The sequence below is a fragment of the Mixophyes fleayi genome, chromosome 1 (assembly GCF_038048845.1).
Source record: "Mixophyes fleayi isolate aMixFle1 chromosome 1, aMixFle1.hap1, whole genome shotgun sequence".
NCBI lineage: Eukaryota > Metazoa > Chordata > Amphibia > Anura > Limnodynastidae > Mixophyes > Mixophyes fleayi.
The window spans coordinates 169,737,716-169,809,804 of NC_134402.1; the positions used below are offsets into that span (position 1 = coordinate 169,737,716).

General features: G+C 40.3%; 1 protein-coding gene across 1 annotated transcript; it reads left to right on the forward strand.

Moving 5' to 3' along the window:
* The first annotated feature begins 17,453 nt into the window (after window positions 1-17,453).
* PRAG1 (PEAK1 related, kinase-activating pseudokinase 1) lies at window positions 17,454-38,769 on the forward strand. The gene is made up of 6 exons (XM_075203704.1): window positions 17,454-17,622; window positions 25,031-25,441; window positions 26,442-27,952; window positions 31,876-32,045; window positions 34,593-35,332; window positions 36,873-38,769. Exons 2-6 carry the CDS (start codon window positions 25,103-25,105, stop codon window positions 37,905-37,907), a joined length of 3,795 nt encoding a protein of 1,264 aa, XP_075059805.1. The 5' UTR covers window positions 17,454-17,622; window positions 25,031-25,102; the 3' UTR covers window positions 37,908-38,769.
* The last annotated feature ends 33,320 nt before the right edge of the window (window positions 38,770-72,089 follow it).

Below are 72,089 nucleotides of genomic sequence, written 5' to 3' on the forward strand. Positions count from 1 at the left end.
CAATTATCAATTGTACAAGCTCATAGTCATCATGATTTGGAAAATACGATTTAGCAAAAAATGTCTCGTGAAAAATTATGAGTTGCTCAGTCTGATCTGAAGTAAATCAATTTCCAATGTTAAACAATAAAGGTCACTGGAGACAGGTGTAAGAAACCCTATAGTAATGTGACAGATGATACATCAGATGGAGACCTTAGGCAATTCTTCTTCAAGTAATTCTTACATTTTGTGGTTGTATACAATCCTAAAGGGATGAATATTCTGGTGGAATGTGTTAGTATCACACAAAGTATTTCATATTGTTTAATTGAAGAGCTGTCCAGCACCCCCCTCCCCTCTCATATGCCAATCAAATGTCAGCAGTGATCAAGTGATCAGCAGTGCAAGTGGTGGTACTGGGTGGGAAACCAAGTATCCTCCTCCTGTTCCTCCTTGACTTGCGCTGACAATCACCGCTCTGCTAATGCAATTAATGCAGGAGGAGGCAGGAGTCTGCTGCCCTTATGTTGGGGCCATTTGAGGCATTGTGGGAAGGAAGGAGAGCTCTGAGGGCATATATGCATCAGCTGGTGGTTGAGGTTGCTCTATTAATATACTGTAAGGACAGGAACATAGAGTTCATGCTACCCCAGACACTGTGGGAGAATGTGTCTTAAAAAAAAGAAACCAAATCAATATGCAGTTAGCTGGAGTTAGGTCTAAATGCAGCTAATACCACTTTCATACTGCCGCCCCGGCAATATCCTGGGTTGTTAACCCAGGATATTGCCGGGGCACAGGGCAGTATAGATAAGAAGAATCCCGGGTCGGGCGGGTTCATACTGCACCTGCCCGACCCGGGTTTTAGAAAAAAAAAAGTGAAAAAAAAGGTTTTTAATTACTAAAAAATACAAAACAAATGTTTACTTAACTTATTTTCAGCCAGCGGTGTCTCCGGTGCGTTGCCGGCTGTCAGGGGGACCTCTGGGTACTAAAATGACATCATTTCTAGTCCATTAGAAATGACGTAATTTTAGTACCCAGAGGTCCCCCTGACAGCCGGCAACGCACCGGAGACACCGCTGGCTGAAAATAAGTTAAGTAAACATTTGTTATGTATTTTTTATTAATTAAAATCTTTTTTTTTACTTTTTTTTTACTTCACAATTTTTTTTTTTACAGTATGAATGGTGAGACCCGGGAATTACAAGGGTTGCAGGCGAGCGGGGTCCAACACGGGAATTACCCCTCGCAAAATCCCGGGTCTAAGTCCCAGGATTTTAGACCCGGGATTTTGTGGTTGGACTATTCATACTGCACCAAGACCCGGGTTTTTCAGCGTGCCTCTGCAAAAACCCGGGTTTTTGGTGCAGTATGAATGGGGTATAAGCTGATATTTGTTATGCCTCTAATAGTCACTTCAAATTTAGCCACAGGTCTAAGGCATTTTAGGGTTAATACTGTGAAGGAGTAAATGACAACAGATTATTTAGGCTATTTTCTTACTGATTTGTTGAGAAACTTTGTTCAATTGTAGGAATTTAGACAGCATGGAAGCAATTCAGACTCATAATTCCTTATTGGTCTGCAGATTTAAATAAATAAATAAATAAATAATAAGTAATCAACCTATGTAGAGTAGTATTTGGTAGAACCACTGTTTGCTGCAATAACAGCTTTAAGTCTATTGGGGTAAGTTTCTACCAGGTTTGCACTAGAGATGAGAAAAGCTATGGCGAATTTTTGCATCAATCGAATTTCATGTCGTAACTTGGCATTTCGCGGAAGTGCAAAGTTCTGACTATAAATTGTTCACTAGTTCCGCCTTTATTTTGCAATTAGAACACTGATGTTGCTTTGAATTTCTAACTTCATTGAGTTTATAGTCAATTGTCATTATGTCGTGTTGTCGCAAGGTTTCCTTCCAGCAGTCAAACAATTGTTTACAACCAAAAAAATGATGTTTTGCATATTTGTCGCGTTCTCGCATTGATGCATTGTTGCTCTGTGCTATAGGTTTCTTTTTCAATGCTAAATAACTATGTATGATTTGGCAGCTTTACCTTGAGAGCTGTGGAAGATATTCACCAACAAACAAACAAACAATCAAACTTCTTCTTTTATATATAGAAGATGGTGGCTTAGTTGTTAGCCTCACAGCACTGGAGTCATGAGTTCGATTTCTGACCATGGCCTCATCTGTGTGGAGTTTGTATGTTCTCCCCGTGTTTGCGTGGGTTTCCTCTGAGTGCTCCGGTTTCCTCCCACAATCCAAAAACATACTGGTAGGTTAATTGGCTGCTAAACAAATTGACCCTAGTCTGCCTGTCTGTGAGTGTGTATGTTAGGGAATTTAGACTGTAAGCTCCAATGGGGCAGGGACTGATGTGAGTGAGTTCTCTGTACAGCGCTGCGGAATTAGTGGCGCTATATAAATAAATGATGATGATGAATATAACTGGGACAAAAACGGTTAAATTATTCTGCTGTGTGGTGTAGTTGGGGTGGGACTGAGCAGAACAAATATGATAGGGTGAATTCTGCATAGATCTCTTAAGGCGAATCTCCACTGCCGAAACTGCACATTTCCATTGTTAAAAGCAGAAAAAGGCAAATATTTTGTGGAACAGTTTTGAATATTTTTCTAAAAACTGTTACAGTTCATAAACACACAGCATAGTAGTCAAGAACAGTATAAAAAATTGTATTAAGTAGGCATGAACATGTTTCATTTATAATGATACTTATCCACATCCTGGTATAAAATCATTTACTCTGTTCCAGTGGCCCTTTGAACTGTCTTACGCAACATTCAAATAGATTTTGCTGTAATTTCATGGCTCATTACGTCTTTTTATTTATTCGTCACGCTTGTTTTATCCACCATAAAAATAACAGCCCTAAAGGGAATGGAAAATAAACCTTGTATTCTATGTATGTTTTGCTGGGAATACTCTTCCTTACTGATTCTCAGCAATTTGTGGTAGTTCAGTATTCTCAAGCGTATTATCAACACTATTCTAACACGCCTATTACTGCCAGACAGACGTTGACTGTCACCAGACGGCCAGCTACGCATCTTCTTCTGTTAACAAACCTGAGAAAATCTCTTGCCTCACTAGCAACAGGCAAAAGAAAGAAACGTCAACCAACTGATAAATGAGCAATAGAAAGCAATATGAAATAATTCTGTGTGACTATACAACACAGTATGCATGTATAATGAGAAACTAAGGAAGTACCCCAGGGAAAATATAAGAAAGCACCAATTTTACATATCAGAATAGAGATAACAAATCAATAATCCCCAATCATTAGCCTGTCATTAATTGATCAATTAAATTGTAAAAGCTTTTCATATAAATTTGTATATTGTGTTCAGGTTAATTTCCGTTTGTATGGGTCAGACTGACGGTAAAGCTATCCAACAAATATTGCCAATGCTGATCTAACAGGCATTGTTAGATCAGCATAATATTTTCAATAATCAATAAATCAATAATCGGCATAATATTTTCATAATATCCTGCGATTGACAATATTAATTTTGTAGTTATCTTTCATGGCCACTTTCCATACCAAATTCATAATCAGGCAAATAATCTATGGATCAGATTTTAATAATTAGCTCATCACTATCGACCCAGGCAAGGTGCTCATTAACTAGAGGTTACTTTATTTGTTTTGGCTACATTTAGTTCTACTCTCTCCCTGGTCTTTAAAGAAACTGATAGCATCAGGAAGTTTTCCAAAGAATTACCAATAAAATAGTGGAATATTAGATCACTGCCTTCAAATCATAAAACATGTCTAATTTATAGATACTTTACATAACCATATAATTATGTTCATATAATAAAGCTGTGTAGTAACATACCAAGCATTGTCAATCACATTAAAAGCAAGTTAGCATTTATGATAGTGTTGGTATCACTTTGCCTTACTGTAAATGCTAAACATATTAAGATGTTATTTTTGGTACCAACACACCTGTACTGTATATCAATACCGGTTTATTCATCAAGTGCTGAAGCTGACAGCTGAGTGTTGAAAATCAACAAAAGAAAAGACAAGAGCCATACAGTTGTATAGTCTCACATGCTTGACTAATAGTGTGTGGCAAAGCGCTAAAAATAATTACTTATATAATTATTTGCCTAATAAACAAACATCATTTAAGCACCAGTCTGTGACTTGTTTACATGTGCATTTGCACTGATTGATGTATATTGTGTTCCAGGCAAGTTGCATCTATGGTGACAGAATGAAAAGATTAAACACATTTTTTTCAGATAATAATTTGGTCATATGGGGCATTAATACTTTACCCTCGTTATAGCCGACCTATGGATTTAGGGTATGAATTGGGGAACTCCAACTTAAATCATGCATTGTACAGATCTTCACACTGACTAGCACAAGTAGTGGCAGATCCAGCGGGGGAAAGCGATTTGGAAATCCTGCACATTGTGCGGCTGCAGGCAGCTGCACAAAGAAAAAGGGGGACACGAAATTGCCCCCCACCCACAAGAAAAAATCTAGGTTCGGCCATGAGCACAAGGCTACTCCCATTTCTGTAGGATGTAATGTTCAAATTTTATATCATGATAAGGCCACAAAAAGGCATTTTCTTCATACTCTACCTACTGGGAGCAGTGTTTAATTATTCAATTACAATTATACCTTAGACAATTATACAGAAAAATAGGTTTTCTGTGCACAGTAGCATAATACCAAAACATTTAACCGATTGCTGCAAAAGATTTGATTCAGTCAGAACATAAGTGGTAAATGTAGGAACCAAAAACATCTCTTGGGTGAATTGAGTTACTGCATCAGACTGAGGGGACATGCTGTGGTATTCTCTGCTGTTAGTAATTGATGCTGGCTTACCTGGGGTGCAGAGTCGAATTGCTGACATGTCTTCCCCAGGGAACCCCACAAAGTGGTGATGGGCTTTACGAAAAGGCTTGCCACACTAGGGAGCCAGGGCCGTCTTTCTCCCTGGGCACACTGGGCAGTTTCCCGGGGGCCTCACGAGCAAAGAAGCTCCATAGGCAGGACCCAATAGAAAAAAAATCTATTCACCCATGTATCAAGGCACAGATGTACAGCATGTCTTTTAGTGTTTAAACACTGATTTTTGTTGCAGGTACCAATAAATATAAACTTAATTTTATTGATAATTTACATTTTTATTCCTGTGAGTGGTTGTGTAGGTAGGGGCTCAAGTGTACTGCTTTGCCCGGGGGCCTATAATGTTGTTAAGATGGCCTTTTAGGGAGCAGCTGATTTAGATTGGACCTGAAAACAGAAGGTGATCTCCTCATAATGCCCCTGCTCAGGCTATCCTGCTTCTTACCATAGGCAGCTCCTCCTGGAATGTAGCGCTTTGCTGCACTCCCATCCTCTGTCGCTGACACGGAGGACCAGCAGCATCACAACACAAGGTAGGAAGTGTGCAGGGAACACTCAAGTTAATTTAAATAACTACACCACCTGTTCCCAATTATGGGTTAATGAGGAAAGGGATGTATATAATTTAAATCCCCACCATGACCGGCACTCAGTGCAAGGGTGCAGCAGGGAATAATGAAAAGACTAAATGAGTGGCATGATGTCACTTATTAAGTGTTTATGCCACCCCTAAAATGTTGGCGCTCTAGTTGACTGCCTTAGCTCGCCTAATGGTAGCATAGGTTGTGGTCTCAGCAAATTATATCCAAATTGTTACAAGTGTGGGTATGTTGGGATAGTGCAGATGTTGATTTGGACTGGCTGAAAATTCAGGTGGCCAAGGACCATGATCTGCAGGTGTATGTGATAGACCACAATTGGGCCACTAGACCAATTTGCTTGTACATGTGTAGCCCAATTGGACATAGAACTTAATGTATGCACAACTTTAATCCTACTGACTACTGTGATGTTTTGGCTTTGTTAAAATAAAGAAGAATACAACTACAAACATTACCAAAATGGACCGGTTTAAAAACCTTAAAAAGTTAAGGCAGTCTAGTTTGGTTTATCAATTATAATATACTGTTTCATTCCAATATGAAGGCCTTTTTTTAAGCATCAGTTTAATTCAAATTGGGTTACTGCAATCCTCAAATAAGACATAATAAGTAATGTGGGGAGAATAGGAGCATTGTCTCACATTTCTAATACTTTATGTGGTAGGTACAAAATGTAGCAACACATGGTAAAAGAATAGAAAAGATTACATGAAATATGTTTGGTTTGCATATTGGAAACAATACACATAATTAATCACATGTGTATCAGGTGACACACCACTGCTGGGAAAATGTCTGCAAACCTATGTTAATTTACTGTGGTGATGTCTTTGATTTATACATTTGTTGGTTTACTAGCCTAACATATTTACACTGCAATGTAAAGATCTCTATAGACAGACATCTGTTTGTTAAACTTAGGTCTATTTTAGAAGGAAAAAGAAAAATCACATCGGTCCATTAGCTTTAAGTATTTAATTGTGAATTGCACTCTGGGGTGTCCTGTAGATAAAGAAAAGACAACTTCATTACACTAAAAAGGGGTTTAGAAACTTATTGCCAGTGCTGACTATTGAGACAATATTATACCTAGCAACTTAACAGTTCTCAAAGTGTTTACAAGCCATTTAGTACATATAAAACCAACAATATGTGCCAGTACTGAATAATGAATACTTGCTGGGATGTTTTTCCTTCTGTCTTCTTTTTTTTTTTTTATCTCTGCATGATTTTAATCACGCTGAGTTGAAAGAGAGGAGAATTTAAACAATTTGAGGAAAATCACAAATGATTGCCTGTATCTGTAAGCAAACACCCCAGGTGTTTGGTAAACACAGCCTTTTTACAATTCAGAATATGGATCCCTGGCTAAATAAACTTTTGTTGGAGGGGAGGGGGGGGCAAGAACACTGGGGAGTTGGTTTTCATGTTGGGACTTGTCCTAAATAAGGAAATAAAGTAAATGTTTTTATATCATGTGACTGACTTTTTATTTATATTGAGCAAAACATAACACACTGTACAAGTCTGGCGTGGAAATGCCACTGAGCTGAAAAATGGAATTAGTTAAAGTTTAAAAGAACAAATATAAAGTACTTGTTAGACAAAGCTGTAGACATGCTTGAATAGATCCATCTTCCACCCACACGTGATGATGCTTCCTGTTGATTAGATATAACAAAAAGAAAGCAGCTGCTTGCTAAGCTAAAAAACAACAAAACTTCTAGTTGTGTAAGAGAGTTTTTCCTTATATTTGGGCTACGTTTTTCATCATACACCTGCTGCGCCGGTCCTATCATGTCCAAGCTTGAGACCACGGTCACGTTTATATGACGCATTTTTAGAATTGACCTCAGGCTGGACATAGAGAGAATAAGAGCATAAATAAGAGATAAAGCAGATCAATTTCCTTGTTTGTGATTTATGGTCTGCAGCATATTTTAAGTGAATACATCTGTTTTTTCAGTATGACAATAACATACAATTATGAAAACTATTACTTTTTTATGGTGGGCTGCTTATTTTTTAATTGTTTTACTGACTGTCAGAAAATGAATTGAAATAAGTTAATCAAACTGTTTAATTTGATCTTCAAAATCATTTTCATTTGCCTTTGTAAATGTTTTCGAAATGCATTTTTTTAAATCAGAGTCAAATGAAGATTAAAAAAAAACTTAATTTCTTTTTTTTTTTAAATCCAATTACCTTGCAAACTGCAAGTTAAGATGATCATACACTCTGCAATTTGGATTCAGATTTAATTGTCTGCAAATCACAGTATATAATGCACTCAAAAATACCAGAGATGTTGATTGCCACATATGTCAGATGTTGATTGGGATGGGTGGTAAATCTGAATGGACAAATCTCCCATCTGATTGCACATGCTGTCATCATCCAACCTCGCCAATGACACAGCCATTCAGATCGAAGGTTGAAAGGTCAGATCTTTTAGACTTGTCTACAGGGCTGCCAAGACGAATTCAGGGCCCTGGCACAACAACTTTATGGGGCCCACCTTATAGTTGAGCATGGGAAAAACCCCCTGTATAGTCTACTGTTTGTACTGTGTACGGCGCTGCGGAAATCTTGTGGCGCCTAACAAATAAAAGATAATAATAATAATAATAACATCTATAATAGACAGTAGAGGAGATGCATTATTGCTTATATTGCCCATGTTTTCCTAAGAAGCACTGAAGTAATGACATCACAACTCACCGATTATGTGATGACATCAGAACGCACTCTTTATACAGATATTCTTTACCGGAGTTTGTACATATATTACTAATACTTGGTGCAGATGTGTGTTTGTATTTGCAAGTCTCTTTTCAATGACTGTCTATGGAATGTTCAGAACTGCAACAGAAGAATACAAATTCCAGCGTCTCTGATCCTGAGTAGAAGTGACATACCTCACATGCCATGCTAAATGTGCAGATATCATAAGTGGGGGGATTTTTTTTTTTTTGCTCTTCTAAGAACACCTGGCAGATACCATATTCCCTTCATTATTGTAAACACCTGCTCACTTTGTTAAACTGGTGTGAAAAAAATGCTCTAAGTTTTTGGTGTCCTGTATGGAATAAGAAGATAATAAAGTCAGGTTTTGAAATTCTGAGACACAAGATGTCCAACAAAAATGATGCCACCTATTTGCCTACATCAAGGAAGAGGAAGGTGATTTAATTATAGGCTGTTTTAATAAAAATTGAAATATACAGACGTTAATGTTAGATTTATATCGGTGCAAGAACTATAGACATAATAGTCTAGTAGAGACAAACGGGATCTTGATTTGTAGCATATTGAATACAGAAAATAGTCACAGTCATGTATACTGTGAAATTCTCTACATTCCACATTCTATGGTATGCAAATTACTTCCATCCCATAAAGTAATATCTCATACAAATTGCAGCTTTGATACAATGCACATTTAGCCCAAGGAGCACAGAAAAGGGACCTTTCTTTAGAAAACAAGGCCCTGGAGTCAGGTAGCGCCGTTGGAATATCCGTTGACAGTTTATCCCAGTAAAACTTGTAAATCAGGCAGCAGGTGCTGACTGGAATGTTCTGGCTGTTGCATCTGCTTTGTCCGTTCTTTTCAATGGAAATGCTTTTGTGCCTGTGTCGCTTACATTTAGGAGACTGGATGAAAAAAATTAATTGGCTGGATAAACACCTGATTAACGATAAAAGATGTGTGCTCACTGTGCTCAAGTCAGGTTCAAACTAATGTACTGAAGTTGAGGCAAATTTAAAATATTGAGACACATATACAGTTTGTAGCAAATCCAGCTAGAGCAATCTTGTTTGTGATACAAGGGGTGCAGATGCAATTGTTATTGCATGGAAGGAAAGTACTGCATTTTCATGTAGCACACAAATACTGGGCAGTATTATCTGTAGACTGCAATTTAGAGTTCAGCTAGGATGTGCCCCACTCCCAATGCTAAATCTGTACTGCTGCATTGCAACATGGCTTTTAAGCATTTCAGTTGAATTGATTTCTGACCATGGCTTATCTGTATGAAGTTTGTATGTTCTCTGATGTGAGTGACAAATATTCTCTGTACAGCGCTGTGGAATTAGTGGAGCTATATAAACAAATGATGATACTGATGATGGTGATGATGAATTTACTCATAATTCTAAATAAAGCCTTTAGTGCATACTTGTCTACCCTTCTGGAATGTTTGGGAGGCTCTTGAATTTCGGGTAGTCCTCCCGAACTCCCAGGGGTGCAGGCACGATTCTGGGGTTGGGGCTTAATGACAAACAATGCTGTGAAGCGTGACCAGGGGCGGGACTATAGTGAGGTAATGGCGTCACTATGCCCCCTCCCACACTTGTCACCTGACCTCCCCAGCAAAGGTTGGCAAATATTCTTTAATGTGGCTGCAGACACCTATCCTTGGTAGAAAAACGTACCACCTTGTAAACTGAAACTTATATAGATGTACATAACAAAAAAATCGGAATACAAAGTCTCAGTTTTAGCAAACTAGAATTACTGGTATGTGGCTCATTAGGTTTCTGTGGCCTTGAGGTAAAAGGAAACGGAAAAAGAGCAAAGAAAAAAAAGGAAGCATTAGTAAATATGCAGATATTGCAATTATTCCCCGGGGAATTGCTGACACCATTTCCCTTCCTGGATAGAAAGTGCATAGTTTATTGTATACAATAGTTCCTGTTTACACCGTAAGACATTACAGTGGTTTAGATCTATCAGAGAGCAAATTCTCTATGGTGAGAAAAAGTAATGGCATTGTATGTTGATTGTATGAACATTTGGGTATATTCAATAACAGTATTTTGGAGAGATTGTTAACCTAACTTCTATTGTGAAAAATAACTCTATATAATGTTGTGCGTATATCCGGGCAGTGGTCAAAGTGGAAATTTAGAAGTGGCGGTATGGAAAATGTAAGTGATTGGTCGGGGGTCTGGCATCTGCTGTGATACTTTAAATTAATTTTAAATACTTTTTAACAATATATAGTAAAATACAAAGACGTTAAAATAAAGCAAGGCTATCGCTTCTGTGGGGTATATTTACTAAACTGTGGGTTTGAAAAAGTGGAAATGTTGCCTATAGCAACCAATCAGATTCTAGCTATCATTAATATAGTACATTTTACAAAATGGCAGCTAGAATCTGATTGGTTGCTATAGGCAACATCTCTACTTTTTCAAACCCACAGTTTAGGAAATTTAGCTCTGAGTCCACGCCGCTCTCATTTCCCTTTCACATTTTCCTATGTACCTTCAACTTTCCTTGATGTCTCCATTCATCTTGTTCATTTCCTTCTTCTCTTCTTAATTATTTTGCCACTTAACCAGTCCAAATTAAAGTGATTACTCTCCCTGCCCACATAGATTTATTCCACAAATTTGTTGTATACTTTCCCAACCACCACTCATTCCTGTCTGTACCTTGTCTCATTCTCCCCTCCTCCAGTTACTGATCATTGTGAACAGAGTGGTTGAGGGTTTAAGCTAGGTTTTAGAAAGAATATTAGTGTCATATTGAGCAACCCAAACCATGAAATCACTTTTATTTTGAAGACAACTCTTGACATTTATGTGTGCAACACAGAGTAATTTTTCCCCAGGTAGCATAGCTGTGGGATAGGTTGAGACTCCAGATTAATCTCAATATCCTAACTAGACAATTTGAAAAGATTGAAAGAACAGCCCACCTATAGTTGGAGACAGCTACAATAGAGTGTGCAATTAATACATTAAAATACTAGCTGAAGTAGTGCACAATTAAAGTTCTAAATTAATTTTAACGAAGATTATTTTAGGAAAAGGTAAGATAAAAGTTCCATGGAACTAGCTGCGCAGTTTGATAATAATTAAATGTGCACAATTAATATAATAGTTTATTTATTAACTTTTGGAAAAGTGAGCAAATATGGCAAAGCAGATCAATAGTGAAGCATAACATCACAGTCTAACAGTGGAAGTGGTAAGAAGAGACAGAGATAGCCATGCAGTAGTGAGAGAATAGAAGGAGAGCAGAATTAGCTTTATAACATAGGAGACAAGATCAGTAATCGTAAAGGGGAAGGGAAGGTAGATGAGTAGTCCAAAAGCGAGGGTTTGAAGGTCTCAGACGCAGTGAGTGAAAGGCAGGAGTGGTAATGTCTTCAGACTGATACTAGAGGATAGTAGAGTGTGTCAGCAGCAGGTGAATTACCTAGAGACAGTTGGCTCCAGGGTCAGGAGACTGCCCGGTGCGTAGCAGAGCGGTAGTCTGAAGATGGCCTGCAGAAGTAACAGGTAGTGCTCAGGACTTATAGTGCATGTTGTGCTGAGGGTGGTGGAGGCTTTGTGCCGGACTGAAGACCGGTTTGTCTAAAGGTCTGGTCTAGCGTATAAGGCAAGAGGCTCAACACGGAAACCACAGGTCTGTTTAGGTGCTGGGACAGAGCAGGTGAATGTAATGGGCCAACACTAGTGAAGGCACTTGAAGGCAGAGATGTACTACCACAAGGAAAGCACAATCAGCTAAACCTCAGCCCACAGTTTGAGATGGTGATTCCTCAACAGGTGCAGTACGGCTCCTGATAGACCAGGGGAGCGATACCAAGAACAGCAGCAGTGTGACAGAGTGAAATAATAAGGCCCTCATACAGAGCCATCTTAATGCATGGACACGCTGGCCAATAGCCCAGGGCTGCCACGAGCATAGGGCCCCCATAGGCTTGCCAGCTTTTCAGTATATTATTCAGGGAGATTTATTCAGAGCCTTCAAACCTTCTTTATTAAAACGTTTAGATAGACCAATAACCTCAGTATCAGCTATTATCTGTACATGTAATCTTGCTGTTGCGAACACATATCTTGACCTTGATGAAAACAATGTAAACGTACTAATTGTACTGTACAATTAGTACGTGTGGGGCCCCAGTGCACTGCTTTGCCCAAGGGTCCCATTTCTGAAAGTGGAGAGAATTGCTGGTATGGCATACCGCCTTATACTGGCCCACTTTGACCACTGTATCAAGGGGAAAAAATTACTTTCCATTGAGGTATTGCTTAATTTAATAGTATTTAACCACCACACAATGAGAGCATTTATTGGCTATTTTTCAATTTCTGTAGTAAAACTTTTACAAAAATCTACAGTAATATTTTAACCATTCTCTAGTCATGTAAGCACCTATACAAACAAACATATAGTAAATAAAAAAGTCCTAAATGGTAGCTATAGGTTGTGCTTCTACAGCTCTGTGGCTCTTTGGCCAACAAAAGCACAGACATGTCAACAATATTCTTGCTACGTCACTTTTACCCAAGCATAAAGTTAACACTTCTCATTCCAACCTAAGGCTTCATGCACACAGGTATTTATTGTACACATTTAGAATTCAACCATTCTTAAAGCCTATTAAACATGAATTGATGCTGTAGAAAAATATTGCAAGCGAACTTGACCTGTACACAAACACTTTCTGACACATGCCCAGTTCACGCCTCAATTTTCTACAGTATTTAGGAGAATTTAAAGCTATGTAAAATACAATAGAGTTCTATGAGAGTGCTGATTGCACATTATGCTGCACGGAAGCTGTGAGAATACTCTACAAATGTGACCAGATTTTTCAAATGAAAACCAGGTATTGTAGTGCTCTGTGCATCGCACTGATTGACATGTACAGTTTTAACGTGAAAGAGAATAGGAGCACATTTAAAAAGTTTCATATACTTTATTTTGTTTTGTAAAGTCCACTCTGGTGGTAGATACAACAATAAAAACAGAACACATTATTATCAGTCCTGTTGTTACTGCTGAAATTCCTCTGGCCTGCTGAGTGCAGGAACAGTAGTAACCGGTGCTATCATTGATAAAATTGCTCTGGTTGCTTTTCCTGTATTGAACTCTGACCTCTGACAATAATTCACAGCTTGAATAGCCAGGGCTGCCATCAGAAACTTTGGGGCCCAGTACAAATTATTCTGGCTTCTCCCCCCACCTCTCGCCCCCTATCCAGAAGATGCAGAAGTGCAGAGTGGAGCCACGAAGCCTGGAGCAGGTTCTTGCAGTGTCAAACGCCCCCAGTATTGAAGTGTGTCAGGGGAGTGGGAGTGGCCAGCATATGGGGGCAATTTGAAGTGAAAAAACAAACCAATAGTTGTTGTCTGACAAACATCAGCTGTAAGAAAATAAATGACAAGTTTTTTAAGTGTTTTCTTTACATTCTAACATAAATTGAGCTACTGGTGGAGTTCTCTGTTATCTCTGCTTACATGAAGATTAATGGTTAGGCTCTGTTATTTCTGACTCAAGCTGATTTTCACTGTCTTGTAAGTCTGTGGAGAGAGGGTGAGATTGGAGAGGATGAGGAGGAGTGGAGGTGGCTGGTAGGAGTTGAGTAAGATGTAAGGTAGAAACACAGCAGGTGGATGGCCAGGACATTGAGGAAAGTGAGAAATAGGGGATAGCAAAGGAGAGAGAGAGAAAAATAGCAAAAAAGGCAGAGAGCAATAGAGGTTAGGAAACAAAATTAGAAGGGCCAGAGGATAAGGCTGTTGGTTGACTGTTCTCTCCTACCTGTTATTACAGATTTTACAACCTGCTGCTGGTTTCTTTCCTGGAATGTTGGAGTCTGTTTGGAAAATGTCTGGTACATGAGATATGGAAAGTAACATAGATCAGGCTGTATATAATAAATACACCCAACCTTCAAAAGGGCCACACATTACCCCCTAATTTTGAGAATAAAAATTTACACCGAAAATACTCATCTGAATGCCACCCAGACCTCCCATATGCTCCAAAATTGTCACACGTGCCCTTTAGACACCTACATGCACTATAAAACTCCCCCAAAATAGTTGAACAGAGTCTTTGGCACTCCAGTTTGTGGTGATCTACATTTCCCATGATATCACCCCAGTGGAGAGCTGCGAGGCGCACACATCGCTCTTCCTCTGCCTCTTTGGCACACATCCCCCTCCCTGTGCTTCTTCACTGCACATCCCCCTCCCTGTGCTTCTTCACTGCACATCCCTCTTCCTGTGCTTCTTCACTACACATCCCCCTTCCTGTGATTCCTTAATTCACAACACCCTTCCTTTCATTCTTCAATTCACATTCCCCTCCCTGTGCTTATTCAATACACATTTCCTTCTTCACCATACATTCCCCCTCAATTTTTCACCATACATGTCAAACTCCCTCTGTGCAATACTTCTGCGCAATACATACCCCCCTTCCCACTGCGCAATACATGTCCCCATCCTTCTTCACAATACATTCCTTCCTTCCTCTGTACAATACATGTCCCCCTCCCTCTGTACAATACATGTCCCTCTCCCTCTGTACAATACATGTCCCTCTCCCTCTGTACAATACATGCCCCCTCCCTCTGCATAATACATGTCCCCTTCTCTCTGCACAATACATGCCCCCCTCCCTCTGCATAATACATGCCCCCCTCCCTCTGCATAATACATGCCCCCCTCCCTCTGCATAATACATGCCCCCTTCTCTCTGCACAATACATGCCCCCCTCCCTCTGCATAATACATGTCTCCCTCATATTCCCCTACTTTTTTCTCCCGGAGAGGAGGTACAAAGAGCAAGTGTAGGGCAAGTGATGAAGCAATTTGCATCATCACAGCCTTGCCCCCCATGCAATAACCCAATCACGTCTTCGCACAATGGGGCAGCGACGACTAGATTCATGGCTCAGTAGCGAGACCAGTGGGTAAATGTATCATGCTGAGAGGTTTGAAAAGTGGAGATGTTGCCTATGGCAACCAATCAGATTCTAGCTGTCATTTTGTAGAATGTACTAAATAAATGATAGCTAGTATCTGATTGATACATTTACCCCCAGATGATGCAAATATCACCATCAAGGCCTTTACAAGAGGGGTAGATAGGATCCTGAAGGGTGGCCTACTCTACTACATGCAATTTGATAGTCTCCCAGACATTCTAGGAGAGTAAGGCGTTTTCAGCGTATAATACACTTTTTACTTCTGTGAATGCCCACTAAACACTAATTACATTTGCAGTCATAAGTAGACTTATGGCACATCTTGCACTTTTGGCCGTTTGCAGCCCTTCATGATTGAAGAGGCGGAACGGGAAAGGAGGGGGCGTGTTGGAGCAAATGCGACTTATGTAGACTGAATTGCTTATCATATCATATGCTCCTGTCAGGACAGAGGAAACTTGCGGGTGCTCCACCACTAGTGTAAGTTACAAAATCATAGCTATGCGTCTGGCTCAACATACCTCTGTAAAATGTGTTTGCTTTTTTTATGCGATTTCTGCCTGTATTTTAAATGGAAATTGTCTCCAACTCGACAAGAGACCCATTATCTCATAGATTACAGCCTCCTGCTCTCTGGTCACAGATCTGGGGACATACTCAATGACCTTGGTCAACCAGGAAAAGGCCAGTCTAAATGGGGCATGTCCCTGGAAACTGAAAATGTATGGTCACCGTACCTGCTATTCGAGACAGCTGTATCAGTTTACCTCCTTATATGCACACTTCTACCTATGAAGCCTTGTGGCTATGTGTAGAGCAAAAGAGCATTAACAATAGTTCTATAGATTGTAAGCTTAAAAACAGGGCCTTCTAACATCTTCATTGCGGGCGCTATATAAATAAATAAATGTAAATAATGATAGTGTCCTATTCATTCATTTATTTCTAACTAGTGGATAGGAGCAGATATCGCCCCACTGTATTCGTATGCATCATTGTACCTGATGGCGTTAGCGTTTGCATTCTATGGAGAGAGCATTGCGGTTGAGGGTTCTTGGGATCCCTCCCTGCAGCTTACCTGCTCTGCCCTCCAGTTGCTATTGCAAAGGTTACCACTTTGCGATAGTGACCATAGAGAAGATAGGAAATAGGTACTCTTGTGTGTTCGCAGGGACAGCAGTTTATTCCTTATCATTGTGATAAGGAATGAAAATGATTGCGTTAAAAATTTGCTTGTTAATAAATATGCCCCATAGAATGATATTCTAATAAAGGCAGGAGACTGCACATATTGGGGAGTAATTCAATTAGCCCCAAAGTGTCTCCTGACCATCCGTGAGACACTTTGTGGCAGAGATTTGACAGAAGCCTCTGCTCATTTTTCCTCACACACCATAGATGTGCGCGGGAAAAGAAGCGAAGATTTCTACCGTAATTAACGGCAACGTACAAGATGCGATGTCCGCAAGCCACATCGCCGACAAATTAATTCCCCCTTTGAGAGGTGTTCCTAGTTTAGCAAGTGTCCAGAAACCATGAAAAAGAAATCTTTCTCACACAGAATAAGGATCTGCCTAATTGGGAATTGTAAATTGTCTAGTTTATACTAAGACATGACCTGGATCAGCGAAGTAAATATTACCAGCCTGCATAAATATACATATTATTAGATTGTAAGCTTGCGAGCAGGGTTCTCTTACCTCTCTGTCTGCATGTATTACCCAATATTGTCTTATTAATGTTTTTGTTCCCAATTGTAAAGCACTACGGAATTTGCTGGTGCTATATAAATAAATGATGATGATTATCAGTCATATGTCTGTATTTGTACTAAACGTTTACAGTAAACTTAATTTCTGTTATCTTTCAAAGCACTTTCCAATGAAATGATCACTTAGCTTGGGAACTGTTGTGCCTTCATTCATTTGCAGAGAAGTGTGAAAGCGTGAACAAGTTCTACGAAGTTTGGTGGAATTAAAGACAGTCAGAGTTGTGCCTCCTCCTCCATCTGCTTTTGTTTGCAAATCTTTTTTGTCCAGAGGTGTCTTTAATTGCATTGAAATGAATTAGTTAAAGCAAACAGTTACAACAGTGTCCTGTGGGTGGAGAGCAGGGAATACAGTACCGGGGTGTGGAAGACAAATGGTGTAGTGAGCTCCTCCCCAGCGTCTCCACCTCTGTCTTTATCCTCACTCCAGTAGTAACAGAGTGCTGCTGTCAGCTCTCACTCCTCTGCAGTGTACTAGGACAACCCAATCTCTCGGTGTGCGGCTGCCACAACCACCTCCATTCATTCTCCTGTACGCTGCTCTTCTCTCTATACTTGGATTACTTTAACACTGAAGCTAGCACCAGCCACTCGGGCGCTGAACTACCAGGTAATGGAATAACTTTCTTATGAATGACTACACACATGGCATAAGGCAAAAGCTCTGGTTTATCTACTTCTCCATGTTCTCCTTTAATATGTCATTTCCATTCAAAGCAGATTTTACTTGTAGTTTTCAGACTTCCTTATAAACACTTATTACGTTAGGAGAACTTGCCCGGGCAAACCCATCCCGTTCACTTTCTCCTCACACCTAGTGATCGCCCACCCCTTCCCCCGGGCTGCTAACATGGTGTTAGTAGTGAAAGGGTTACAGGGCAGGTTTTTTTCAGTTGCTGTCTATTCAGAGGGATAAGAGAAACAAATCCTGTTGTATTGCATTTCAGCCCAAAACAGATATTTCTGCCCTTAATGAGCACTTTTAAAGGGTTCGTGGAGACTGTTTAAGTGGTATGGGATGTTCTTTATATAGAGGATCATTTTAAGAATATAACTAAAAAAAAAATAAATTGCTGGATTATTGTTAAGATCAGAAGCAATCTTGAAATCCAGATTGGTGAATGTCTAAAGAATGTTATTGCAGAAGGTGCAGACACCGTGGGATTCTGGGGGAGTTGAGCTATTGCACTCACCTTGGAAGGTTTTTGTTTACCTATCTGTACAGCTGGGGTGGTGGGGGGTGGAGTGGCTGTACTGTTATCTCAACAGTCTTCTGAACTTGGAAAGTCATTTATCATAATGTATTGAATGTTCAGCCAGGGAAACCTTGAGATGTATGTGAAACTAGGTATAATTTTAAAATTTACAGACTGTGTGATTACTTTTTTTTTTTAGATACAATTTTGCACAGGAGTCAACAATTTTACTATTTTTATTGTTGAAATAAGCGTTACGGTTGGACAGGGGCTCCCTCCTTACCACATACCGAAGTTTTATTGTCTTGTTTATTTCCCTGTGTTGCAAAACAATTGTATTATTAGGCATTAATATGCTAATACTGTTGCCTATAGCCCAGGTAGGCTGAGCCAGGCTAAAGCTACAGGTGTAGTCTTCTACTAAAAATCTAAATCATGTACTTTTGGGTCAGAATGTATCAGTTCAGGTTGCAATCCCAGGGGCTGATTCTGTCTGTTAATGAGACTAACCTAGAAGTGAAGAGGATGGTAGATTGCTCAGGCACTTGGCATCTGAACAACTGTGTCTGTGCAATTTGAACACCCACATGACTGGCTAAATTGCTTTTGTATCTAGCCATTGTGCATTACCTGGCTATCTTAATTGGGTGCCATTGATATCACTAAGTGAGATGCTGCTGCTGTATAAGGGTCTTGTAAAAACACAAGGATTCCATTTCAATAAGTCAGAGCGGCAATTTTCCTTCCAGTTGATGAACTAGAGTTATGAGCTTTACAGTGACCTAGAGAAGTTATCTCCCATTGCACTAATTATTTTTGTGAGTAACGTGTTCAATGCTGCCAAACCAGAAAGCAGAAGATCAATTATTGGGAGCAGGGGACCACACAGTAAAAGTTTCAAATCATATCTACACATTATATTACAAAATGCTTATCAATGCAAGAGTTTACAACAATATTTTAATAATGTTTAATTCTACTATATAAGGTTGATGCTTTTGCTGTAACCTTGTATAGCTGTAGGTTACAGTGAGCTTTAATCAGTTTGAAAAAACTTTTAATTCCAAAACTGATTACTTTGCTAAGAATATTATGCCTTGGTCTGTTTCTGGTGAGGAATGCAGGATCCCACCAGAATGGGAATCTCCCCAGTACTTTCTAACAAAGGCAGTGGTAGCAGTGCATAAAGACAGGAATGTGAACTGATCAGACTCTGTAGCTGGAGCTTCACAGGAATTCCAGTGCTGTTTTCACAGCAAGTCAGTGTCTGAAATAAACGGCCTGTGTTTACAATAAGCTTTATATTAGGCGTGATCTATTTGCATTTTCTGTTCCTGCTGTTGGATCAACACTTGCATAGTCTATGATCTTCTCAAAATCGTATATTGTAGTTAACGCTTGGTTGAGATACATGAGCATTGTAGAGAGTTAAATATCATACTTGCAACTTAAAGTTGGGGAAAAAATCAATTTCTGAATTGTCTTGTTCCCAATATATCATTGCTAACCCATGCTCCATTATCTGTCGCATTTTATAAAGATCGGTAGCTGACTACATTCCATCAAAATAACTTGCTTATGTTTCCAGGTCTGACAAAAGTACATGCCATGAGTTATAGAACAGGTTTCCATTTGGAATGTAATCAATTTGTCCCACCATACAATTTTTAAATCAAACTGTCTTATACATTCTTCTAGAACGTAGTTTTCCATAGCTGTATATACATTTTTCCATGTCTGAATGTGTTAACATTTTGGCTCAGACTATGACATGTAAGTCATTTGCAGAATCATTCCCGGTTACCATGTAAGTGACATTTATCACCGTGCGCTGTCATAGCATAGGTCAGGCTTGGCTAATCTGTGGCACTCCAGGTGTTGTGAAACTACAAGTCCCAGCATACCTTTCCAGAAATAAGCTGCTATATATTGGCAATGCATGCTGGGGCTTGTAGTTTCACAACACATGGAGTGCCACAGGTTAGCCAAGGCTTGCATAGGTCTATTGTCATAGGTATATTGTAGTGCTGTCTAAGATTTCCAAGGAGTGAGCAACATTAAGTATCTAGTCATGACTAGGTACTATTTAAATAAAATTGTCATGCTATTATAAAACAAGTTACTTCCTTTAGTTATTTTAGGCCAAACATATTTTCCAATACTTTGTGGTACATGCAAGCTTTAGTTTAGACTAGTTTCTGACCCGCCTCTTGTTAAGTTGTTTGGTTCTCTTGTACTGGGTAAGAGGCACCTTGGCACGGTTTGGCCTGTCCTCTTCCACTTACAACATACCTCCCAAGTGTCTCTATACTCCCAGGAATTTGGGAGATATGTTCCTGCCTGCTTGTATTAATGGGGCCCTACTCCATTATTGTACGCGGGGGCTTGTTCACATTGTCCAGATTACCTCCAGGACAATGTTGGGGGGGGTATAATTAAAACTATATCACTGGTGACATGATGATGTATACTATCAGGCCATATGTACACTCTGTATACTATTTATCCATGTTTGCTGAAGATACTAAAGCTAGGTACACACTACAGAAATTTTAATGCCGAGCGATTTTACATGCGATCGATGGTCCGATTGCTCTGTTCATGGACTGCATACACACTAGCCTTGTTTAGGACGATAAAGGGAAGAGCGGACGTCCCTTTAGCGACTTTTTACAGCCATGTTGTCGTGAGCAATGACTGTAATTTCGTACTCGCTGTTGTGGATCGGTCGGAAGTTTATACACACTACACAACGGAAAAGAGATTGGAACAAAAATATTAAACGGTGCGACAATCGTCCATTTGGGCAGACTTTCGACCATCGTGTCACTGCACACACTGACCCGACTTTTGAACAAGTTGTCGTATGTCGGCTGATTGAGCCGATTATTGGACGAAAACCGTGTAGTGTATACCCAGCTTAAGTGATTCAAAGAAAACGCCAAACCTCTATTTTGTTATCTTCACTACAGGTGTTGGCTCTGTGCGTGATTATAAACCTATTTGTTAGAACAAGGATACAAGCAACCTAATAATTATGTCACAGGGAAGAGACGGATAGCATTTAGTGCTGCCATTGGATACCTGTTGGCAATGACTGTGGATTGTATTTTATTTCTACAATCACTGTACAGAATACTGTGCATGCTGTTTTTTCCAACTAGAACTGCATTTTAAAAAGAAACTGGCTGAAAAACGCTACTGGGATTTACAGAAGATCTTGCTAAAATTACTTTTTGTGGTCGCAATAATAAAATAAGAAAACAGATAACTTTCTTGTACAAATATTCACTTTATTTCAGTTAATATATAAAGATGGAACTATCCTTTAAAGCTACACTACCACCTAGGAAACAACAATCCGAAGGTGCCCCCCTCCCCTTAAATGGAGCCCCGGGAGAGGCGGGCCGGCACATTCCAGCCCGGGGGGGCACACAGGCGGCCGCATCACATGACACGCAATGCGGCCGCATCAATGCCCCTCGGCCCAGCCCGCCGCTGAGCCCCGGGATAAAACGGCAGCATATAGCAGAAGTAAAGCTGGGTACACACTACTGGTGCCAATCGTGCAATAAACGACCGTTGGGTCAGATATCGCATTAGAGTGTAAGCTCACACAATCATGTTCTATCGTTCCAAAGCTCATCCTATTGTTTGGTTTTATAAACTGACTAAAAATCACTATCAACGATTGAACTATGTTGGGCAAATGTGGAAGTGTGTATGCAGTCACTGCCAGCAGTGGAGGCAGATCTCTATAGATCTTCTGTAGTGTGTACCCAGCTTAATACAGAACCACTGAATTAATCAAAGGAGTTCTGTAAGGCATGTGTTAATGTAGTAGGCAGACCTCTAAAGCCCACACTGGAATAGCTAATAAATATATCCTGTTCTCAGCAATGTGTATTGTTAACAAAAAATAATGTATATATTGCATGACTGCTTTTTGTTGATGAAATGGGTAGACTCATCGATGGCAGTCTTTGAACCTAGTCTTAAGCTGACCGCCAAGTCCTGATAACTAAATATATTTTTAATTAAAACGTAGTCACATGCAAGGCTTTTATAATTAGCTACATAAATCCTATGTGCACCTTTTACAATTTTCCTTTTAATATGTTTTTGATACTCACAACTATCACAAGAGTCCTTTCTCTGTCAACTAATGGCACAGAGAGAATACTCTATATTCCCCGATCCCCGGAGCCAAACGGTGGCTTTCATCGCAAAACTAGAGGTTCTGGCAAGGCTTCCCCCAGGGATCCAGAACTCGTAAGCCCCCCCTCCCACTAGAGGACACTTTTAAAATCTTCAGAAAGATGGGAGCATGAAGACCTAGACTAGATGGATGAGTCCATAAGGTTTTAACCTGTGAACCCATTCAAAAGACAAAAACATGCAGTACACAAAAAAGTGTGGTGAATAATTAGAATAAGTGACTGATCAAGCCCTAGCCTTTTGGCAGGATCTCTAAAAAATAAATGTTCTCACCTAGCCAAAGGTCAGTGCAAAAGAGAAGTGGCGTTCTAAAAAGCTGATTATTTGCACATGCGCCATGTGATTAGACATCCTGCCTCCAATCACATGGTGCCAATACTCACTCTGGGCAGAATTTGTTCTGGCAGTTTGGAATTCCAGCTCCTCCGCCCCTGCTGCATCTCCATAGGGTACCTTTAAACCTCATGGGTACAGGCAGTTCACCTCTAGATATAAGCCAAAAGGCAGAGAAGGTGTGACACACATGACCATCATGAATGATAATCTTGGCAATGGTTTCCTGATGCAGTTTGTTGAAATAATACCATTTATGCTCATAGCAGTGTTGTGCCATGTTTGAAAACTAGAATGCAAAATATGTAATTGCAAGGTTCTTTGCAAGCAATTTATTTATTCAAAATGTTGATCTATGTCTGTAAAAGACCAGAAAATATTTGATAAGCATAAGTTGACTTTCAGGCACTGCAGAGGCAAAATATTGAAATAAACCTCTCTAAAACAGGAAGGGGCACCTAAAGACTACCTCTTACACGGCATCCCTGAGAGTAATTGTACCACTCTGACTTTTTAAAGCCTGACACAGGCATCTGCCTACACAAAATAGTCAACTGTAGACCGATTCATTTCGACCTGCTTGGGCCCATCCATGCAAGGCCGGTTGTTCTGGTATCTGAAGAGCTGAAGAAACCTCAATAGAAAAATTAGTAATTGATAAGGAGACATCTAGGCCAGTATTGGCTAACCTGTGACACTTCAGGTGTTTGTGAAACTACAAGTCCCAGCATGCTTTGCCAATATATATCAGCTTATTGCTGGAAGAGTATGCTGGGACTTGTAGTTTCACAACACCTGGAGTGTCACAGGTTAGCCAACACTGATCTAGGCAGTGCTCCCTGGGAAAAATATTCAAATCAGCCATGCAAACATCTTTATTGTTTTTAGCACCAGAGCTGGTACATTAGTTTAACTCTTTAATAGACAAACACATTTATAGTTACAAAAAAGTTTTAATAATAACTCACCAATGCAAACTTAAGTTTTATATGCTATTGCAATGTCATTTTAAAATATAAAATTCTGATAGTTACAGTATGTGACTTCGTGTTTGCTGAGGGGTAGGTGCCAAAAATAACCTGTTCATATGAACAGATCAGCACTTCTGTTGAGTTTGGTGCATACAATGCTTGATTATTTGGGAAAATAAGCTAAAGATTTCTAGAGGAAAAAACACTGAACTGTCCTGACCAAAACAGGACACATGGGAGCCTTAAACTGGGATAACATTCAAAAAGGACTCAAACACAATGTCCTGCAATGTACACAATGTCCTGCAATGTACACAATATCCTGCATAACACTCTTACTTCCTTATTAATTACAATTAAAGGTGAATGCAGACCTGCTGGATAATGTAGGCTCTTCTTTGAAATAGTAAGTTTGATGTACATTTGCATTACTTCTGATTTCCAGGTGTGTGTATGTATATGTATATGTATATATATGTATATGTGTGTGTGTATATATATATATATATATATATATATATATATATATATATATATATATATATATATATATATATATATATATCTCTATCCCTGGACAGAAGGTAACATAAAAGGAACAGTAATAAACTTTGCACCAATTGTTACCAGATTCATTTGTTTGAAGCCTGTAATTGCAAAATCAATCAGGATGGAGCAGCTGTGAAATGGTAAAGTACACTTTTGATATGGTAAATGTTAGAGGTGTCACTTCTAATTGCCATTAAGCTGAGAATGGAAAAACATATTAAGAAACAGGAATGAATGAGGAGATTCTGTAGATTGCACACAGATATCTTCCTTTTATGTGACAATTCAAGACGTGACCATTGGGAGGAACCATGTTGGCACAACGTGTCAAATACTGAGTAACAGCTCTATGAAATGACACATAAAGACTAACAGTGATTCATTAGGCATAGGAGCAGGCTGTAACCACCATTCTGGATGTAGTTACTGTTATCCAAATGGCTCTAATTCTATTAGCCTATTACAGTGTTTGAGTCACATAAGAGTCAATCTCTTTATATTTTTTGTATAAGACTTAACCTTTTGGGTGTACTCTGGTTTATGGATTATGAAGCATATTAGTATATTGTACTATTGTACTTCTGTTATACTAATTTCTTGTTTTTCTTTCTGCTTTGTGTTTTTGTTGTATTTTTTTTGTTTAATTTTTTTTAAGTTGTTTTGCTACATAGCTGAAACAAACAAAAAAAAGTATAGTTTTGCTTCATGTAGAAGATAAACAGCTAAATAATTAATATTTTTTGTTTTCTAGTCCTGTGAAGGAGCCTGCATTTTCATAGCACATTGCTGTGCACAAGATGAGAAAGACGATCCTGGTCTTAACATGCACCGAACCATCACGCTGACCAATCAGGGCTTGAGAATGTCTGTGTGCAACGAATTTGTGGAGCACATTTGGAAACCTGGATCCTGTAAGAACTGCTTTCACCCCAAGAGTGATCACCGGAAGTTTCAAACACCCTCTGATGGAAAAGCCAGCAACCTGCTAGTCTTGCCAAGTCTTAATGGGGTTAGAATCAAGCCAGAGAACACGAACCAAGACGATGAGATTGTAACTGCTGCTCTGTATTCCAAACCCACCATAGCAGTAAAACCAACAATGATTACATCAGATACTGCTGAAGAGTGGGCGGAGCTGAACAGCGCTGAAACGCCCACGCAGGTATGTATAGCAGATACTACATTAATACTTTTGAACATATGCAGACATCTATGACCCTTTATTTGTGAATATATTCACTAAGCCAGGGTTTCCCAAACCCAGTTCTCAGGGCCTCCCCAACAGTGCAGGTTTTCCGGATCACATATGACATAATTAGTACCACCTGTGGATCTGTTACAATGTGTCAGTCAGTAATGAATACACCTGTGCTCCAGCAAGGAGATAGGGAAAACCTGCACTGTTAGGGAGGACTGGGTTTGGGAAACCCTGCACTAAGCAGTGGATGCATGTCTCTCAGCTAGGAACTCAGGTGACCATTAAGTGGTTGGTTCTTTTAATACTTATGTTAGGTATAGTGAATTATTTTGTGCACAGGTTAAATCGGACCATGTAAATGTACTGTGATTTCTCCCCAGGTCGCCAAGATTATTAATAATCCGTTTAATATTTTTGTTTTTCCAAGTTAAATCATGAACTCCATTTTAAATGTGCAGCAAAGAAATGATAGAAATGTTGTGTTATAATAATGAACTCTTAAATTCTTATCTACTCTTCATTATTTTCTATTTTATCAGGATATATTTTGCATTGACATTGAAACTCTAAACTAGGTTTATATTAAAGAACCACTTCTAGTTCTTCATATTAACCACGTACCTACTTGATTCAGTGACCAAAGGAATATTAAACATATCTGGTTTTCTTTTGTGAAAGGAGTTAATAAAATGCAGATGTGATGCAAGGACTATTTTACAACATCACTGTGTTTGGGTAAATTGAAATAAAACCTGTGTCACTGAATAGTTTTTATGTTTTCTTTTGTCAAATATATATTTGTTTCACAAACGTCCCACTTATTCCAGACCACCTAATGCATTTTGCCACTGCCACATATTTGTGTAATACTACAGGTTACGGAACTTTTAAAACTGTAAAAAATACATATACTTCACTAGCAAATGAGCTTTTTTAATGTCGTTTTTTTTGTTTTTTCCCCCAGATGAGTTGGAAAGTGTCTTCAACAAGCAATTCAGTCCTGAAATCCGGAGATATTTCAGTGGCTATCTTGGATACCTTCAGTAAACATTTCAGTCATAGCTATTGCTCTAGTGATGCGTCAAAATATATTTTCAATGGAATGACAAGCCCTGATAAGATTGAGATAAATGCTGTGAATAATCTGACGTATGTGAGTCACTTTGATGTTCAGGCTGACAAAGCTGTATTCCTCAAGGACAAGTTGCCAGAACCACAGGAAGAGGCTACCCAAATATCAAAACAAAATGATGGTGATACTGAGAAACGGAACTACCTTCAAGAAGAATCACCCTTGCTTTCTTTAAAGAGTAGCAGTGGTTACTGCTCAGGAACCCGACCTGTCGCAGACAGACCATCTCCTAATGGAAGTTTTCTTTCCAAAGACGGTATGGTTTGTGATTCTTCTGTCAAAACTGATGCAGGATTGTGCAACCAAACAAGGTCTGCAAATGATGATAAAAACTGCTATAACTCAGAACTGAGATCTAGTAAGAGCATGTATGTCAGTAGAACTAAAGTATCGCATCATTCTGAGTCAGGAAACCTGTCAGAGTCTCTGTCACGCAGTAAAGACAGTCCTCTTACATCACCAACTATTACAGACTCCCAGACTAAGTTTCATTCATCTACAGTAGCTGATGGAAGAGACAGTGAACCTATTTATGCTGAAAGTACTAAAAGAAAAGGTGTTTCAAGCACGGGTACAAAAACAGTATGGCACAATGAGAAAACCAGTGCTAAACAAGAGGAGAATCAGACCTCAATAAGCAATAACAGGATGATACAAGAGGCAACGACACATGTTGCAGCTAGGATAACTGTCATGGCTGCCCACACAGAACAAGACAACAGAACAATTTACCTGAGCAGTCCAGACTCTGCAGTTGGGGTTGAATGGACATGCAGTAGTCCTTCATCTGCAGAGAATGTGAGTCTGTCGCCTACTTTTCTGTGGGGAGAAAGGAGCCAAGGGAAACATATAGATGTGAACAAAAGCAATCAGACTTCCTTATTACACAAATACCAATGCGGCACCAGCCTTGTTGTGCCACCCAAAGCACCCCAATCAGAGGAGTTGAATAGTATGCGGCTGCCATTACCAACACACACTACAGGGATCTTATCTTCTATCTCTCATAAGAAGGAATCCGTGGAGCTGAATGACAGGTGTGTACCAACTGGAGACCGCAGGCAAAGGCTCAACCATGCAGCATGGAGCCGACAGTGCAGGATCGATGAGGAAGAAGAGGAGGAGATATCTGGCTCACTGCAGTCAAGTGCTGTAAGCAGTAGGCAGCCTTTTGCATCCACCACTACTGGTTGTAACCCTGAAGAAAGAGACAATTTGGATGAACAGAGAGGGCAGAAAGGTATGAGTAAATCTGCCTCCTGTCCTGTCGAACTTTCAAAAATAAATAAGGTAGTCGAAGACACCAGTCAACCACCACCTCCTCCACCAAAAAAACAAACCAGGTATGAACTAATCATGTTACTCAATTTCCCATTATTCAGACTCGTGAGTATTAGGATACATCTGTGATATGTTCTTATAACTGTTAAAATTAATTTACCCTCAATACATTTTCAGACAGTTCACTCATCCTTAAGGTAAATTGACCTTTTACATTTAACATGCTTATCTGGGAGAAAGGGAAAAGTTGAGTGTGCTTGTAAATACATTTTTCAGTTACGTAACTCATAAGTATTAGTATAAAATATACATTATCACAGCTCATTAAGTGTATAGTGTGCTTTAGAAGATTGCACTCAATGAAGGCAAAAGTCTGTTTCGGGGTTACTGCATTTTTGCATATAGTTAGTACCTAATATCATATCTCTATATAGTTAATATAAATTTCAGATTTTAGATGTATAGATAGAGTAAAATTTGCATTGGGCTTAAACCATATTTTCCTGTGTTTACTAGTAAATAGTTGGCAATCACAAGGGGGGTCTTATTGCAAGAACATATTAGTCTATTGAAGGCTTAGACTGTACCTTGATCTAAAAAATTTAAGTCAAGAAATTGTTAACTGTTTTTTGTTTTTGTGTAAAATAATATTAATATTGTAATTTTACTTTATCATTGAGCTTGGCATACAGCAATGTTAAAGTTGAAAGTTATTCAGTTCCCAGATTTTGCGGAACTCCCCATTGGGGTTTCAAAAATCATTGCTGATGGGGGGGGGGGAAATGGGTGATTATTCTAAATTACATGGTTAATCTATAGATGAAATGGGCTTTATTTATAGATTTTGTATAGTGTGTACCCAGCCTTATTCTTACACGTAATGATGCCCCTTTACCAGGCAGACACTCAGATGATCCCATTGATTATATCGTCTTTTGTATTTATTTTTGTCGTCTTCGGGTTAGTCATATGTAGGCCTTCAGATTTAAATTCTCTGAAGCACAGGCTTTACACTTAGTGAGCAGCATATGCAGAAGTGGCCTAGTTCTTATTAGTTATGTAACAGAAGTTTATTTAAGTGCCCTCCGCTTTCCTTTACACTAGAAGCTTGTGTCAGCTAAGTCTATAATGCTGTGTAACATGTAAAAGGTCACTTCTCCTTAATGATCTATGTGACTTGGTTTGATAGTAATTATCATCGCCCTCTTCCCAGCAGTCATCACAACATTCCTTAAAGGCATTGTGCAGCAAGATGTCTTTCTAACTGCACACCATATACAAGTGTGTGACTTGATAGCTTCTGTCACTGACCTGTGTCATAAGATGAATGGGATCATTGACTCAGGACACACAAAAGGTTTTCTGTTTGGTTAAATCAACATATGACTGTGAACATTATCTCTAGTTCTCACATCCCTCACACCGAAGATAATGATAATTCCTTAAAATTCAGCCTTCCTTCTGTCAGAAATCGCATCTTACGAGGTAACTTACTAGGAATAAAATACATTTATAGTGCGTTTTTTACATGTATTCTGACCTCTTCCAGCAGTTCAAGTGCATTTGTAGTATAAATTAGTATGGCCTTGCACCACTGGCCAAACTAGTGTCCACATATATTTATAAAATGCAGGTAAACATCCAATTTTTCTAATTCTGTTAGCCAACTTTTTTGTATCATACATAAACTGGAAAATGTTACTTTTAAAAGCTTGTAAAATGTGTATTTTTTGTTTTGTTTTTTTAGCTTTAATCAACATTTTTAAGCCTCCAAAAATGTAAAAATATATATAAGCATGAGCTATTGCTCTGATTTGCTATTAGCACAAAATAAAACTTTAATAATGTGGAAGGTTATACTGCAGATATTGCAATTCAAATTGTAATATTTTAATGACCCCAAACAAGTCTTTAATTTGAGCTCTGACAAACATTTAAAATATTGATTTCTTTGCCAGGGATGTATGTATTATAACCCACTGAACTGTGTAAACTAATCAATCAAATGAGCAGTGCTTCAATTTTAGATTTAAAAAAAAAAAGTGTAGCCCAAAATAATTATTTCATTTGCAGGATTTTAGAAATGATCTTCAAACATTAAACACTATAGGGCCAAAAGAAGTGGCATAACTGCATTCCTGTGTATTCCAGCTCAAAGTTAATCTTGCGCATGAGTCATTGTTAGACATGCTGGGCTGCTATGGAGATGTGTCCTACTCATTCGATGCCAGGAAATCATGTATAACATTTATCAGAGACGGGACCTGTTTCAGTTATAGGGTTCAGGCTGTGTTTTTGTTTGACGTGACTTCAAAGCCTTACATGGCATTTGTTTTCTAATTCTCAGTAGCAGAGCTGCGTAAGGGGGGCTTTAAGTTATTCAAAGAATTTTTTTGTGTCCTTGATTCCAGAGACATGACATGGTATCTTCTATGTGGTGTCTGCCTGCCACCTATTCACACAGCCTCCACAGTAAGGTCCTGGAGTGAGACCTAGTCACATTCCATTCTGAATCCCTGAACCTTCCAGTATTGTGATTGTTATTCAATGTCCTCTCCACAGTCCAAATGCTAAACAGAAGATGAGAAGAGAGAATTCAGCTCAAAGCTGACCAATGCACCCGTATTGTTGTGAATTCCACTGCAGAACATGTAAATATAGAAAGCAGAGGAATGAGGTTAATGATTGTTAATGTTCCAGGGAGAACAAACATTCACCATCACAATGTCGTCTTTCAGAGACATTTCTGTTAATTATGCCCGGACTAAGTTGCTTTTCCACATATTTCTGGAGAGATTCTAGCTTTTATCTTTTTTATTTTGTACTTCTTCCAAGTCTAATCACCCAAAAATATGTACATCACTAGCCAAGCACAGCTTTAGCTTGGTGAGGGATCTGAAGTATACAAGAGGTGTTGTCTGCATTTTTTTTTAGTCTTCCACTTATTTTATCTGGAGTTAACATTGACAACATTACAAGAAACTATGATTCCTTCAGTCAACCGAATAAGAAAGTTATAATATTTTATTTGTTTTTTTTAATATGTGTTGCTTTTGTGGATAGACCCACTGGGCTAATTTACATACATAATGCACAATCATGGCATAGGTTTTCCCTGATTCTTGAGCGTGCCTTTGTACGCATCGATTAAGGGGCAATATTTATCCTATGACCAATCCTTTAACATTTATCTAGCATACAATACATACACTTACACATCCCAACACTAGATGTGAGCATCAAGTGGTTGAATTTATATTCAATTTAGCCACACGAGGACAAAGTGGAATTTTTAGTGCTCCAGCACAGACCTTATCTGACCACGTCTGGTCAGATGTGGCAATATCCTACTGGATTTTACACCAGATCGTATCAACATAAGAAAAGATCCATAGAAAATGTTGATCAGTATTGTCTGCGTTATTGGACTCCTGTATGCGAAGAACTGGCCAGCAGAATCACAATATGTATGGCTCTCAATACTGTAGTAGCACTGTAAAGGTATATAATAACTGTTTGCATAGGGAGGTACAAAACAGAGCTTTCTGCTTCATTTGAAAAGCGGATTTTGGAGAAAAGAAAAACCTGTTTTACTGCTTTTTGAGACTTGAGTTATAGGACAGAAAACAGGAAGTGTCAGTTTGTGAATCCTGTTCTGCTAACTTTAATAACGTGTGTGTTTCTACTACTAGAGTGTTTTTAATAACTGAAGCTCTCGTCCTAGAAAATTTTATATACATCTATTGAAGATTAACAGGGTGTTTTTGTTTTGTTTTTTGTTTTGTTTGTTTTTTTGGTGATGTGATCAATGGTCAAATTTTAAGTGTGCTCTCCAGAATTTAGTTGTAGTTATTCTTTAACCATTTGGATGTTTTTTGTAAACTTAAGCTTTACTAAACCTGAAATAACTATTGTCACCTTTTTAAGCAGAATGATAGCAAAGCTTTTCTTTCTTTTCTTGACGTTTCTGTCTTATTTCCCTAAGGCATACTAAAATGAACAAGAGTAGCTCTGAACTGGAGAACATGAGCTCAATGGAGAGTCTCGGAGAATCTTTTAAGGCTACAAATGTCAGCAACTCAAACATGAACATCAATGTCAGCTTCAGTACCGGTTCTATGGATAGCTTGGATTCCAGGACTTGCAGCGAAGGAGGTATTTTCACATTTCTACTTGTCAAGGATCTTATTGACAAGCTGACATTATTGTTATAAATGCTGCTCTGAATAGACTGTACAATTCATTACGCATTATGTAATATACCTTCTTGTACTCAATTTCTTTTCATATACTAGGTATACCTACTATAAGTTTTAGAAGGTCAAAGACTGAGCTAATAAGACACAAGTAATCTTGTTGAAAAGGAGAGTATTTGGACTACACCCATAGCACACTTACTTTACAGTTCTTAATTAACAATGCCTTCCATGACTGGAGAAGTAGAGCATCTTATTTAAAGGACAATGTCTGTGCTCTGTGCTTTCAAATATAGGGTAATTTTAATTATTTTTTTTCGAGCGTTTTGAACAGCCATTAGGTCTTATCTTGTGATACCTCTGTGTCATTCAATAACTGGTTGTGTGCCATGTACTCACTTGAGCTATAGACTATATCAGCTTATTGGTAGTAATACACTATTTTATTAAATTTCTGCATGTTAGAGGCACTAGTATGACCACTTCAAGTTCACAAATGCACTTTTGTAAGGAATTAAAAGGTTGAGAATGGCATGTGTAAATGTGTTCTTACTGGCCAGTTCTAGAAAACCCACTGGATTCCTCTTCTAGTGAAGGTAGTGCAAGACATTCGCTTCTCGTTTAGATAACGCTCCTGAAACGTTAACATTCATATTTGTGCATGTTTCTAGTAGTTCTTCTAAGTAAAACATCACATATTTTGGATTCAGTGGTCGTTTTAACTATAGATTCAATAATATTCATTTATAAAGCAGCAAAGGTCATATAAGTGAGTAATGTGTGTAATTTGCCAAATTAGAAATCCCTGTGTTGTATATTGTGTTCTTATCATCCTTATACTGCCATTTGTATCATTTCCATAAGACTGATACACATCTCATGGGGTAGATATGTGTCTTGTGAGTATTAATTATAAAAAAAAACCAGAAAATATGATAAAGGTGATCAACACACAATTGCTTTAAATGACCTTGAAAAATGTATTTCTTCCAAACAATACGTTTTCCTTCCTCTTCATAAGTAACAGTGATACTTGCTCTACAAATGTAAGTGCGCCTATAAACATTCTCTCTGTAAGTTACTTGCAGGACTCTTGCAAAATGAGCAAAGTCCAACTAGTTTGTGTAAATAACTGGTAGAGATGAGGATCTAAACGTGGCTGGGCTTTCTCTGCCTTCTCTACATATCTGGAGGGGAGTATTACAATATTGAATTGGAAGCATCATTGCTCTTTGACCTCTGGGCATTTTAAATTGTGTTTATCAGGGGTTGCACTTTGATCGGGTTAATTTATATTACTCCCAGCAATAATACTAAAGTGCAGAGTGTCCAGGTGATTGGTGTTAAACAATTCTCTCTGATCTGAATAGATCTCCTTGCCCAGGTGAGTACTGTTTGCAGACTTCTAATCGGAAATTGGAAAACAAATGTTCCTGGCCGGCTTGAAATTTGCAGCCTGTTAACCTGTCTTTAGACTGGCTGTCTCATGACTATACAGAGTCAAGGCACTGGCGATTTGAAAAGCTGACTTTGTTACGGTTATGCAAAGGAGTTAGCATTAGTTTGTAAGATCCTCAAAGCCTCTGTTAAGGCTATTGCAACATCTGCTCTCTGCTCAGAAGTTGCGCTTAAAATAAATCAAGCTGCCAGATCAGTGTTCAGCAAGTTGCCACTCCCTGCCTCTGTTTATAATCCGATTCCAATGAGCCTCTTGTCACAAAGCAGCTTTGGAATGTATTTTATTCCGTCCACCTGAGCAACGCAAACAAACATAAAATGCAGTACGGGCACAAAAAGCTGTTTGCAACAGGTTTATTGGGTATCACAAACACATATGGTTTACAGAAACTATGCTAGTATAGTGAATTACAAATAGTACGTCTACAGTAAAGATATATTTCAATGCTCTAATTATATCACAGTTTGTTATGATAGTTTTATATGTATTTTTGCCAACATGAGGCAATAATGCAAAATTGGTGTTAGTGTGTATTCTCAACTTTACATTTAGTTAGTGAATACTCAAACTCCGTACATGCCAAAACAGTCACTTGGCTGCAATTCCATCTTAAATATGATTATAGAAAAACAGTCGCAAGCATTTTATCATGCTCCAGTGACATTTATTTATGATGTTTTTCGGGCACAAGTGACGATCCTCCAATACTCCTGTTTGGATGAATATTCAATATATTACTCTGTCAATGAATCAAATGAAGACCATAAAGATGCAGGTGATAATTCGTTTTAGATCTGCATGGAAAGTTTTATCTGGGCATGTACGTGACAAATGACCTAAATTATTAGATCACATATAATTCTGTCGCGTTTTATTACGGCTCTGGTAATCTTTTTACATCGCTATTGGAGCAAGCTTCCTATGAACAAGTTGGTAGATGGTCATATATATGATTTAACAAATAATGTTTCATTTTAGATGTTTCTCTCTTTGAGCCAAGGTCACAAGCAAACTTATTTTAACAAATCCTTTTTTTTGTGTGTGTAGGTCAGTCATGTGAAGCTGTTAGTTCACCAACTGTTTCATCTGGTGGTGAGAAAAAGCATTTTGCCCAAGTTTCATTCTCCGTGGATTCAGGAATGGAAGCGCAGCATGGACCTGGACAGCCACCTCCGTTGCCCGTAAAGAAGTCCATGAACAGGGCTGTTTCAGCACCCGATAACTCTGCATGGGGACGGGCTTTCCCATCAAGAACTGGGATTGGTCCAAAAAGTCCCAAGCTCAATCTTAGTCAGTCAGAAAACAATGTTAATGGAGAAGAAACTACACTGCGTGGCTATCCTTTAAGCCCGTTGGACCGGCATGGCATGTTTTCCTCCTCGGAATCCTTAGAGACCTGCTGCAGAGCGTCTAGCCACAGAAATGAAATTAGGAGCAGGAACTGTGTTCAAAGCCGAGGATTCCCAGCTCTATCTACCTCACAGCTAAGTGTTTCCAGTCATACCACCTCTGCATCAAGTCTGCAGCTCCACCACCTTCTTAGCAATATCGACAACAAAGAGGGCATGTATGCAAAGCTGAGCGGTCTTTATGCACAATCCACAAGGCGGTTGATGAATAAATGTGAGGATTACTTCATGAGGGACCAAAAAAAGGAACAACATTTCAATGAGAACAATTGGTCACTCTTTAAGTTAACAAGCAACAAACCATGCTGCAATGCTGGGGATGCCATTTATTACTGTGCAACGTGTGCCAAAGATCCTTTGAATAACTATGCAGTCAAGGTAATTTGAAAAATGGTTTCAATTTTGGATTTTGCCAGTATGAAGTGATTCCACATTCTACTGGTTTAAGGCATTAACCTTCATCCTCTTGTCATATGAATTTTAGAATGTAAAACTTTAGAATTGGAGTGCGATTATGTAGAATCTCATTGTATGATTGAACAGTACAATATTTTTAGTTAGTGCAGTACTCTTGCTTGTATTCTATATTATTTATGTCGTAGAAATACCCACCTCATCTGTAGAGAGATTTGGTGCATAGATAATATTTTATAAGCCCAAAATAATGCAACAGAGAGGCAGGGGAGGCTCCTTATGAGGCTGGATACTGTATCAGAAAAACCATACTGGAAAAGAGTTTGAACTGCAGGGAAATAAAGAACCTAGGTGAGGGTTTTATTAAGAATAACAAGCCTTGGGTTCTAATTTGAGATGCATTTAAACGCCCATCAAAACTAGACTTACTGTTTTAGGACAACAGTGGTTGTTCATTACCGAACTTGTCATGCTGACAGATACCTCTTTATTCATATATTTATTATATATATTAGTTACTATTGATCACCTGTACTTAAAAGGGTGGCCACTCATAATTGGCAATTTAGAGGCGCATTTTCAGCAGTGCAATTATTACATAACCTAATTACAGATGATTAGTGTCTACTTCCACATTACATCATTTATGCAAAATGCTTTGTAAACAATGAATCCCTGACCACCCTTAATCAGTAAATAGGTTTTTCTTTATACAAATACAATTAATCTTTGCTGCTGAAGAAGACATTCATATGCAAATACTAAACTGCTGTATGGTGACAAGGTGGTGTGGGTTTTTTTCTTTTATTTGTTTTAAGCTTTGATGGTGCATAGCAAGAGCTAAATAATATCCCCTTATACAGATGTGTAGGACTTCATAGTAATTGTAGCCCTCGTTACTTAAAGTGCCTATGAGTGCTGCAATTTTGCCAGCTAATCACGTAGTCTTAGACTTAATTGGTCACAAACTGGCGCATGTATTCACCACAAAAAGATTGCTGATCCCGGTAATCATCTGATTGGTGGTAGTTTTAGAAGTGGACCAGGACGTCTGGTAAAACTGGTCAAACAATTACTTCTGACCACATTTGCAATCTTCATTTGACTGCTCTAATTGCACCTTCTGTGAGCTGGCTGTTTGGCTCAAACACCAACCTGTTGGATCTGTCCCAGTTTCTGTTAATTATACTATTCTATTTCTCATAGGCTTTACACTTGGGCAGGAAGACATTTTGGTACTACTTATTTTCATATTGGTAAATAAATGTGATAGGATGTGCTCTTTTGAAAGTTTGACACTTGTATATGAGGGCAAACAAATTACTTAATTTTGATTTTTTTTCTTTAATCATCATTGTAATGGTGATAACATTTATTGTCAGTGTTTTTTTTTTTTTAGGTTTGTAACTATAGTAAACTAAATAGAAAGTGATTCTTTCAAAGGATTGTTAACTTTTGTACACATACAATAATGTTTTTGTATTTGTTTTCTTTTTATTTGCAGTTGTGTAGAACAGAGGACACAAAAACTCCATTGTACTGCAACCTTTCGCTGCCTGTCCACTTTAATATACAGCAAGACTGTGGACATTTTTTGGCTACTGTTCCTTCAAGTTTGCTACATCCCTTGGAAATATCCAAAGGCTCTTCATCTAGTGAAACATCACAAGTTGCTGGGGCATCAAGTGAGGAGGACTGTGTGGTGGTGATCACTCGAGAGGTTCCTTACTGCACAACTGCCTATTTTGTCAAGGAATCTGTATCTACTCATAAAACTCAGCCAGAGATTTATGAACGTCAAGTTTGCCTCCTTTTACTACAACTCTGCAATGGTTTGGAGCACTTAAAGGAACATGCCATCATCCACCGAGACCTCTGTTTGGAAAACCTGCTTCTTGTCCATTGCCAATCCTCACCTGATAAGATTAAAGACGGCAAGTATGTTCCAAGACTTATTGTTAGCAACTTCTCCAAAGCCAAGCAGAGACCTGGATCTGAGGATTCCAAACTTCGAAGAGATAAGACCAGACTTGCACCCGAGATTATGGCTGCCTCCCAGTACAAAAAGTTTGATGAGTTCCAGACAGGGATACTTATTTATGAACTACTTCACCAACCCAATCCGTTTCAGGTCCGCACAAGTCTTCATGAGCATGAGTATAGCCAGACAGACCTACCTCCACTTCCAGGTTTATCCGTTTACTCCCGTGGGCTGCAGCATCTTGCCCACTTGTTGTTGGAGGCTGATCCAATCAAACGTATCCGTATTTCTGAAGCTAAACGCATTCTTCAGTGTCTGTTGTGGGGTCCAAGGAAAGACTTAACAGATCAGCCGTTTAGTCATGAGGAGGCTTTGCACTGTGCTCTTCAAAATTGGATTGACATGAAGCGAGCCCTCCTGATGATGAAGTTTGCAGAGCGGGCTCTGGAGCCCAAGTGTAACATCTCTATTGAGGACTGTCTTTGCTGCCAATACTTGGCATCTGCAGATCCGTGTTACCTTTATAAAACATTGAAACTTATTAAACTTATTACATGATTTACATTAAGTAACAGAAGCAATTTGTAATCTGGCTGCGGTGATTAGTTATAGAGCTCTGTCACACTCAGGGGCATGGGGACATTTGCCCACCCCAGGGCAGTCTCATAATGGGTCACTAGGCCACCTGCATTTATTTTTAATTTAAAATGTTCCAAATAGGCTGCTGAATTGAGTCCCTCCCCCCAGGGTAAACATTACCAGCCCTCCCCTGTTCACACTGCCCTTGAAAACATTTATTGGACATGTTGTTCTAGAGAACCGTAGCCCTTTTAGCCCATAAAATTGAGAATATAAGGGTCTGCTTCACAGGTTATTACCAACTTTTTTTTTATATGCAGTTGAGTATTGTCAATGATCACTTAGACAACTGCATTTTCATGGGGGTGACACTCCTGCAGCCTAAACACAAATGTATATGCAGATCTTGTATTGCATGTGATTTAGAAATATAATTTAAACAATATTGAAGATGTAGATGTCCCTTGGATATAATTACGGTAGACTTGTGGAAATATCTATCCATCAAGCAAGGTCTCCAGATGTTTGCTGACTTTATAAACAAGAAACCAATATAAATTGATACATTGGTCCACTCAAAGTCCCACTGGTGTCAAAACATATTTACAAATACATTGTGTTTAACATTGGTAAATGCATGAATTGGTTTGGTTGCAATACCCCCCCCCCCCCTGCTATTGCGTCATTTACAAGTGTAAGCGATTGTTAACATCACATGTTAAAAACAATTGCGTTATACATGCAAGGTCACTGATGTTTTAATTTCGCACCAGTGGATAATCTGCCTATAAAGCATTTGGTGCTTGTAATGTTTGTATATGCTAAACCTTTTTTTTTTTTTTTTTTTGTTTGAAAAAAAAATAGAAAGAAAAAAAGGTTCTACGCAATTATTTAAACGCATGACATACATTGGTTATTTTATTTAAATATATAATTCCCAAGCCTTCTCTTTCCCACACTTCCAACTCTAGTACATGTATACTTGGCATTAGTATTGGAGAGGAATGAATTGTAAAACATATTCCTTAGTGTCTGTAGCTAATCACAATGTGCACTTTCCTGCTCAACAACATATATAAGCATTTTAGGAGCTACTCACAGCTTACAATAATTGAACATTATTGTTATACTTTGCAATGTATATTCTCTTTGTTCTATGCACACTAAATATCCTATTTATAAACCAGTACAGCAAACCTTACCTTATTGCTGTAATTTAGTTATACTAATTTCACTATTTCACATTTTATAAGGTGTTTGTGTCGCCACAGTTAAGTGTCTTGCAGATATGGCAATGAAACACAACAAATGTTATACCTGTTCTTTACGTCATTGAAGGAAACTAAAAAATGATCGCTGTATGTTGTAAATTCCACACAGAAATTAATAAACATGTGTATATATACAAAAAACATAAGTAGCCAGGATTGCTGCTATAGTTGACACACAGTTAATGTTTCCAGAGCAAAAATTAGTAGTATAATTCACTTACTAGTAATCCAGCTTTTTTGTATTATAGATGTATATTTGTTATATAAAATTATCATAGAATACGTTTTGTCAAGGGAGCCTAATCACATTGCAGTGCAATGGTTTGTTCGCTTCAAAGGCAATGCAAGGTTTTGTCTTTTTATACTGTTCATTTACAATTTTTTCAGATTCTAGAAGGATATTGAAAATGTTAATTTTATGTTCTTGCTTTTTGTTTTGTACTTTCATATGCTGTTTTAGATTTAAAATAACATTGAAAAATAAAAAAGCTTTTGAAATACATCTATTCTTGTGTTCGTGTGTCCGGTTTTCGGTCACCAGTTCCCAAACATTTTTATGTTGTGAATCACCAGTCACTGCATTTTCCCATGACTTGCTAAAGTTTAATATCTTAACTTCTGAACCCTCACAAGAAAATCAAGATAATCAATTGTGAAACGGAATAACTGTAATTTTTTAACTTGCGTGTATCAAAATATAACTTAACCATGGGGCAGTAAAGCGAAGCCAAATTTTTTCTTATTTTACTTTTATTAACGTATTTATTGAAATAATATACAAGAATGGGATTTATTATCCAGGATATTCTGGGGTTTTCTGGATAAAGGTTTTGTTGTTTTGAGCACCATGTCTGAAATATATAATGTTAATTGACTGAAAGTGGAGGCATTCTGAGAGTCTGTGTGCTTTTTGTATATATTATTGCCATGTGTTCATAGCTGCTCTGCTATGCAGAGCAGAAATTAATGGATTTACCTCTTAACATTCTGGCCCAAGCAGGACAAAGCTGTTTCAATCGGGACAGTGGGGCAAGGCCCACAAATAGGGACTGTCCCTCATAAATCGGGATAATTGCATACCTCCCAATTGTTTCCATTTGAGGGCTGTCCTGCTTTTCCTCTTGGAGACATGTTTGTCCTTCGGGTGGGATTGTTGGGAGAAGGGAGGTATGTAAGGGGCAGCCTAATGCATTACACTACTGTGGGTGTGCCACACACCCAGAACACCTTGCACATGCCCCTTTTCAACATAGCCACACACCCACTGACAGGGTTAGTCTGCGATCTGCCTCATTTTGCTGAAAGTTAGCAGGTAAAAAATAAAAAGCTAATTGGTACTTGCATCACTATGAGATTATAAGGGGTAATATACAGAAACTCAAACCTTTTGTAGATCTGATCAGTTGTTGAGCTGTATGGTATATTTTAAATATAGGACATGTTAAGATGTGACATCAGGTTAGGAGAAACATTATTACTTTTTGCTATTTTGGCAAATCTCTGCAGCTGTTTATTGATTTGGGGAGGTGTGATTTTTTTTTTTTTTTTTTTTTTTTTTTTTTTTTTATTGTAATGCAAGGAACACAATATTTTATAGCTCTACATTTTGACAAAGTTTCACTGGATCCTATTTTAGTTCTATGCATTGTGTATGAAAATGATTGCAGTTGGCTTTCAAAGGAATATATTTACAGCGCATATACAATTTTATTAATAAAGCTTGAGTGAAGCTTAATTTTTAAAGTGAGTCTGTGTAGTGTAGGAAATGGAATGGCAATGTAGACAAAGGGTCATTGCGCCAATTACATTAATAGCAGCTGAAAGGATGAGAAGATGATGCCTGAAGGAGGGAAAGAGATGAATAACAATCCTGAGAGGAAAATAATAATTTTGTGATTGAAAGGCTACACTTCTCATGTGTGTCCATTGAGGTTTATGAAATGTTTCTGTGGAATGTAGCTTAAAATGGGTTATGTGCAATGATGCTGGCCGTAAGGTCTGCACAATGTGCCTACAAATGTGACCTGTATGGAGTAGCAGTCAATGGGGCTGTGTGGTAAATCATAGTTGGAAGCTGAACAAAATGTCAACCAAAATTAATTAATCCTGAACAACTTTTTCTTTGCTTTGAGATTTGCACATTTTGGGCCTGATTCATTAAGGAACGTAATTGCCAATCTGTGCCATATTTTGCGTAAAATTTGCTCTGTACAGACCGTACATCAGTGAACGCTAGAAAATCCAATTCATCTTCAAGTGCAAAGGGCCCATAGTACAGTCATGCCCAAAGTTTTGAGAATGACACAAGTATTAGGTTTTCACAAAGTTTGCTGCTTCAGTGTTTTTAGACTTTTTGGCAGATGTTGCTATTGTATACTGCAGTAAAATTACAAGCATTTCATACCATAGCAACATCTGACAAAAAGGTCTGAAAACACTGAAGCAGCAGACTTTGTGAAAACCAATACTTGTGTCACTCTCAAAACTTTGCCCATGACTGTACAGCCTATGATTTCAATGGTCTGAACTTGGAGGGGAATGGACATATGCACATAGTCTATGTGCAGTAAGGACGTGCCAATCTCGAGCACACGCAGCAGCCCCTGACTCTGGCTTTGGGCATCTCGGGTATGTGTTTTTCAGCCGTATCATTTGCACCAGCTACAGGGCAGGTGTAAGTGCCGAGTGATAGGGATGATGGTCACATAGGCTTGCTAGAAAATGCTTTTTCAGTAGCTGTACAAATCCATTTTATGTACATTATTATTTATTATTATTACTATTATGGTAGATTTGTATGGCACCACAGTAGTCTGCAGCACCATACAGTAGATATAACAGGATATATATAAAAGAAGGCACATACAATGCAGGCATAATAAATGCACACATGAAAACAAAGGGTATGAAAGACCCTGGTTATTAGAAAGCTTACATTCTAAGTGGAAGAGGGCACAATTTAAACAAAAGGAGCAGTGTGGCTTAGAGTAGAGATTGGGACAGCTTTGAGGGTGTATTAATGTGAATAGTATCATCAAGGATAAGGTAAACTTGATTGGGCGTGTTAAGGAATTCCATAAGTGGGGAGCAGCACGGGATAAGTCTTGTAGGTGCGAGTGAGGGTGGTTACCAGAGACAAGACAAGGCGCAGGTTAGAGGTAGATCAGAGGGTGAGAGGGAGAGCACTTTGATATGAGATTTGAGATGTATGAAGGAGTGGTGGTGGTGAAGGTGGAATCAAGTGTGACACCAAGGCAGCGGGCTTGATAGACTGAAGAAATTGTGGTGTTATTAATAGTGAGGGAGTTTTGAGGGGAACCAGTGATTCTGGCAGGAGAGAAGATAATAAGCTCTGTTTTGGATATGTTGAGCTTTAGGTAGCGTTGGGACATTCATGTGGAGATAGTACAGAAGGGGAGAGGTAGGGGAAGAGATACAGATTTGGGTGTCGGTGTAGAGGTGGTACTGGAGGCTATTTTAACGAAGAGGTGTACAATGAAAAAAGTAAAGGGCCATGACCGGAGTCTTGTAAGACCCCAACAGATAATGGGATTGGAGGGAAGGATGTGCCAGAGGTAGAGACTGTAGCAGAGTGGTTTGATAGGAAGTGAACCAGGAAAGAACTTTGTCACAAAGGCCAATGGAGTGAAGGGAATGGTGTGTAGGAGAAGCTGATGAACAGTGTCAATAGCAGCAGAGGGTTGCAGGAGAATAAGTTTGGAGAAATGACCCTTAGAGTTTGCAGTAAGTAGATCTTCAATTACTTTTGTGAGAGCAGTTTTAGTGGAATGTCTGCATGGAAAGCCTGATTGCAGAGCGTTCAGAATGGAGTGAGAGGGGAGAAAGTTAGACAGGCGTTTGAACAGTAATCGCTCAAGTAGTTTGGAGGCAGAGAAATAGGGTGGTAGTTGCAGAGAGAAGCTGGATCGAGAGATGGTTTCTTTAGAATTGGTGAGATGAGAGCATGTTTAAAGGAGGATAGAAATGTGACAGTGGAGAGAAACAGGTTGAAGAGGTGAGTTAGAGGTGGGCATGCAGTGGAGGAGAGGGAGTGGAAGTTGGAAGGGAATAGGGTCAAGGGTACAAGGGTACAGGTTGTAGGAAGAGATGAGTTAGAGATTTTGGGGTATATTTACTAAAATGCGGGTTTGAAAAAGTGGAGATGTTGCCTATAGCAACCAATCAGATTCTAGCAGTCATTTTGTAGACTATATTAAATAAATGATAACTAGAATCTGGTTGCTATATGCAACATCTCCACTTTTTCAAACCCAAAGTTTAGCAAATCTAGCCATTTGTCTTCAGTTACTGGAGAGAATGAATTAAGGGTGGATTGAGGAGCGTAGATGAAGGTGGGAGTAGTGTGTGGAATTTGACATGAGGAAATATTTTGTCAAATGGTGATTTTTTTTTTTTCTTCTTTGAATTGGGTGGTAAAATCATGGGCGATGGGATGATGATGATGAGAAGTGAGACATTAGACATTAATAACATCCTAATAAATATATTTTACTGGTGTGGGGGGAGGGCGAAGGAAAAAAAACAACTTGGTTTTTAAAATATTTTTCAATTAAAAAAAAATGTAAATTCAAAGCTAATTTCCCAGGCAGTATAAAAAAAAATAATAAAAAAAAAAAAAAAACACAAGGCAACACTTAACATGATCCAACAGGTTGATTTTAGTTTCTGTTGAGACCTGGCAACCAGAATTTGTCAAGCTCTGGTCCTGTGGATAGGAGGCTACCTAGAAGGCAAGCTTAGCCATTTTATAAGAAATCTAACACCATGGTCATATCATAAAACTAATGCTGTAGATATGTTTGCAGCAATGTCAACATACTGGGCCTGAGTCATTAAGGAGAACAAAGCACAAAAAAGGAGTAATTTTGCACCTGGGCAAAACCATGTTGCATTGAAGGGGATGGTAAATTAAAAATGTTTGGATAGATTTATAGTTTGGGTAGGGCATGTCTTAGATCAACTTTAAGTTTAAGCACAAAAACTAAGCTATCAAGCATTTGTGTGCTACATGAAAAAAAAGACAGTATTTAACTTATGTACAAAAATAATAAACTAATCTGCACCCCTTGCATTGTAACATGGTTACTTACTCCTCTTTTCTGCTTTGCTCTCCTCAATGATTCAGGCCCACTGACTTTGGTTCTTTATATCTAGATGAGCACGAATATTTATTGCATGCAGATGCTTTCTATGATGACCACCTACCTGTCGCACACAGGGATGCTGGAGAAAGAATTAATTAATTTATTGCAGAGAGGCGTTTTTAAACTTAGATATTACATTTAACTTTGATTTGGCCAAATAACTCATAGCAGCACACGCATAATAATGAATGCTAATATTCAAAGTAGAATGATCATGGCAGAATGAGCGACTTTCATCCATGTGTTACAGCTGGGTGTAATAATAAAGCATAATATCTATAATATAGAATTTGACAACAGTGTAACTTTATAAAAATAAGCACCATGGATTTTTTTGTTTTCAAGCTTTTTCTAAGCGAACAAAAAACCATTAGTATTTGAAGTCAAGAAGTTAAAGTTAGGTGATTGAATTTCAAAATGTAAATAAGGTTTCCTTTAAACAAAAGGCAACTACAGCATGCTTACAGTAATGATTTTATAATTACACTGTGAAAATGAACAATGTTATAATAAAAGAATTGTTTATAAGAAACGGACAACCCCCTGTAACCTTACTTGAAAGACTATTATTTTTCCGAATAGCACCATGCTGGGTTTGTTTGTCATTTTGATCTCTCAGGCTCTGTAAACGGCCATCTGTCTCTCTGAGCCGGTATTTCTCCAATGAGGTAGATTCACAGGGTTCTCTCTTCTGCAGCCTGAAGGCTCTCTCCCATCTCACAGGTGCAGCATAGATATTGAATTATGGTGTCTACTAGGGCTGGGTACATAGACTGTTTTCAGCTGATTATCTGGCCAATCAAACGAGCTCATACCACAGTGTGTACGCTGCAATGATAACCGTTTTTCGTTCCAAAGCACATCGTATCATTTAATTTTTAAACAGGTCTAAAAATCTTGTTCAATGATGGAACAATGTTATTCCAATTCTGCAGTGTGTATACACTCACTACCCGCGATGTCCATAGATCTCTATGCAGTGTGCAGAGTCAGGATCTTTTCAGCAGATGGTTATGGCAGATGAAGAGCACAGAGCTAAAGGTAAATCGTGTAAAATGTTTGTAGTGTGTACACAGGAATCCGCATGCTGATATGGACTTATTTGTTTTAAACGTTGGTAAAATCGTTAAAGATATCGCATTGAGAGAAATTTGATATAATGTGTACCCAGCCTTACTAAGCTGCAATATATTGGGTCCCCACTGTATTGCAGAGAAAACCTATTTGTCCCTCTTACTAACAAATTGCATTTTATCTCAGAATGGCATTACTCCACTGTGTTTGCCCTAACAGCCATTATTTGTTAAGCTGTGCAGCCAGAGATGTCATCTGCTGCTGAGACACATCAGCTTGGTATTGGTTAAAGAAACTAGCAACCATTAGGTTCTTTATTTCTTATGTTATTTTTTAGGCCACTGCAATAGCACTCCCAGCAATCTTATCTATCCGTATATAACAATATATCCCAGCCAAGTTGTAATGAAAGGGTTGGTATTGTGTAAAATAAATTACATGAATTAAATGATCAGTCTGTTCCTTGTATTGGAGGCATTTAAAGAAAAAACAAACAAAAAAACCCCTCTAGTCTAGGGACTGGGACCCTGGACAACTCCCACCTGGTGAGGGCGCAGGAATTAATAAAAACCTGAATTCTCTTGAGGGAGAGGTGGTTTCTTTCTGGCCACAGCTGATTGGGGGGAAGCAACCTGCCACCTGATTGTGTTTGATTGGGGTAGAAATTATGGGCCCTGGATGGCTCTTCCACTCCTGTGTCCCAGGGCAGGCTGGGACTTGTAGTTCTGCAACAGCTGAAGAGTTAAATGTTACTTAAGCCTAGATTAAAGTTGAACATTTCCAAATACATAGAGGTAATGCAATAAATATCTCCCTTGTTATAAAACCTTCTTTAGTATCAAAATGAAGAGAGAGGAGCAAGGAGAAAACCTCAAATAAAGCTATCTAGATCAAATGCAGGGAGATTTTAGATCTAGAGGATCATGACAAGTTCACTTTCAATTGTGTTAAACCAAGCACACTTTTACAGTCCCCTCGCCTCTTAGGTTAATTTGTCCTACTTTCCTGGATGCAGAGTAGCTGGACTAGCAATAGATGAAAACACTTTATTGTATATTAAATCTAAAAACTTATGCACATACAGGTTTTTTGCAGTCCTGAATCATGTAGAAAAAAGGTGACCTGCATCCTACTAGTACACATAGCAGGTATTATTATTATTATTATCTTTGACTTATAAGGCGCCACAAAGGGTCCGCAGCGCCGTACATTACATATACAGAGAACCAAGACACAACATGATACAAAAATATATACAAACACAGGTGACAGGGTAAAGCAAATCAGATTATTTCTGGGACAGATAGTGAAAGGGAAGGTAGAAATCAGCAAGAAGAAGGCTGAAGCTTGGGAAAACAGGGCTAGCGAAGCAGGCCAAGAGGTACAGAGGGTGATGGAATAGTAGAAGGAGCACACAAGGAAAGAGGGCCCTGCTCATGAGAGCTTACATCCTAAAGGGAAAGAAAGGGAAGGGTAGAATTAAGGTTCTACTACTTGATTTAAGGTAAACTTTTACTGAATATTTTGGACAATAACATTTCTTATTTACTGTGGGTAGCACTGACTCTATAACGAGTTTTTGGTGTATCTTTGCACAAAAACACTTTATTGCACCTCACAGTACTAGATCGGATCAAGACTCAAAGATTACACATAAAGTAAGGATCAGTAAATATTTTGTTTCTACAATTATTTAGGTTTGCTTGTTGTACTTTAATTTTATCTATTTTTTTTTTTTACTTTAACCTAAGCTTAGGCAACTTGCACTCTCCAGCTGTTATAAAGTTAAAAATTGAAGCTTTACTACAGCTGATGGGACACAGCTCCCCCCATGGAGGGGTGTTCGTCTTATCCCAGTCAAACACCACACTAGAAGGGACTGGAAAGTGCCAGCAGGGTGAATTACCTTGGTGGGTTTATTAATCTGAGGAAGTATCCACCTCCCAGAGCATGGTGTGTTCTTCAACCCAGTCTCATATCTTTTTTAGGTTTGGAAATGATGATCATAATTACTCAGTCAGCTGCAACACATGAACTATGAAAACTCGCAGTGGTGTGGGAGGAAGTAGGGTTGTGTATTTCACAAGTGACAAAGGTCCCAGATATCAGTCTGCTGTCATTCTACTAGTTGAGGGAGTTGATCTTACTAGCTAAACTTATTTTGTTGTCATCATCAGCATTTATTTATAGGGCACAACAGATTTCATAGAGCAAGACAATCATGGTACAGATAAGACATATATGAACACAAGCATCATAACACAAACATGGATAGTTTTGAGCTAACAAGAACAGCTACAGCGATTGGCCACAACATTAAACACCCCCTTTTCTGGCTAGGGTGTATATCAGTTTGTGTGTCCTGTTTGCAAATTGATTTTTTAACCTCATATTCCGTACTGCGCAGTGCCTTCACCTTGGTCTGGGTACCATAGGGTCTTCGTTGGGTAGTGTATCGGCTGTAGCAATATCAGAGGGAGAGCAAGGAACCTTCCACCCCCCCCTACTCTGGTCCTCGGGGACAAACAAATAATATATTACCACACCAGATAGGTCTTTAGAAGCCACATTGGAAAGTTTATAAGTGAGGAGTGGATTACTTCTGTAGATTTTTTGCATCAAAAATATATCTTTCTAAACAGGATAACGATCACTAATAAGATACACAAAACTCTATCAGTTACTTTAACTTTTCTAAAACATATCATAAAAATGCAACTTAATATTAGACAAATGTATACAATCATGCAGTCTTTGTTAATAGGCCGTTTAAATATAGATCACTTCTCATCTTTCCCAGGTGATTTGATAAAACGTGCTCTCTTGTTCTTCCTTCCTCTAATTTAACATGAATGCAGTATACAATTTACACCTCGCTGTTCCGGGTGCTCCCTCTCTTCCTCTTAGGCATAAGCATACAGTCACTTTAATAAAAGCTGACTCTTCAACACACAGATAGCAGATAATGCCAAAAAGTTTGGTGCAGTTCTCTCAGTTTTAGACTCAGTCTCAGTCTCTGGGCCTGATTCATTAAGGATCTTAACTGAAGAAGCTTCTTATTTCAGTCTCCTGGACAAAACCATGTTACAATGCAAGGGGTGCAAACTAGTTTTCTGTTTTGCACATAAGTTAAATACTGACTGTTTTTTCATGTAGCACACAAATATCAACTTTAAATTTCAGTGTACAAATAAGCTATCAAGTATTTGTGTGCTACATGAAAAAAGTCAGTATTTAACTTATGTGCAAAACAGAATGCTAATTTGCACCCCTTGCATTGTAACATGGTTTTGTCCAGGAGACTGAAATAAGAAGTTTCTTAAGTTAAGATCCTTAATGAATCAGGCAACTCTGTCCCTAAGTATCTGTCTCTATACTTCATCTTTATTATATCACAGCCCCACACAAGGGTATTATACAGTATTCTTCAGGTCTCCCCACCAGTTCCCAACCTGACTAGTAGCATAATACCCTGTCTAAGCAAATCAATAATAAGGTAACATGGGTTATTTATCCCCTCTGGTTTCCAGTACCTGCATCCAAGATGGCTCCTCTCTGTTCAGGTGTACGGTAACCTCTCAACATCATCATCATCATCTATTTATACAGCACCACTAATTCCGCAGCACTGTATAGAGAACTCACTTACATCAGTCCCTGCCTCATTGGAGCTTACAATCTAACTTCCCTAATATACACACACACAGACACTAGGGTCAATTTGATAGCAGCCGATTAACCTACCAATATGTTTTTTGAGTGTGGGAGGAAACCCACACAAATGTGGGGAGATCATACAAACTCCATACAGGTAAGGCGATGGTCGGGTGGGAAGCCTTTTCCACTCTCCACTTCCATTTCTCCCTCTCTGGGGTCTCACTATCACTCAGACCTCTGTGCAGCTCTCCAGTTGTCTTGCTGCAGAGGACTCCCTCAGGATATCTGTCTCCCTGAGTCTCCCTCAAAAATCCAACTGCTGTTTTCAAAAGCTACTTATAAATCCCTCCTTCCCACTGCATGCTGGGAGATGTAGTTCTTTGCCTGCAGGGGAGTTATCTAAAGTGCATGTGATGACCTGCTCAGGTCGCCAGTGCTACACAAGGAAGGGGATTATAGAGTAGGTAGATTTTTTTCTTTAAACACTAATTCACTTAACTTGTAGTTTCTAAAGAAGCACAGATGCAAAACAAATTAAGTATTACTAAAATATCAAAATTACAAATCAGCAACACTGTAAAAGAAAAGTATTTCCAGAGATATCTTCACGACCTAGATTCATCTTTCAGGGACAATATTTGTGGTTCACTTTTTGTTGTACCATTGCTAATAACTAGAGATGGGCGGGTCCGGTTCCCCGAGAACCGAACCCACCCGAACTTTGGGTATCCGAGTACCGAGCTGAGTAGCTCGGTACTCACTCTCTTGCCCACTCCAAATCCAAATCGAGGCCGAACGTCATCGTGACGTCGTCGGATCTCATGGCTCGGTTCTCTCTATACTTCAAGATTATAAATACACGCCTCCACAGCAATCCATCGCCATTTGGCAGAGGGAGACAGCAGGGTGTAGTCACAGGCTGATTAGAGCAGGGACAGAGAATACAATATTCTTATTCCAATTGCTGTAACAAAAATCGCTAGAGAAGAGAGGAGGATAGAGGTTTATTTTTTTTTTTTAATATTTGGCACTCCCCAGTGCTTTTGGGGTGTCCCCCATAATTGTGCATAAATATTTCTGGCTGTCAAAATTACTATCTGTCAGCAGTATCTGCCAAATCATTTTTAGCACTCCCCAGTGCTTTTGGAGTGTCCCCCATAATTGTGCATAAATATTTCTGGCTGTCAAAAGTCAAATCTGTCAGCAGTATCTACCAAATAATTTTGAGCACTCCCCAGTGCTTTTGGGGTGTCCCCCATAATTGTGCATAAATATTTCTGGCTGTCAAAAGTCATATTTGTCAGCAGTATCTTACCAAATAATTTTTACCACTACAAGTGCTTTGCGCTCAGAATGGATTCAAAGCAGTCCACATATGATCAGAATGAGCAACCAGGTTCTGTCACCAGTCCTGATGTTAGTGTTCCCAGCAGGGCCGTAACTAGGGCTGTGCGACAGGGGCGACCGCCCAGGGCGCAACACTGAAGGGGGGCGCAATTTAGGAATATTTTAGGTTAATTTGGTTAAAATTGAGGGCTAGGGGGGTGGCATTTGTCTTTCTCGCCCAGGGCGCTAGAATTCTAAATTACGGCTCTGGTTCCCAGTACGTCATCTGGGCAAGGCGATGTCAAACTACACAGTGTTTCGAAATCAGTCCAAAAAACAAAAACCCCAAAAAAGTTTACTGTGTTGAAGCGAAAAATAAGTGTTACTGAGCAAAAGTTAAGTGCCGATAAAAAAAAAATTGCCAACATGCCATTCTACACACGCAGTGGCAAAGAGAGAATGAGGCCTTCACCTTTGTCTATTGGTAGCAGATCCCAAAAAGTTACAGAGCCTACAATTGGTGCACAACTACTGTTACGCGTCAAAGCCGAGCTGCAAGATAACAGTAAGGCATTAGAGGATAATGTTTGCTCTGAATCACAAATGACACCAATCCCTGTGGAGAGTCCATCCAACAATGGTATGTCTAATCGTGAGCATTCTGTTAGTGTACCCATAAAGAAGGGCCCTTTCAGCAGTTCTGCTGATGTGTACCTGAACAGCCCGAGTGTAGCCGCTGATACACAAATTGAGGATGCCATTTTGGAAATAGAAGAGGATAAGGGGGAGATTTGTGGCGGTGACAAGGGCACTAATGAGGATGTTGATGATTATGATGCAGACAGATACCAAATTGCCTTTCTCAATTTCTATTTATATTCTAGATTATATAACGGCTGAATAGTTTTCTATTTTACTCCTAGTGGAGAGGGAATCTGATGCAGACAGATACCAAACTGCCTTTGTCCATTTCTTTGTATATTCGAATTTCTAGTTCCACAGTCTGTGCAGGCTGCTTTTTTTATATTCAACTACAAGTGGAGGGCGTAATATACACCCAAAGACTATGGCTACATTGCCAATATTCAAAGATGGAGGAGGTAGACAACCAGGTTTGTCTGTATAATTTGCAGACAAGTGTTAGAATTAAGGACGGCCTACCAGGGATTAAACTGTTTTTTTCATAATTTATTAGCTTTAGAATTACCTCACGTATCTAAGAAACTGGTGGAGCACTAAATTAGGTTATTTTAGACCAAAGAAATGGTATTTTTTTCAAAAATAGCAAAACCAAAACCAAAACACGCAACGGCGGTTTTGCAAAACCAAAACCAAAACACAAAGGTAATCCAGATCCAAAACCGAATACAAAACCAAAACACGGGGTCAGTGACCATCTCTACTAATAACTTTGTTGGCAACCTTTTAATCATATGTTTATTAAATTTTTTAATAAACTTTGTTTCCTATTTAATGTAAAAAGTGAATACCAGTTGCATACATACATATATAACAGGCAATACACTAATTACATGCATCTTTAAGAACAATATTTACTTGTTTTGATATGCCACTTTTAATATAATATCTTATTACTTAGTCTCACTAATATGTTGATTTAGTAGTTACACAATTGGGCCAGAGCATTTGTGGGCACCGTAATTGTTAATCTTTATTTCTAGCAGTACATATGCTTTCAGAAAGTTCCATCTTGCTAGTGCTAGTCAGTTATTGTGGAGTTCTGGCTTGCGACAAGTATTTGTCCACGTCCTGTGGGAATTCTAAACTGTGAATAACCCAGCAGGATGCTGAGATAGAAAGCTCTGGAAAGAGGGTTCCTGTGGGTGTAATAGTCTACAGCCACAGCTGAATGCATTTCCTTCCAGTTCATTGTACATGTGCAAAGTCATTAAAATGTAGAACGACAAATCTGAAATTCTTTTACATTATGTGACAAGACTGTTCTACCTTTTTGATTTATACTTTATGTTGTCAATATGTTGCCATGGGACACATAATGACATAGCACATATTTTCATCTTTCCACCTCTCTTCCCCTAAACCTTCCTACACAAATTCCTTAGTGAATCACATCCCAGAACAAATACAGTGCGCAGACAAGGTGTCTCACAGTCCCCAGAGCTATTTAAAGGAGTGGCTATCAAGCTGCAATCATGTGTTCTCAGGTATTGCAAGCAGAATAAAAGCCTGGTAACAGACATTGCTCAATCAATTTACAGTACACAGCATATAGCAAAGTGCTACCTGTGGTGGGCATGATCTGCTAATTAGGTATAATGTGCATGTATAATATATAATCGTTAATCAGTTATTGATCCACTATATGATAGTAACAGAAATAAAATCAATGAAATATGAATGATTTAAATCTGCACATTCAGTAGTAAATGAATCACAATGATAAAACAACAACCTAGAATTGCTAAATAAATAGAAAAAACGTCACCAGATAAGGCTGGGTACACACCACAGGCCTTTCAGCCATTTATTGAGCCATTCAAATGATAAACGACTGTTCAGCTCTATATTGCATTAGCGTGTACACTGAAACAATGAGTGATTATCGTTCCAAAGCTCATTATATCATTTTATTTGATTGAAACTGTTAGGAACCCCTCCAGCCGGCACAACACAACCCGGAGTCTACTCTGCCAGTCAGGTGTTCACTGGAGCCCCTGATGGTGGGGACAGACTGGGCTGCAGACTGACAGAGGGTCGTGAAGTGTGTACCGGCTGGGGAGAACCCAGGCAAGAAGAGTCAGGTCCACGCAGAGGTCAAAGGCCGGCAGCAGGTAACAGTAATGATGAACAAGCTGAGGTCAGAGGTCACTGGCAAAGTAGCAGAACGGGTAAACAAGCCAAGGATCAGGGTCACAGGAAACACAAGCGAAGTCCAATACGAAGCCAAGGGTCATACACGGGAAGTCAAACGTAGATACAGGATACAGGAACTGGAACAAGCAGGTCAGCAGACTGGAGCACAGAAGCTATAACCGGCAATGAGGCAGCAGACCTCATTGCCTTAAATACCCAGCTGAACCAATCACAGGTAAAACACACTCCTGCAGGTTAATAGAGCAGTCACAAATAAAGCCAATCAGGGCTTGCCCCTGGCCTGCACAGTTGCAGGCTAATGCCTGTAATTGCCTCCTATAATCTGCCCATATTAATTAGCCCACAGGCTGTAGAACGCTGCGCCCGGCTTCCTCCTATTGCCGGGACGCAGCTCTGAAGCGTCTGCTGGTTGCCCCGGCAACGGCCGGGTTATGGCCGGAAATGACGTCCCGGTCGCCATGGCGACGGCCGGGACGCGGGTGAGTGAGTCGCGGCGGCTGGGCACCGCCGCGGCTCGTAACAGTACCCCCCCCTTGAGGAGGGGTCGAGGGACCCCGACATCCTGGTTTTCTAGGGAATTTTTTGAAGAACTCCTTCAGTTTCTTTGGGGCATGGAGTTGTCTCCGCGGAACCCAAGATCGCTCTTCTAATCCGCGATTCCTCCATTGTATAAGGAAATGCACCTGTCCTTGAACATTTTTAGAATCAAGGACCTTTTGAATCACAAATTTTTTTGGCCCACTGGAACCTCTCCCAGGCACACTTGAAGACTGGGCTTGACCAGGATAAAGCACTGGCTTCAATAGAGAACAATGAAAGGTGTTTGGAATTCTTAACGAGCCTGGAATTTTTAACCTAAATGCGACGGAGTTCACCTGCTTGATGATAAGAAACGGCCCGATGAACTTAGGGCCCAATTTCTTGCAAGGTTGTCTGAGCCTGATATTTTTTGTAGACAGCCAGACTTTCTGGCCAACCTTAAGGGAGCAGGGGGTACGGTGTCGGTCCGAATTTTTTTTTGCAACAAGTGAGGCTTGTTTTAAAGATGAATGTACTTTCTTCCAGACAACTCTGAGATCCCTGGCAGTGGAACGGATCTCCTGAATACCAACGGACTGGAGTGAATACAAAGAGTTAGATCTGGGGTGGAAACCATAATTGCAAAAGAACGGAGAGGTTTTCGTGGATGAGTGACAGGAGTTGTTACAGGCAAATTCTGCCCAGGGCAACAAGGAGGACCAGTTGTCATGGAACTCCGATATGTAGCATCGCAAGAACTTCTCCAAGGACTGGTTAACCCTTTCAGTCTGCCCATTTGACTGAGGGTGGTATGCAGAAGATAAACTGACCTTGATTCCCAGGAGGGTACAGAATGATCTCCAGAACTGCGCTATGAACTGGGAACCCCGATCTGAGACGATGTCTGTAGGGAGTCCATGAAGGCGGAAAATGTGTTGAATGAACAAGACTGCCAAATCTCGAGCAGTAGGAAGCCTAGTGAGTGGAATGAAATGCGCCATCTTGCTGAACCGGTCTACCACGACCCAAATGGTATTGTGTCCCGCGGAGGGTGGCAGATCGACTATAAAGTCCATGGACAGATGTGTCCAAGGTTTACCAGGGGCGGCCAACGGAACTAACTGACCTACCGGGCGAGTCCTGGGAACTTTGTTCCTGGCACAAACTTCACAGGACCGGACGTGACTCTTGACGTCAGCAGACAAAGACGGCCACCATACAGTACGGGAAAGGATTTCCAGTGTTTTGTAGACTCCAGGGTGCCCAGCAGTCCGACTGTTGTGTGCCTCAGCAAGGACTGTCTTCCTTAGATGAACTGGGACAAACAAACATCCTGCCGGAGTGTTATCAGGAGCCAACCTCTGGAACCTTTGTAAGGTACAGCTCAAATCTTGAGTTAATCCGGCATGAATCATAGACACAGGAACAATAGGCTCTGGGCAGGTGACCGGAGCATGATGTGCCAGGAAACTTCTAGACAGGGCGTCTGCTTGAATATTTTTGGAACCAGGACGATAGGTGATAATAAAGTTGAACCGAGTGAAGAACAGCGACCACCGAGCCTGTCGGGGGTTCAGACGTTTGGCTGACTGTATATACTGTAAGTTTTTATGATCCGTTATAACGGAGATCTGGTGTGCAGCGCCTTCCAACCAGTGCCGCCATTCCTCAAAGGCCCATTTAATTGCCAGCAATTCTCGGTTTCCCACGTCATAGTTGGTTTCCGCTGATGAGAGCTGACGGGAAAAAAAGGCACATGGATGTAAGCGGTGGGTCTGGGGGTCTTTTTGTGACAAGACGGCCCCAGCACCGACGTCAGACGCATCTACCTCAAGAACAAACGGTACCCTAGGATCCGGATGTCTGAGAACCTGAGCAGACACAAAAGCTTTCTTCAGGGTTTTGAATGCATTTATTGCCTGTTGTGACCAAACAGTTGGATCACCTCCTTTTCGGGTCAAGGTGACGATAGGAGCCACGATATCAGCAAAGCCGCCAATAAACCTCCTGTAGTAATTGGCGAATCCCAGGAATCTCTGGACCGCCTTGAGGTTATTCGGTTGTATCCAATCCAGAATTGCTTGGACCTTGGTTGGGTCCATGGAGAAACCTTCTGAGGAGATTAGATAACCGAGGAAGGATACCTTCTGGACCTCGAACTCGCATTTCTAGAGTTTAGCGTAGAGGTGATGTTCCCGTAATTTCTGTAGGATTTGTCTGACATGACCCTGGTGCACAGACAACGATTTTGAATATATGAGGATGTCATCTAAGTAAACAACAACAAAGTGTCCCAGGAACTCACGTAACACCTCATTAATCAAGTCCTGAAATACGGCAGGAGCATTACTAAGGCCAAACGGCATGACCAGGTATTCGTAATGGCCCGAGAGCGTGTTGAAAGCCGTCTTCCACTCATCACCTGCTCTAATACGTATGAGATTATAGGCCCCACGAAGATCAATTTTTGTGAAGATAGTGGCTCCTCTTAATTGATCAAAAAGAACGGAGATGAGGGGAAGGGGGTAGGTGTTCTTAACCGTAATAAGGTTCAGCCCTCGATAATCGATACAGGGTCTGAGTCCACCGTCCTTCTTGGGTACAAAGAAACACCCCGCTCCTACGGGGACTTGGATGGCCTGATGAAGCCCTTCTCCAAGTTTTCGTCAATATACTCCTGCATGGATTTGGTCTCTGGACCAGAGAGAGGATACAAGCGTCCCTTGGGTAATTTAGAGCCCGGAATGAGCTCAATGGCACAGTCGAAATTGCGGTGCGGTGGTAGTGTGTCAGCAGCCTTTTTGGAGAAAACATCCCAGTAGTCATGATACTGAGAAGGGAGCTGCTCCGGAATAGACTGAATAATACGTAGAGGTAGTGTCAAGCAAGACTGTGTACAATGGGGGCTCCACTGGACAATTTCTCCTTTTGCCCAATCCATGACGGGGTTATGGCAGAATAGCCAAGGGTGGCCCAGAATTAAAGGAACCGAAGGACATTCGATAAGACGTAAGACTATGGATTCCGAATGGAGAGCGCCAATGTTCAACTGTAATGGTGGGGTCTCCCAAGTAATCTTGCCGCCTGGCAACGGACTACCATCTAAGCCACATACCGTAATGGCAGATTGGAGTTTAATCCGCGGAATCCCAGCAGAGCGGGCAAACTCGATGTCAAGGAAGTTGCCAGCAGCTCCACTGTCAATGAAGGCTGATAGTTTCGTAGAACGAGCACTGAACGTGAGCTGTGCAGGGACCAATAGTGCATTTTTCTGGGAGACAATTTGTAGACCTAAGTGAACTCTCCCCTCGTTCCTTAGGCATGCTCGTTTCCCGACTTGTTTGGGCAAGAACGGGAGAAGTGGCCTCTTGCGCCACAATATAAACATAAGCCTTGTGACCGTCTCCTGTCTCTCTCCTCAGAGGAAAGACGGTATGCTCCCAATTGCATTGGTTCCTCACCATCCTGGGAGATAGGAACGAAGGCGGATGGAGGTGATGACGTTTCCTTTTCAGTTTTCCGCTCTTTATATCTCCTGTCAATTTTAATGGAGAGGTGCATCAGATCTTCCAGAGAGCTAGGAGACGGGTATTGCACCAGCGAATCTTTAATCTGTTCAGATAGGCCGACACGGAACTGACTACGTAAGGCAGGGTCGTTCCATCCACTGTCAGGTGACCATCTACGGAATTCCGCGCAGTATTCTTCTGCCGACCGTCTGCCTTGTTTCAAGGACCGTAGGTGAGCTTCCGCGGAGGCCACTCGATCCGGGTCATCATACAGTAAACCCAATGCCTCAAAGAAGGAGTCTACGGACTGCATGGCCGGACTGGTCTGTGGCAAAGAAAACGCCCAGGACTGGGGGTCACCCTGTAGAAGGGAAATAATAATCCCAACTCGTTGCTGCTCTGAACCGGAGGAGCGGGGTCTCATCCGAAAATAGAGCTTGCAGCTCTCCCTGAAGTTCCGAAACAAGGTTCTATTTCCGGAGAACCGATCCGGTAAATTCATTTTGGGCTCACAGATGGGATCTGGAGGAGATTGTGAAGCTTTTGTGGCTTCTTCTTGAACAGACATACGCTCAGCCAATCCCTGCATCATCTGATACAAAGACTCAACATGGCCTGCTAGGGTTTGTGCCGGAGACGGTGTGGATCCACTTGCATCCATCCTAATCTTGTCTCCGTGAGTGGGCCGGTTATAATGTTAGGAACCCCTCCAGCCGGCACAACACAACCCGGAGTCTACTCTGCCAGTCAGGTGTTCACTGGAGCCCCTGATGGTGGGGACAGACTGGGCTGCAGACTGACAGAGGGTCGTGAAGTGTGTACCGGCTGGGGAGAACCCAGGCAAGAAGAGTCAGGTCCACGCAGAGGTCAAAGGCCGGCAGCAGGTAACAGTAATGATGAACAAGCTGAGGTCAGAGGTCACTGGCAAAGTAGCAGAACGGGTAAACAAGCCAAGGATCAGGGTCACAGGAAACACAAGCGAAGTCCAATACGAAGCCAAGGGTCATACACGGGAAGTCAAACGTAGATACAGGATACAGGAACTGGAACAAGCAGGTCAGCAGACTGGAGCACAGAAGCTATAACCGGCAATGAGGCAGCAGACCTCATTGCCTTAAATACCCAGCTGAACCAATCACAGGTAAAACACACTCCTGCAGGTTAATAGAGCAGTCACAAATAGAGCCAATCAGGGCTTGCCCCTGGCCTGCACAGTTGCAGGCTAATGCCTGTAATTGCCTCCTATAATCTGCCCATATTAATTAGCCCACAGGCTGTAGAACGCTGCGCCCGGCTTCCTCCTATTGCCGGGACGCAGCTCTGAAGCGTCTGCTGGTTGCCCCGGCAACGGCCGGGTTATGGCCGGAAATGACGTCCCGGTCGCCATGGCGACGGCCGGGACGCGGGTGAGTGAGTCGCGGCGGCTGGGCACCGCCGCGGCTCGTAACAGAAACCAGACTAAAAGTCTCGTTCAGCTATTGAATGACATCCTTCCAATCCTGAAGTGTGTATGCACTCACGATCAGGATCTCCATAGAGTTTACAGAGTCATGGTCTTTTCAGCCAAAGGTTATGACAGATGAAGAGCACAGATCTGAGGGTAAATCTTTTAAAACATATTCTGCAATGCAGAAACTAATCAGAGTACAGCTCATTTATTCTTATTCGCTGTCAGACCTCCTGACGAATGCTGAAGAGTCCCCACTCAAACAGGGGTGTGATACCCGTGCAATGAGATATAGATATGGTACATCTAGGACGCAAGGATAGAGACACTACAGTAGTCTCCTGTTCTGCTTCCAATGGGCTGCATGCTGAGCATCAGTGAGTCAGGGTATTTGGGTGGTGGGTAGGTCCCCAAGGCACACCGGCATCTAAGTCCGGTTCTGGACTGGAGACTAACCATGAGATTGTGCTCAGTTTACATACCAGTCACCAAAATAGGCACTGCTTATTGGCAGAACCTTTTGGGTGTCTGTAAAAGGTGTCAACCTGTGTTGGATAGGGATGTTAGTTTGCACAGCGTTGAATTTAACCAAGCTATCGGTTATCGATGGTACACAGAGCTAGTGCAGGTTAAACACATAAAGGGTTAATGACAGCAGTGCTTGTACACAGGTATTGTAACAGTCCTATACAGTAGAGGTACTATAAAGCCGTGTAATACAGTTATAGGTGTCTCTAGTTATACACACTGCTCAAGGGTATTATGCAGAGTTACTCACGATGATCCTCATGGAGGGAACGCGGGAGAGAAAACTATGAAATTCGCGCATGGTCAATAGTGTTATGCGGACAAGTCACGTCAGTGCCCCACTTACTGTCACTAGACCACTGGGGAATACGGAGAGCGCGAATAGCGCTGGTCTCCTACACTGCTTTATATACTAGTCATTAGAATATGCTTTTAGGCAATGTATCTACAGCAGGTTATAGATTGTAGGAAAAAAAGTTACACTGCTAAAAAAAAATGCTGCTAAAGGTAACATACTAATTAGTACTATGGTAAAGTACCCTTTAGAAAAGAACACATGTAGGTTCATTAACAAAGATTAAGCCTTATGGAGTACCACATCGTACAGTATATGCACAACTGTGCCTACTTTCTCACGTCCCAGCATGTTCACATCCAGCGTTGTCATTGTCAATCTGTGCATCTGAACATTTTGATTTGTAAGGTCGGACCCACAATGCATGTCTTGCACAAATAAAAATGTCACCACTAGCAAGGCCTATACACACATATGACCAATCACTGTTAAGCTCTATTTAACAGGGAGGTAGTAAGCGATTTTATTGAGCTTGTGATTTCACTGCTTTTTTGATTTCAAGTGCTGTTTTGTTTAAAGTGTGGAGTTAGATCCAGTAAGGAGTTGAATCCAGGAAGGGGTTTAATCTGGTAAGTGGCTAGCGAAGGTTAGTACTCTCGAGTTCACTGTAGGCTATAAGAAGTTAGGTTAGCCATAATAAGATGAGTGGTAGCAGGCTTGATGATCTCACTCAATGCATATCTTGTCATATGTATGCACACTTGGAGCAAGTGTTCCAAGGTTTATACCTCTGTGAGAAATGTGAGCAATTGGTTTCTTTGGGAGCCCAGGTAACTGATCTAAGCAGACCATTGCAACATTGAGAGACATTGCCAACCTGGAGCAGAGTTTACAGCTCACCGTTGATGCGTTAGCTGAGCAGGGTGGAGCAGAGACAGAGGAGGATGAACAGGTAGGCAGCTGGGTAACAGTTACTAGGGGTAGCAGAGGGAGGAAGAGGCAGGCCAGTTCTGAGCTAAGCAATCCCAGCAGATTTGGCAGATTGGATGAAGATACTGTGGAAGGCAGTTCAGAATTGGTAGAGTTGGATGAGACTGCTTCCTCTAGCAACCAGGGGAATGGTCTCTCCAGCATAGAGGGGACCAAAGTTACTCAGGGACCCAGGCAGATTGTGGTGGTAGGGGATTCAATTATTAGGAAGGTAGATAGGGCAATCTGTTACCGGGACTGTGCATGCCGAACAGTGTGTTGTCTCCCGGGTGCTCGGGCTCGGCATATTGCGGATCGGGTGGACAGATTGTTGGGAGGGGCTGGGAATGACCCAGCAGTTTTGGTGCATGTTGGCACCAATGACCGAGTTAGAGGAAGAAGGAATGACCTAAAAAATGATTTCAGGGACATAGGTCGCAAACTTAAGGCAAGGACATCCAAAGTAGTATTTTCGGAAATACTACCTGTGCCACGCGCTAGTCAAGGGAGGCAGCGGGAGATTAGGGAGGTTAATGCGTGGCTAAAAGATTGGTGTAGGAAGGAGGGTTTTGGATTCTTAGAGCACTGGGCTGATTTCTCGGTCAGTTGCCATCTTCATTGTCGTGATGGATTGCACCTGAATGAGGAGGGGGCTGCAGTGCTAGGGGAGAGGATGGTTAGAAGGTTGGAGGAGATTTTAAACTAGGCTCCGGGGGGGAGGGGCAAGCAAGTATTTATGGGATAGACATTGAGAGTAGTAAGGAGGAATTTAACAAGAGTCAAGGGGGTGGAGAGGGGGGAAAGGGAAGCATAGTCGATAAGGAGAGGCCCTTTTTAAAGCAAAAAGAAATACCTAAGGGAGGCAATAGGCTTAAGTGTATGCTTGCAAATGCAAGAAGCCTGACAGGTAAAATGGGGGAGTTAGAACTAGTAGCAATGAATGAGCAGTATGATATTATAGGTATTACGGAGACCTGGTGGGATGATACACATGACTGGGCAGTCAACTTGGAAGGCTATTCTCTCTTCAGGAGGGATAGGGTAAATAAAAGGGGAGGAGGAGTATGTCTTTATATTAAGCCAGAATTAAAACCAAGTATTCAGGAAGTTATATACGAGAATATTGGTGATAATATAGAGGCATTGTGGGTGAAAATATACAGCGGAGGAAAAAGTTCAGAGAAGTTGCTGATAGGGATATGCTATAAACCGCCAGATATTAGTACGATTGGGGAAGTCCAACTTCTACAGAAAATTGAAAAGGCTACACAACTAGGTCAAATTTATATTATGGGGGATTTTAATTATCCGGACATTGATTGGAGTACTGAGACCTGCGGTACAGCTAGGGGAAATAGGTTTCTGAGCACACTAAAAGACCAGTACATGTCCCAATTAGTAGAGGAACCAACTAGGAACCGGACTATACTGGACCGAGTAATAACAAACAATATAGACATAATATCAAATATTTAAGTAAAGGAGCACTTGGGAAACAGTGATCATAATATGGTCTCATTTGAAATTAGTTTGCAGAAACAACGGTATAAGGGACAACTAGGACTTTAAACTTTATAAAGGCAAATTTTAATATGCTAAAGGAGTCTATAAAGAGCATAGACTGGGACAAAGCCTTTGAAGGAAAAAATACGGAAGAAAAGTGGGCTGTCTTTAAAATGTTGTTGGAAACTTACACGTATAAGTTCATTCCTATGGGAAATAAATATAAAAGAATTAAGTCTAAACCAATGTGGCTAAATAAAAAGGTAAGGGAAGAAATGCAAAGGAAGAAGCGTGCATTTAAATTGTTTAAGTCTGAAGGGTCAGAGGAGTCCTTCCGTAGGTACAAGGAATGTAATAAAACATGCAAAAAGGAAATTAGATTGGCTAAATTAGAAAAGGCACGTTGCAAAAGAAAGTAAGACAAACCCCAAAAAGTTTTTTAAGTATATAAATGGCAAAAGGATTAAAAAAGATAATATAGGGCCCCTAAGAAGTGAGATGGGTGAATTGATAAATGATACTAAGGAAAAAGCAGAGGTATTAAAAACTTTCTTTTCTTCAGTATTTACCAGAGAGGAACAAATGACAGGAGTAATACATAAAAATGGAAATGAAACCATGCCATTAATTAATACTTGGTTGTCAGAGGAAGAAGTCCAAAGGCGACTGAAGAGTATTAAGATACATAAAGCTCCAGGTCCAGATGGCATACACCCAAGGGTCCTTATGGAGTTAAACTCGGAAATAGCTAGACCGCTATTCTTAATTTTCCAAGATTTAATCTCATCAGGCTCAGTACCAAGGGATTGGCGAATAGCAGATGTGGTGCCGTTGTTTAAAAAGGGGACGAGATCACAACCAGAGAATTATAGACCTGTAAGCCTGACATCAATAGTGGGGAAACTACTGGAAGGTATTTTAAGGGACAGTATTCAGGATTACTTGGTACGCAATAAAATTATTAGTGGGAATCAACATGGATTTGTGAGGGATAGGTCATGTCAAACTAATCTAATTAGTTTCTACGAGGAAGTTAGTGGGAACTTAGACCAGGACAGGACAGTAGATGTGGTCTACTTAGATTTTGCAAAGGCCTTTCATACAGTGCCACACAAGAAGTTGGTTTACAAAATAAGGGAACTGGGTTTAGGAATCAAAATTTGTACTTGGATCGAAAACTGGTTAGAGAATAGGGAACAGAGAGTTGTGATAAATGGAACATTATCTAATTGGTCAAAAGTCTTAAGTGGAGTACCTCAAGGTTCTGTGCCACTCCTTTTTAATATATTTATTAATGACCTTGGTGATGGTTTAGAGAGTAAAGTTTCTATTTTTTGCAGATGACACTAAACTCTGTAAGGTAATAAAATCAGAGCAAGATGTAGCTTCTCTACAGAGGGACTTAAATAAACTGGAGGATTGGGCGGCCAAATGGAATATGAGGTTTAACACAGATAAATGTAAGGTTATGCATTCAAGGATCAAAAACAAGAACGCAATCTATAAATTAAGTGGAATTAGTTTAGGAGAATCTATAATGGAAAAGGATTTGGGAGTGCTCGTAGACAGTAGACTTAGCAATAGTGCTCAATGTCAAGCAGCAGCTGCAAGGGCAAACAAAGTTTTGGCATGCATAAAAAGGGGCATAGATGCAAGGGAAGACAGTGTAATTTTGCCACTGTATAAATCATTGGTAAGACCTCATCTTGAATATGCAGTACAGTTCTGGGCACCACTCTATAAAAAAGATAATTTGGAACTAGAAAGGGTTCAGAGAAGGGCGACAAAATTGATAAAGGGTATGGAGTCATTAAGTTATGAGGAAAGGTTAGCCAGTTTAGGCATGTTTACTTTAGAAAAGAGGCGTCTAAGGGGAGATATAATTACTATGTACAAATACCGTATTTTTCGCTCCATAAGACGCACCTGACTATAAGACGCACCTAGTTTTAGAGAAGGAAAACATACACTGGCCTCTTCACTCACACAAAATACACTGGCCCCTTCACTCACACTCACCAACACACACACACACACACACACTATATTAACACACTGATCCCCACTCTTAGACACACATGCTATGTTAGCACACTGGCACACACACACTATAGCCTCCAGCACACACACACACACTATAGCCTCCAGCGCACACACACAGTATAGCCTCCAGCACACACACAAACAGTATAGTCTCCAGCACACACACAGTATAGTCTCCAGCACACACACAGTATAGCCTCCAGCACACACACAGTATAGCCTCCAGCACACACACAGTATAGGCTCCAGCACACACACAGTATAGCCTCCAGCACACACACAGTATAGTCTCCAGCACACACACAGTATAGTCTCCAGCACACACACAGTATAGCCTCCAGCACACACACACAAACACTATAGCCTTATCTTATTACCTCAGGTGTCTTCAGCGCTGCACATCCTCCTGAAGGAAGGAAGAAAATAAAACTTACATGTCCAGCGTGGAGAAGCGGGTCCCGGCCAGGCTGCAGATTCTCCTGAGCGTCCGTCCCCCTGCCTATCTGTGAGGACCTAGCTATCACATGGGACGTCCCATGTGATAGCTAGGTCCTCACAGATAGGCAGCGGGACGGACGCTCAGGAGGATCTGCAGCCTGGCCGGGACCCGCTTCTCCACGCTGGACATGTAAGTTTTATTTTCTTCCTTCCTTTCTGGCATGCAGTATTCGCTCCATAAGACGCACACACTTTTTCCCCCACTTTTTTTGGGGGAAAAGTGCGTCTTATGGAGCAAAAAATACGGTACATTAGGGGTCAATACAGAGAGCTTTCATGGGAACTTTTTACCCCAAGGACCATACACAGGACACGTGGTCATCCCCTAAGGTTAGAGGAGAGGAAATTTCACAACCAGCAAAGGAAGGGGTTCTTTACAGTAAGGGCAGTCAAGATATGGAATTCATTGCCAGGGAAGGTTGTGATGGCAGATTCAATAGATATGTTTAAGAAAGGGTTAGACAAATTTCATATAAATCCTGACGGTAACAATTATTTTAAGATCTCTTTTTTGGGTTTACATCTGTATTGCATATGTACGTGTATTTGTAGGGTGCTTGCTTTTTTTTATAGAGCAAGTAACTAAGAAAATTGATACTTTCCACTGCCTTATGTTTTCAGTTTCTTGTCACTTTGCAGGCTTGTGTTGTAGTGTCACATAAAATCATTAACACCTTCATATATGCACAATCCCCACCCTTGCCAGATCATTTAAACAATTTTTTCCCACCAATTAAATAAAATCTCCATTTTGAGCATAGTTATTCTACAGCAAGCAGGAATGTCTATGATCCGCCTTTCCTTTGCAACTTTTAGTTGCTTCACTGTGCATTTCTATACAGAGTCAGGGATGGATCTAGAGTTATGTTTTACAGGGGGCAAGTGTGCAGGTCTGTTCGGCAGAGACAGACAGGGAGAGTATACTGCCAAGCCACTCTAACTGTATTTAAAATACAATCAGAGCAGCCGGGCAGGACTCTCTATCTGCCGAACAGACCTGCACACAGTGTGCAGCCACAGACAGCAAGCTCTTGCTAGGGCAGGGATTCACTAGTGTACAGAGTTCTGTACTGTCACAAACACACTCCCAGCTCCCATGACTTTGGGTGTTTGCTGTATGAGGTTACACACGATTTAAGCCCGCAGTCTCTACCTATCACACAAGTTATAGACCTACTGAATCAGCCCCACAAAGTGCTCTTACACCCTCAAACACTTCAGGTTTGCCACCACCTATTGAATACGGCCAATAGGATCCCAATATACTCAATAAACAATTGACATAACATACACAAGCAAAACAGTTTAAAATTAAAGGGATTACATTCAGAGTAGAACTTACATGAGTTGTATAACCTGTGCCATGGGAAATTGGTTAGGAAGATGAACAATTTATCAATGTGGATTGATTTTCCCAAAAGACTGACAATTTAATGTAACTGGTTTTAGCTTTTTAAAAACACCTGTACACCTTTACCCACCTCCCAGGGGGTTGTGGTCTGTAACACTTTTTTTCAATCACCATTTGCATGTTGCCTGATTTACTACCTAATTGTACTATGTGACCTAACTTTTCTGTGGAGCGTCACACATTTTATTATTAATAGATCCCCTATGAATTTACCCATCTATTGATATCAAACAAGCCTAGGTACATGGTGTCTGTTTGAGCTTATACTCATTTTACTCGTTTCCTCAACTTCTCTGTGTGGCAGAATTCTTAATTTGACATATGAGCTGCCCTTCATCATGCTATTGAGGAATACGTGGTTGATCACTACTTTTATTGATTTTAAGTGGCATATTTTAAAACTGAATTATTCTTGCCTATATAAAATATAGCACATGGGGTAGATGTATCAAGCTGAGAGTTTTCCGGCGGGTTTGAAAAGTGGAGATGTTGCCTATAGCAACCAATCAGATTCTAGCTATCATTTTGTAGAATGTACTAAATAAATGATAACTAGACTCTGATTGGTTTTTTAAACCCGCCGGAAAACTCTCAGCTTGATACATTTACCCTATGGTCTCTTTGAGCCAGACACCATTCTGAGTGGTTCCTAAAAGTCTGTTCAGGTTGTCAAAACTCCATTCCAGGCCAGGATATATCTGACCGCAGGGGCCTTTGAAGCTGCTACAGGTGACACTGCTATCTTCTAACACTGGGATGTGCAGAGCGACTGAATACACACACAACAGATTCTCTTCACATTTTACACTTTAGTAGCTCAACTTATCAATGGATTAATTTAATTTAACATATTTACACTGCAGTTATGATTTAGGCCTTTTTCCGCACAATAATGTGATGGGTTAACCCTTATAACTGTAAGTTATCTATGTTCACGACATGTACAAATAAAGACAAGGGCCGCAAACAGATTTTTGTGATGTTACAGTGGCACTTGCAGGACACATTAGCTGCACTTTCCATTCATAAATGACCTGTTTAGTAGAAATGTTATAACTGCTAGGCTTACTCATAAAGCACTATTCTAGACTCTAGCTCCACAGGAAACTGCCTTTATTTAAATAATTCTCTACATTTTGCTCCCCCTTCCCACATACCCACACTTTCCCATAAACTGCTTGCAAGGACAAATTAACTGCTACATACAACTATCTAAACTGCTCACTATTATCTAAAATGCAAGTATATCCTGTATATCAGCTGAGCTATGTGTATAGGTGAGAGAGTACTGCCCATTATGCTTAGATAACTGACATATGAGTCACAGTATGAATTACGCAGATAGCTTATGTTGAAAAAAAAAAAGTCAGGCTTCCAACAGGCTACAGTTATGTGCAATGAGTTTGGGATAGGTTTTATTTGTAATAGTTTATCAAAAGTTTACTGACCTTTTGCTCAATTGATTCATCACCTCTTTAATGGGTGATTAGGAAGATTACAGTAGCATATTATGTGTATGGCCCACAAATGCACACCTATGCTTTTCCCAGTTTAGGAAAGGATATATACTGTGCTTGACAACTAAGGACTGCTGGAGTGTTTTCCCACTCTGAGAAACTATATACAGAAATGACAAATTAGAAATAAAAGATCGGGTGATAAAATTATTTAAATTGGAATAATACATATGCCACTGGATATAATGGCAAATCATGTATACATCTTTACATCAACTCTATGATTTAGACATGTAATGGGATTTGCAGGATCTTGTATGCTTTGAGAGAATAAGAAAACATATACATTTAGAAATAGTGCATTGGGAACTAAAAGTAAAGAAGTACATCTTAAATAAATGTTACAAATTCCTGTCATATACAGTTGTCAGTGTTTGCTTTCTGTCCATAAGACGCTGATTCCCTGCCCCCAGCTTAGCTAAAAATCACTTAACATTGTGATAGAAACTTTCCTAAAATAAGTGAACAAAAAGCATAGAATATTGAACAAACATAAAACAACATGCATACATTTCCTGCTTGTAGGAGGCACAATAATTGGTCTAATTATTTCCTAATCATTAAACTGTATATTATATTTACTTAAATAGTCAACTGGAAGTTAGACAAAACAAAGTACCATCATTCAATCCCTAAGTCCCTGCTGATGAAAACTAACTTCCGTTTCTATAGAGCTTCCTATTTTTGTATTATTTACTGGAATGTTTTAATTGCTGAATGTATCTCAGAGAAATGCATTTTTATGGAAACACTGGAATGCTGAAAAAAAGTTCTTCCTCTACCACTCTAAGCTCAGGATAGGGAAAGAAAATCTAAAGCAGGCACTTTGTAAATATTTCAAAAGTTCAACAGAAATTCCCATGTTCTGGATCTTATTAAGATGATAATAATATTCATAATAAATAATATTAAAATTAGGGACGAGCGCACTCGGATTTATGAAATCCGAGCCCACCCGAACGTTGCGGATCCGAGTCGGATCCGAGACAGATCCGGGTATTGGCGCCAAATTCAAAAGTGAAACTGAGGCTCTGACTCATAATCCCGTTGTCGGATCTCGCGATACTCGGATCCTATAAATTCCCCGCTAGTCGCCGCCATCTTCACTCGGGCATTGATCAGGGTAGAGGGAGGGTGTGTTAGGTGGTCCTCTGTGCTGTTTAGTTCTGTGCTGTTTAGTTCTGTGCTGTTTAGTGCTGTGCTGTGCTGTGCTGTGCAGTGCTGTGCTGTACTGTGCTGTGCTGTGTTCTGCAGTATCAGTCCAGTGGTGCTGTGTGCTGTGCTCTGTCCTTCTGAGGTCAGTGGTGCTGCTGGGTCCTGTGCTGTGTCCTGTTCAGTCCAGTGGTGCTGTGTTCTGTGCTCTGTGCTTCTAAGGGCATAGTTATTTCCCCATTATTCCCAAGTTTTTAAAAAATAAAAAAAAAGTAAAAAAAAATAAAAAATTAAAAAAAATAAAAAAAAATATAATAATTATAACCAAATTTGCAAAACCAATCCAGCAGTATAAGTCCATTGGTACTGCAATATTACCAAGTTCACACATTCTGCAGTATCAGTCCAGTGGTGCTGTGTCCTGTGCTCTGTCCTGCTGAGTTCCGTAGTGCTGCTGGGTCCTGTGCCGTGTCCTGTTCAGTCCAGTGGTGCTGTGTCCTGTGCTCTGTGCTTCTAAGGGCATAGTTATTTCCCCATTATTCCCAAGTTTTTAAAAAATAAAAAAAAAGTAAAAAAAAATAAAAAATTTAAAAAAAAAAAAAAATATATAATAATTATAACCAAATTTGCAAAACCAATCCAGCAGTATAAGTCCATTGGTACTGCAATATTACCAAGTTCACACATTCTGCAGTATCAGTCCAGTGGTGCTGTGTCCTGTGCTCTGTCCTGCTGAGTTCCGTAGTGCTGCTGGGTCCTGTGCCGTGTCCTGTTCAGTCCAGTGGTGCTGTGTCCTGTGCTCTGTGCTTCTAAGGGCATAGTTTTTTCCCCACTATTCCCAAGTTTTTTAAAAATAAAAAAAAAGTAAAAAAAAATAAAAAATAAAAAAAAAATAAAAATATAATAATTATAACCAAATTTGCAAAACCAATCCAGCAGTATAAGTCCATTGGTACTGCAATATTACCAAGTTCACACATTCTGCAGTATCTTGTGCTACATATAATGGAGACCAAAAATTTGGAGGATAAAGTAGGGAAAGATCAAGACCCACTTCCTCCTAATGCTGAAGCTGCTGCCACTAGTCATGACATAGACGATGAAATGCCATCAACGTCGTCTTCCAAGCCCGATGCCCAATCTCGTAGTACCGGGCATGTAAAATCCAAAAAGCCCAAGTTAAGAAAAAGTAGCAAAAAGAGAAACTTTAAATCATCTGAGGAGAAACGTAAAGTTGCCAATATGCCATTTACGACACGGAGTGGCAAGGAACGGCTTAGGCCCTGGCCCGTGTTCATGACTAGTGGTTCAGCTTCACCCACGGATCTTAGCCCTCCTCCTCCTCCCCCCCTACAAAAAATTGAAGAGAGTTATGCTGTCAGCAACAAAACAGCAAACAACTCTGCCTTCTAAAGAGAAATTATCACAAATCCCCAAGGCGAGTCCAAGGGTGTTGGTGGTTGTCAAGCCTGACCTTCCCATCACTGTACGGGAAGAGGTGGCTCGGGAGGAGGCTATTGATGATGTAGCTGGCGCTGTGGAGGAACTTGATGATGAGGATGGTGATGTGGTTATTGTAAATGAGGCACCAGGGGGGGAAACAGCTGATGTCCATGGGATGAAAAAGCCCATCGTCATGCCTGGTCAGAAGACCAAAAAATGCACCTCTTCGGTCTGGAGTTATTTTTATCCAAATCCAGACAACCAATGTATGGCCATATGTAGCTTATGTAAAGCTCAAATAAGCAGGGGTAAGGATCTTGCCCACCTAGGAACATCCTCCCTTATACGTCACCTGAATAACCTTCATAGTTCAGTGGTTAGTTCAGGAACTGGGGCTAGGACCCTCATCGGTACAGGGACACCTAAATCCCGTGGTCCAGTTGGATACACACCAGCAACACCCTCCTCGTCAACTTCCTCCACAATCTCCATCAGATTCAGTCCTGCAGCCCAAGTCAGCAGCCAGACTGAGTCCTCCTCAATACGGGATTCATCCGAGGAATCCTGCAGCGGTACGCCTACTACTGCCACTGCTGCTGTTGCTGCTGTTAGTCGGTCATCTTCCCAGAGGGGAAGTCGTAAGACCGCTAAGTCTTTCACAAAACAATTGACCGTCCAACAGTCGTTTGCCATGACCACAAAATACGATAGTAGTCACCCTATTGCAAAGCGTATAACTGCGGCTGTAACTGCAATGTTGATGTTAGACGTGCGCCCGGTGTCCGCCATCAGTGGAGTGGGATTTAGAGGGTTGATGGAGGTATTGTGTCCCCGGTACCAAATCCCCTCGAGATTCCACTTCACTAGGCAGGCGATACCAAAAATGTACAGAGAAGTACGATCAAGTGTCCTCAGTGCTCTTAAAAATGCGGTTGTACCCACTGTCCACTTAACCACGGACATGTGGACAAGTGGTTCTGGGCAAACGAAGGACTATATGACTGTGACAGCCCACTGGGTAGATGCATCCCCTTCCGCAGCAACAGCAACAGCTGCATCAGTAGCAGCATCTACAAAATGGCTGCTCATGCAAAGGCAGGCAACATTGTGCATTACAGGCTTTAATAAGAGGCACAACGCTGACAACATATTAGAGAAAATGAGGGAAATTATCTCCCAGTGGCTTACCCCACTTAGACTCTCATGGGGATTTGTGGTGTCAGACAATGCCAGTAACATTGTGCGGGCATTAAATATGGGCAATTTCCAGCACGTCCCATGTTTTGCCCACACCATTAATTTGGTGGTGCAGCATTACCTCAAGAGTGACAGGGGTGTGCAGGAGATGCTTGCGGTGGCGCGCAAAATTGCTGGACACTTTCGGCATTCAGCCAGTGCCTACCGCAGACTAGAGGCACATCAAAAAAGCATGAACCTGCCCTGCCATCACCTCAAACAAGAGGTTGTGACGCGCTGGAACTCCACCCTCTATATGCTGCAGAGGATGGAGGAGCAGCAAAAGGCCATTCAGGCCTACACAGCCACCTACGACATAGGCAAAGGAGTGGGGATGCGCCTCAGTCAAGCGCAGTGGAGACTGATTTCCGTGTTGTGCAAGGTTCTGCAGCCATTTGAACTTGCCACACGAGAAGTCAGTTCCGACACTGCCAGCTTGAGTCAGGTCATTCCCCTGATCAGGCTGTTGCAGAAGCAGCTGGAGAAAGTGATGGAGGAGCTGGTAAGCCATTGCGATTACACCAAGCATGTAGCTCTTGTGGATGTAGCCCTTCGTACGCTTTGCCAGGATCCGAGGGTGGTCACTCTTTTAAAGTCAGAGGAATACATTCTGGCCACCGTGCTCGATCCTCGGTTTAAAGCGTATGTTGTGTCTCTGTTTCCGGCGGACACAAGTCTACAGCGGTGCAAAGACCTGCTGGTCAGGAGATTGTCCTCTGAAGAGGACCGTGACATGCCAACA

Coding starts and splice junctions, on each gene's coding strand:
- PRAG1 (XM_075203704.1), top strand. CDS start 25,103: ATGCACCGAACCATCACGCTGACCAATCAGGGCTTGAGAATGTCTGTG. Junction 25,442..26,441: donor GCGCTGAAACGCCCACGCAG/GTATGTATAGCA, acceptor TTTTTCCCCCAG/ATGAGTTGGAAAGTGTCTTC. Junction 35,333..36,872: donor TGAATAACTATGCAGTCAAG/GTAATTTGAAAA, acceptor TTTTATTTGCAG/TTGTGTAGAACAGAGGACAC.